Raw genomic sequence first — 71,929 nt, forward strand, 5'->3', positions numbered from 1 at the left:
ATGGTGGCCAGACACAGTAACACAGTCCCAGCCTCAGAGTGAGTTCAAGCCCATCCAAGCATGTGAGATGTGAAACCCTGTCAAAAAGGAAGGAAGGAAGGAATGAAGGAAGGAAGGAAGGAAGGAAGGAAGGAAGGAAGGAAGTCAGGACAATTGTACATGCCTTCCCTCTCTCAGGAGGCAAAGACAGAAGGATAATCATAAGTTCAAGTCTTCCTTGGGCTACAGAGAGAGGGTTAGCCCAACATGAGCTATAAAGTAAGACCTACAAAGTGTGTGTGTGTGGGGGGGACTTGCTTGGCAGCCAAAGATTACCTTGAACTCCTGCCTCCATCTCTTTGAGTGCTGCTATCATTGGCGCTCACTGCCATGCACACTGCTTATGGCTGTTCTCCAGCTGTATTGGGGTGGGGATGGTTGCGCGGTTCACAAAGCCTCGGGACGTGACTTCCTTCACAGAGGAAATCTCCCAAACCAGGTGGACTTCCATGGGCCAGAGCTAGAAAGAACGGTTTCATGGTCCTTTCACTGCACTGACTAGAACTCGGCCCTCTGTCTCTGCTCTCCCTGTGTCCCCGGAACACTCCCACCACTTTCCACTCCTCCTTGTACTCTCTGCTGCAAACCCCACCCGGGCTTCGGGGGTCTTTGGTTCAGTGTCTCTACAGCTATGTGTTCTCCAAACTTCACATCTGTATTTCTAGCAGTGGCTGGGAGCGCTCGCACTGCAGGCTCGGAGGTATGTATAACTTGACCTTCCTCCAAACATGATGATTGCCTGTCTCTGGCTAGTGATTTAGTGACCAGTTCATTCCATCAAGCACCCAATCCAGAAACCCCAGAAATGGCCACAGCCGTCACTGATTTCTCAACCCATGCTCCTTGAGTCACTTATATCTCTCAAACCATTCTCCCTCCACCCTGTACCCTGACTCAGTCCAGCTCAAATTCCTGAGTTAGCCTCCTCTCTTGTGGCAATGACCCCCATCTCTCCTGGAGCTCTCCCGCAGTTGCTTGGGTCTGCCTCCTCAAAACCCAGGCTAATGAAGTGTCTCTAGTGCATGAGCTCTGCTGTTCTGAAGGGACATAAACACATTACTTGAGGTCACCCATCTGTGCCATGGCAGGACTGAGGTGGGGGACTTTGGTTTATGAGTCTTTGGAGCCCCGTGATTCTACTCCCCATTCCTTTCAGGATAAAGCACAAAGAAAATTCTTCGCATAGCAGAAACCCTCAAACAGCGCGGAGCCGGCAAGCCCTTTGCACACACTCAGAGTCCTGCAGTGGGTTGAGCAGCTTTGCTCTGAGGGTATGAAATAGCCCCCTCCAAGGGGCCCAGCGTTGCCCTCCCCCCACACACATACACCTGTTCTGTTTCAATGACTTTCCTAATCCCTAGATCTTGGCAACCAGGCCATTTTCACAAGGACAGCCTTGCCTCAGGATTCCTTTTGCAAGACAAAACCTTTCTCAAAGATCCCCGGAGGTCACTAGGGTCCATTGTTTTTCTTCCCTTCCTGAGGATATGGTGGCCATTTAGTGAAAATAAATTGGGTTGAGAAGAGTCTGGGATTTGGTCTTTGAAGATGCCTGGGAGATCCTCCTGCCCAATCATGTTTCCTCTGGGCACTCATCCACCTTCCTATAAGATGTATTTCTTTCCCTAATAATTTTAAAACAAGGTATTGTTTCATTATCCAGTCCAGGTTGGTCTTGAACTCTTGGTTCTTCTGTCTCTACTTTCTATAGTAGGATGATTGGAGCATAGTACCATGCCTGGCCTTAAAGTGGTCTCTTTAACAAATATTAGCTTACTGATTGCCTGTTTTCTGACCAAAACATCAGGAAACAAATTAGAAAGTAGAAATACCAGGCTACTATGTTTCCAGAAAGTTAGGAGGCACTATCTCAAGAAAGTGAAGTAACTGTTTCCAGCAAGTGACAGTCTCCAGCAGGCAACACTGTCTCTTTGGGTTTCTCCTCTTTCCACAGAATCCAGGCAAGTGTCTGGCTTATTATCTCTGGTGCTCATTTAAGCTTTGCTGAGTGAAAGAGAACACAGGGATGGATGGATGGATGGATGGATGGATGGATGGATGGATGGATGGATGGATGGAAAGACAGATGGAGGGATAGATGGATGAGCAGAGATGGACGGATGGATGGATGGAAAGACAGATGGAGGGATAGATGGATGAGCACAGAGATGGATGGATGGATGCATGCATGCATGAACTTGTAAGGCAGATAGTGGCATTCTGGTTCATGTTGCTTCCTCAACACTGTGGAAGGCAGGGCTCCCCAAAGACCTGTGCTCACTCACAAGCCAGCCTCTGTGCCTAGAGTCTAGAAATCCTTTTCTCTCGGGAGAACTAGTGGACATGAAACAGTGCCTACAAGGTCTACAAGTAGCAATTCCATTTGGTACATGTTCAGGTTCAAAATGTCAGTGACATCCCATTCTTGTCTCCTGACATCCACTGCATGGAGAGACACCAGGGTCACAGACTCTGTTTCCAGAGTCTGACCACCTCCCATGGCCATCACTCCTACCAGCTTTACTTTGGTGGTAGCCTAACTGGGCCCTGCTTCCCTTCTTCCCTCCTCAATCCACCCTTCCTTTGCAGACAGGCACCGTTTGACAAACTCAGATTGCTTTTCTGTGCCATATTGGCTGACTTCTGATAGCTTTTCTTGCGTTTGGAACAGAGTTCAAAGTCCCCACCAGATATACTGCAGTACACACATGTGTGTGAGCACATACATGCGCACACACACACACACACACGCGCGCGCACGCACACACACACACACACACACGCGCACACACACACGCGCGCGCACGCGCACACCTGCTCATCTCGTCTCTCATTCACTCTGTTCTAGGCATCTGCTGCTCAAGCACATGTTGCTGATCCAGGATTTGGGCACTTTCCACTGCCCTGACCTGGAACTTTCTTTCCCACCTGTGTGTTTGGCTCACTCTGATGCTTCATTAGATTTCAGATCAAACATCCCAGCAAGTCCTTTCCTGTCTCCCTCATAGAAGAAGGAACATCACCTACATTGCTGGTGGCCCTTCCCAGTGTTGGTTTTCCTGTTTATCAGGTGCCATTATGTCTAAAACATGAATGCTTCAGGCATACCCCAGCAACTAGAACAGGGCCTGGCACATGGCAAGCATGCTACACATGCTATCTAGGCAAAAACGGAAGGGCATCCAACAGACACAGACGCTTGCTGGGCAGGTCTATTGGGGCAGGAGAGAGGGACTTGCAGCACAGACCCATAGGTCATCATGAGAGGCCACACATTCTTCCCGATCACAAGGCCACAGTCCTCCAATCCCCCGTCTGTCCTCCAATCCCTATCAGCTTTTGCAGTCTCCCTCATGGACTCTGGCCTTTGCCATGAGTTTGCTCCAGCCAGGGAGATGTTCACAGAGGTCAGGGAGATAAGTAGAGGTGTGTGCATCAACCCTGGCCTCATGCCTCACCATGAACATGCCTGGGCACACCTGTGGCTGTGCCAAAGAAGACTGGGCAAGGCTTACCAGCAGGCGGAGAAGCTGAGGTCCAGCATGGCTGTAGCTCAGGGGGCTGTAGCCCAGGAAGCCCTAGCCAAGTGGCATCTGTGGGGGCTCAGATCTAGAAGGCCCAGGAGCCAGGACTGAGGAAATGGGGAGGCTGGTGAGGGAGGTAGGCCAACTCATCACTGCCCCACACCACGGCTCTCCACTCTAACCCCTCTCTGGCACACTTTTCTCTCCTCACGGCCATCACACGTCCTGTCATATCTCACCTTTGCCCTTACCTGTCTATTTACTTATTTATTTTTAGGTATGAGTGTTCTGTCTACAGGTATGCCTGAGAAGAGGCCATCAGATCCCATTATAGATGGTTGTGAGCCACCAAGTAATTGCTGGGAACTGAACTCAGGACCTTTGAAAGAATAGCTAGTGATCTTAACCACTGAGCCATCTCTCCAGCCCCACCCTTTACCTATCTAATCCTTGTCATTCCGGTCAAACTTTAAAAGTAGTTTTCAGGGGCCAGGGAGATGGCTGGGTAGGGGAGGGCACTTTCTGAGCTAGCACAACAATGTGGCCTGCGTCTGGGTTCCCAGCACCTGTGCAAAAAGCTGGGCGTGGCTGTGGGGCTGTGACCCCAATGCTGATGAGTGGGAACAAATGGATCCCCAGAGATCCTGTTTCTAGGGAGTAAAGCAGAGAGCAACTGAGCAAGCTATCCAGTGTGTTCCTCTGGCCTCTACATGTGTGAGAGCATTGGCACTTGTACATACATACATAAATAAATAAATGTAATTCAAAAAACACAGATGCAAGACACAATGCAATCATCCACATAACGATTCAATCCATGCCTAGAACAGAGTTCAAAATCAGGGGGCTGGAGAGCCAGATCAGCAGTTAAGAGCACTGACTGCTCTTCCAGAGGATCTTGGTTAGATTCCCAGCAATCACATGGTGGCTCACAACCACTTGTAATGGGATCTGATACCCTCTTCTGGCATGCAGGGAATACATACAGACACAGCACTCATAAATAATAATAATAATAATAATAATAATAATAATAATAATAATAATAATGATCAGAATTCAATGACCCTAGCCATGGGGAGAAAACCAGCATAAGAATTCTCTAGAAGCACTCAACTTGTCTGGAAAGTTTCTCTGAGCATGATAGGGCCTCTGACCCACATCTTCAAGCAGGTGCTCTGGGTAGCCAACTGCCTATAAGAGGCAAGTTGGAGATTGCCTCTTGGCAACTGTATATTCAGGGAAATTAGAAAGGTTGGTGTTTATTGATTTTGGTTGCTTAGCAGCTAAACACCATGGTGGAGGTGGGGCTAAGGCAAAATGGGAGCCCCTGTAGGAGCCTGACAGGCCAAAGATCCTGTGCAACATCCTCACAAAGTACATGGGCACTGAACTCAGGCCCACCAAGCAGCCCCACCCATCGGAGATGCTGAGTTCATCATGTATCCCTAGCAGCTAGCATCCAGAGGTAATCTGACCCTAGGGGCAGCAGGACTGTCCTCTAGAGTCCTTCCCTGTGGTTCTACCTCAATCTTCTGGATTTCTGAACAATTTAGAAAACTGGTCCTCCAGGGATTCTGTGAACTGCTCAATCAGCCTTCCAGAAAATTCTCATTGGGCAGAATTAACCAGACTGGTTTTCTGTTGTGTGCAACCAGTAACTTAGTTGTCTACCCCCCCCCCCCCCCCACTCCTCAGAAGGCTGAACACCAACCCTTGGAAACCTCAGCCATCACCCTTGGCTCCACCCTACAAGTTGTCAGGAACACAAACAACCCCAGGGTGTTGGAGCGTATGAGTCAGCCTGCACCCAGGGTACCTAGAAAACAGGGCAAAAGGTGTGACAGCTGAAGGAATTGTTAGCTGGGCTTTCTTCTTAGTGTGTCATACCACCCTGTGACGGCAGCAAGGGTGTGGGGGTCTTGACTGCCCAGCTTTGGAGTTGAGATCATTACCTCAGCAAAACCCTAACCATAGAAGGCACCCTCCTGCCCCACCCCAGCCTCAGCATCTGGGTGCCACAGAGCTCAGGGAACAGAGAGACCAACATTCCAGAATACCCTACAAGTATCTCCACATAAACTGGACATGGTGGCTCATATGGTTTGTCTGGAAAGAGGGTCCTGCGATAGCCCAGGCACTCTTTCCTACCCAAGAGGCTGAGAGAAGGTTCTGTGGTCAAAAGAAGCCAAGGGTGAAGATGAGACCCAGATGTGCCTTGGGCTCCTTGGGTGGGCTGGGCAATGGGTGGACATTGCCAACAATGTATCTCAAGTGGAAAGATGTCAGCAAGTGATTCTGGGAGGGGCCAGAGGCCATCTTTGTAGATGTCCATCAAGAAAAATGAGTATCAGAAATCAAGAACCATCTCCTCATTGTCTAGGATGCCAAGGAGGAGGAGGGCAAAGGCTTTTAGGTTACACCAAGGTGACCCTGATTTTTTTCAGAAATGCTTTCCTACCAGGCAACATAGGAAAAGGAGATGGAGTTTAAAATTTCCATGGACAGAAAGTAAAAATGTGGGCAGCGGTGATGCACACCTTTAATCCCAGCACTCAGGAGGCAGAGGCAAGCAGAGCTCTGTGAGTTTGAGGCCAGGCTGGTCTACGGAGTGAGTTCCAGGATAGGTTCCAATGATATAGAGAAACCCTGTCTCAAAAAAAAAAGGAATTAGAAAAGGAAGGAAGATGGGGAGGAAGGAAGGGAGAGAGGGAGAGAGAAAAGAGGAATGGAAGGATGGAAGGAAGGAAGGAAAAGAAAGGAAGCTCACATCTGACTTGATGGCTTGTGAAGTCTACATCCCTAAAGGAAAACTTGCTGCCCCTAGTGCCTGAGAAAATGAAGGTCAAAGAGTAGGAGGAGCTATAGGGAGAGTTACGGAAAGAAGACTTTTAAGTCTGACTTGTTTCCATTTGGCACCTGCTGAATGCTGAGAGCCTGGGAATGCCAAGCACCGGGGATATCCGGGATACCATATTCAAAGTGAGATCCTGCTCAGAGCAATGGGAATTATCATTATTCTTATTATTTTGTTGATCAGGAAAGTGCAGTACAGGGGTATTGAATGAGGGAGTCAGAAAGCATGCTTCTCGCAGGTTGGTTCAAATCACTCAAGGTGCTACAAAGATGGGTTTCTGGGATAGCCGGGAATACCGCTCTGGAGCTTTAAACCCGAAGGTGGTGTTGGGAGAGATGGGAGGTTCCGGAGGGAAGGGATTAACTGAGGTGCAAATTCTTGGAGAGAACTCAGGAAGGTATGGTGCGACACCTAGTGGATGTGAGGAGGATGGCAGTATGGGAACTACCCTGCCCATGACACACGTGTGAACAGAAGGGAGAACAGAGGGGAGTGTGTGGAGTTGAAACCCAACTCAGGCCTGTGTCAGCATTGACTATTCTAGGGATCGAGGTCTGGGGAAGGGCATTCTGGGAAGACAGAGAGAAAGAAAATAGACTTCCACTGAAAGACCTAAAAAGTAATGTTAATGATGGACTAACCTAGAAACCAGTATCTGTTCCTTGGAATTTGCTAGCTTCCTCTCACAAGGCCCTAAGATAAGAATTCACACTGCCCCTCCTTTCCTGTGAGTCAACAGGTGGTAAATAGGGTCAAGAGATAGCTGTAACTCTGGTTTGGCCAGACAAGATTAATTAGCACACCTGAAGCCCTAAGGTCTGCTGACCCTAATAGCGAGACCATCCGGCCACCAAGGGTCACGTACTCAATGGACAGAGGGTCCCACCCCCTCCCTAAGCTTGTGGGTTTGCCTTTAAAAACACCTGGGCCCAGGGGAGGGGGCTTCTCTCTAGCCTTCGTGCTGGAGGAGCCCATTTGCGCAAACGTTTCCTGTTCATTAAAGCCTCTTGCATTTTGCAGCAACTGGACTGGGCATTGAGTTCTTGGGGTATCGACCGAACCTGGAAGACTCCTCATTCTGAGGGTCTTACACCACTAAGCGTTGACTATGGAAAAAAAAGATGCAAAAGGCAAAAAGAGGAAGAGCTCATCAGTTAAATGGCCACACAAGCCTGTTGTCCTGAATTTGACCTCTACTACCCGAGTCAGGGTGGAAGGCGAGAAAGGACTCCAGAAAGTTGTCCTCTAACCTTTACACTCAAAACAAAAATGAGATACCCCTTCACATTCACTTGGAGGCTAGAATAAAAAGGCAGTCAATGTACAGCCACTCAAGTTGGAGGCAGTGGAGGTCTCTCTGGAGACTGCAGCATTTCAAACTATTGCATGCAGAATGTCTACAAGGATACTCATGGTGTCAGTGCTCTGGCTGGAAGAAGCCCTCTAGGCTTCCCTCTGAGGACAGAAACACACTTTTCCCCCTCCTTCCTTATTTATGTGCAGTCTGCTTGCCTGTACCCACCACGTGAGGCATGCAGGAGCCCTTGCAAGCTGAAACAGGGTGTCAGATCCCTTGGAAAGGTAGTTACAGGTGTTTGTGAGAAACATGTAGGTACTGGGAATGGAACCCAGGTCCTCTGGAAGAGCAGAAGTGTCCTTTAGCCGCTGAGCCCATCTCTTCAGCCCCTCTCTTTTTAAGACTCTCGTGTAGCCCAAACTCCCCATGTAACCAAGGGTGACCTTAAACTTCTAATCCTCCTGCCTCTACATGTTGTACCAGGCTTTTAATCTTGGTTCAGCAACCAGCTCCCAAATCATGACACGCAGACAAATCATGACATGCTTGGCCTTACTTTATGCTTGTCCCATTAGCTTTATAACTTTACCTGTTTTCTTTTCATCTACAGTTTACCTTGGGGCTTTCTTCCTTCCTTCCTCCCTTCCTTCCTCCCTTCCTTTCTTCTTTCCTCTGTTCCCTCCCTCCCTCCCACCCTCCCTCCTTTCTTTCTCATCTGTCTTACCTTCACTGCTTCTCATATTTGGCTGGCTGGCAGCTGCCTGGCTTCTGGCTCAGGTGTGTCCCTCTCCATCTCCCTTACTCTCTCCTCCTTCTCCTCTCTCTAGAGTCCTCCTATTTATTCTCTCTGACAGCCAGCCCTGCCTATCCCTCTCCTGCTTAGCTATTTATTGTCCATCCATCTCTTTATTAGACCAATCAGGTGCCTCAGGCAGGCAAGGTGAAACAAATGTAGCACATGATTAAACAAAGGCAGCAGACACAAATGTAACACACCTTCACATAGTTAAAATATTTCGAAGCATAAACAAATGTAACATATCTTTGACTAGTTAAAATAATATTCCACAACATGTATCTTTTTTGTCTTTTCTTTCTTTTTTTTTTAATTTTTGAGAGTTTCTCTGTAGCTTTAGAGCCTATCCTGGAACTCTGTAGGTCAGGTTGGCCTCAAACTCACAGAGATCAATCAACCTGTTTCTGCCTTCAGAGTGCTAGGATTAAAGGTGTGTGCCACCACCACCAGGCTCAACATGTATCTTTTATTTACTAGATAATTAGATTTTAGGAAATAAATATTTTTGTTTATTTAAAAACTGAGTACTTATAATTTCTTGTTCCCAGGATTTTTATCATAGAATAAAATGTGTGGGGTTTTTTGGTTGTGTGTATGTGTTTTGTTTTTCAAGACAGGGTTTCTTTGTGTAGCCTTGGCTGTTTTAGAACTAGCTGTGTAGACCAGGATGGCCTCAAACTCCTCTGCCTCTCAAGTGCTGGGATTAAAGGCTTTTGTAACCACTTCCCAGTGCCTTTCTTTTTTTTCTTTTAAGACTAAATGGTATTTTAAAAATTAAGCCTGGTTGGGCGGTGGTGGCACATGCCTTTAATCCCAGCACTCAGGAGGCAAAGACAGACAGATCTCTGTAAGTTCGAGGCCAGTATGGTCTACAAGAGCTAGTTCCAGGATAGGCCCCAAAGCCACAGAGAAACCCTGTCTTGAAAAAACAAAACAAACAAAATGCAATAAAACATCACAGCCTAAAAGCTTTTATGGCACAAATACCTCACTTGGATGATGAGCCTCAGATCTAATTTGGAACATTTTCAGAATCCTTTGATGGTGATAAGCTTTGAAGTTCTTGGAAACAAGATTTATGACTAAATAAAATAATAGGAATGAAATCTAGGTGAGGGTGTGGAGAGCTTGGACCCTCTCACAATGTCAGTGACAGACACTGCAGAGTGCTGGTTACTCTGAAAAGTTTGATAGCTCCTGAAAACGGAGGTCCTAAACCAGAATGTAATTCTCATATATATATTGGGCAGATCTGTACATTGAAGGCCTGCCTGGTCTACAGAGTGACTTCCAGGACAGCCAGAACTACAGTGAGACCTTGTCCTGAAAAACAAATGAACAAACAAAATGTAATAGAAATCTAAAAGAATCACTGTATCTAGGGTAGACATTAGAATGAAACAGTTATTTTCAGGGAGTATTTAGACCTTGAAGAAATCATTGTGGGAAGACAGTGATTGTTTCCTGTCATCTACAGAGCTGTTTTTCTGAAGGAGCTTTTACAGCCTTGCATCACGTTCATCACTGGATGGCCCTCCGACACCTGGGGCATCTTACATTATCGGGTACTGCCTTCAGAGCACAAAAAGGACTAAAGTTGCAGGGGTGATGTTTTCCTTCCAAAAGCATACAGATCAGAGCAGGGGCTTTGGTGTGAGGAACTTGTTTCACCCAAAAAACAGCTTTTGTGTAACACTCAATAAATACTCCTTTACATAGCTGTCTGGGGTTCTGTTTATGTGAGCTATAGCTCCCTGCTGTGACAGAGCATGGTTTGCATCTTTGAGTGCCCTCCTTCTTCGATCAGCCCATGAAACATTGAACATCTAACGCCAAAGTCTTGTGCAAGACTGTGTGTGGCAGCACTGACCCTCATAACTCAAAATGGGACCAAAACAAATGTCCATCAATTTATGTGGGGGGAAAAAAAACTGTAGCATGGATGAGCCTTGAAAACACTATGCTAAGCAAAAGAAGTCAGGCACACAAAAAAATTACATATCACCGAAATGACATGAAATGTCCAGAACAGACAAATCCATAGATACAGAAAATAGACATGTTATTAGGATGAGTAAGGGAAATGACATTTGAAGGTAATAGAGAATAAAAACAGGATGTTATTTCGGAATGATAAAACAAGGAACATTACAGTGACTGTTACACAACCCTGTGAATACACAAAGGGGGGGGGAAAGGCCTGAATATTTTAAAACGGGGGTCAGTAAGGACTGGAGGGCTAGTTCAGCGGTAGAGTGCTAGCCCAGTATGCATGTGGCTCTAAGTTTGATTCCCTGACACTGCAAGATAATGTGAGCAAAGTTCATGGTGTATAAGTCCCCTCATAAAGATTGTTTTTGAGACAGCTCTGGCTGTCCGGGAACTATGTAGACCAGGCTGGCCTCAAACTCACAGGGATCTGCCTGCCTCTACCTCTGTTGGACTTAAAGGGGTGTGCTACCATACCCTGAGAAGAATTTTGCTCTTGCAGAGGACCCAAGACCTAAGTTTGATCCCCAGAACCCACACAGAATGGCTCACAACCACCTGTAACTCTGGCTCCAAGGCAGCTGATGCCTCTGTGGACACCTACAATCATATGCATGTGCTCACACAGACATACACAGTTAAATTAAAACTTAAAAATTAAAAGCTTAAAAAATGTGTGTGCGTGTGCTTCCATGTGCATGCACGAAGACAGAAGAGGTTACTGAAGTGTCCTCTTGTCCTTTAGTCTCTGCTTACTTACTCCTTTGAGGCAGGATCTCTCCATGAACCTGGGTCTCACCTGTAGGCGGACTTTTCTTTCCCACCAAGGACTCTCCAAAATAGCACAGAGAGACTTAATATTAATTATAAATGCTAGGCCAATAGCTTAGACTCGTTTTTAGTTAGCTCTTATAACTTAAATTAACTCATTTCTTTTAATCTACCCCAAGGCTTGTTTACCTCATCTATGAACTTCCCATGTTGCCTCTTCCAAGTCTGGCTTAAGACTTCTCAGCCTCCATCCCCTTCTTTCCAGGATTCTCCCTGCCGCCAAATCCTGCCTATCTGCCAATCAGTGTTTTATTAACAGTGAGAGCAATACATTTTCACAGTCTACAGAGGGTTATTTCATAGCACTCACTTCCCTGCCAGCTAAATGGGGTGTCAGCAAGTCCAGCCACTCCACCGGTCCCTGCCCTCCTCATAGCTGGGGTCCCAAGCATGCAGAATGCCTGTCTTGTCACATGGATGCTGGGGTTTAAACTCTGGTCCCCATGATTTCAAAGCCAGTATTCTTAATCAATAATCCATCATTTCAGTCCCGGGGTGGGGGTACCTTTTTAAATGCATGGAAAGAAAAACAAAACACTCTTAAGAAGAGAAAGAAAACAAGATTCAGAAACAGCCTCCATAATGCTACATCAACATGGACACCAGGGTGTGTCAAAGAACTTTCCCAGAGTCTTACAGGGGTGTTAAGGTAGACAAGGGTCTGGAAATGTGGGCTTCAATGAGAAGTCAGCCAGAAAACACCAGAGCCACAACCTGAAATACTGATGCAGCACACGTAAGAACCTGTAATTCTCTATTAGGGCTGACTGTGGCCCTCCTCGGAGGGAATTTGACAAGCCTGTATAGGTCTTTCTTTACTGAGTCTATTGTTCTTGTGTGTGAAGGCCAGCAGGGACTCAAGCTCTGTTCAGAGGGTTCAGTCTTTCCTTCGAGCAATATGTCAGGGTTTTGTTTTTGTCTTTTTGCTGTTGTCACTGTAACAAAATGCCCAATAAACAACTGAGGAAAGATTTCTTTTGGCTTCCAGCTTCAAAGGCCACAGCCGTTGTTCATGTGGCACCCACCACTGTGGGAATGTGTGGAGGCAAAACATCAGATGGAGGGGTGTTGGCAAAGCAAGGCTGTTCACCTCATGGCAGCCAGGGAGCCTAGAGGAAAGGAGGCACCCAGGAGAGACCCACCCCTCACCTCAGTGATCCACTTCCTCCAGGTAGGCCTAACCACCTATTCATGTACTTAAGACCTGGTAACTTCTCGACAGCACCAGCTGGAGCAGTAGGCAGGGAGACTTCATATCCAAACCCACCAAGCTTGTATTTTCTGGAACAAGTAGCTGAGTTTCCCTGCCTCGACCCCTACTGTTGATCAGCTAAGAAACTGCGTTAATTTCAGGCTCACTGAAGAAGCTTTTGGAGCTCAGTAGTTCCAGGCCTTTTCCACAGCACATAAGGATGCAGGTGTTAAGGCTGCTCACCAAACCACTTGCCTCTATACCACCTTCCTCAATCATTAAGCATCTTTTCCCCAAAAAATACTATGTACGGATAGCTGGAACAGCAACAGGGCTGGAGGTCTAGCTCAGTCGGTAAAGTGCTGGACCACATGTACAAAGCCCTGGGTTCTCTCCCCAACACCACTTAACTCAGTTGTGCTGGTGCAATCCTGTGATCCCAGCACTTGGGATAGTGAGGCAAGGGGGATCATAAGTTCAATGTCATCCTCAACTACATAAGGAGTTGGAGGTAAATAATGAAGATAGAAATAATAACAGCTTCCAGGGGCAAAACCTAGGGTGTGGGAAAACAATCTTGAAAAGTTTTTATTATTGTTCATTTGATGTGTGGGGGACATGTGTATACCACAGTGTGTGTGTGTGTGTGTGTGTGTGTGTGTGTGTGTGTGTGTGTGTGTGTGCGCGCACACAGCTTGAGCTCAGACAACTTCCAGCAGTCAGTTCTTTCCTTGCTTCCAGGGATGGTGCTTGGGTTGCAGGTTTTCACAGCAAACACCTCTACTGCTAAAGTCACCTTGCTGCCCCATGTTAGTTGTGTGTGAGTGGCTGAGGGTGCACAAGGCACATGCAGCCTGACCCTTACTTCCCCAAAAGACATTGCCTGTATTATATACACGATGATCCTAGCAGCACCCATCTCCTTCCTGTTACATCTCCACCTGCCCTGATGACTTGAGATCCGCCTTCACTGTCTCAGTCTCATCTGCCCATTGGGTCTTGTTTAAACTCATTCTAAAACATCACTGGCTTAATTATAAAAATTATACTGTATTTCCCACAGCCAGGAGAGCTAGATCCCCTTCAGAGCTTTTATTTTCTGACATTGCTTCCCTAACCATTGTTTTGTTTGCTTCCTCATAAAAATTTTTCACTTAAAACGTGTACTGAGGGCAGGATCAGTGGTAAAAGTGCAACCAAGCCTGACAACCTGAGCTCAATTTTCTGAACCCAGCCTAGGATGAAAGGAGAGAACCAACTCCACAATGCGGCCCTCTGATCTCCGTATGCTACACTCCCAGCCCAGGAGACAGTTCTGTATGGGTCCTCACTCCCATTTTAGCGGAGCACAGATAGTGGCCTTTTCCCATGATTCATTCATTCATTCATTCATCCATTCATTCATATTCTGTGTCTCTCTCTCCCTCCCTCCCTCATCCTGGAACTTGCCCGGTACACCTAGCTGGCCTTGAACTTAGAGATCCACCCACCTCTGCTTCCTGAGCCCTGGAATGAAAGTGTTTGCCACAAAAGTTTTTCGGGATGTTCGTACCAATCCGCCTTGGAAGGCAGACAGTGCTCTCCCGAGTGGGTGCACCAATGGGCTCTGAGTGGATGAGCCGACAGGACAGTATGTGATGGGAAGAGTGGAGGCTTTCTTTCAGTGTGCTTGCTAGCTGCAGCTCCTGTCTCCCTGAGCCTGTTTTAACAGGTGGGGTGATTCAGGATGCCTGTTTATAGCTTACTACACCCCAGCTGGCCAAAGTACATTTCCAGGCCAGGCCAGGCCAGGCAGACCTACTTCCTCCTATCTGTCACTCCTATCTTTCTCCATTCCTGGCAGGAAGACATCAGCATGGTGCTGGGGAGACAGTCATGCCATCCCAGTCTAACGTCAGCCTGTCTGTGCCTATTGGACCTCAGTTTCCTCGTTTGCTCCTTAAGCAATTTGTCTACATCAGTGATTCTCAACCACAACTGTACATTACAATCAGGGGACTTTAACCATCCCGGTGTCTCCAAGGCACACCAGGAGACCACTTAACTGGACTCCTTGTAGGGTGGCTGGCCAGGCAGCCAGTTTCCTGCAGGTGTGCATATCATCTATGACCTCTAGGATCCTCCAGTGTTTACGGCTGACGACCACTCAGCTCACTGGATGGACTGTCCATTTGTTGACTACTGCCACTGGAATGTTAAACACCTGTCACCCATACATATGGTCTCAGTGCATGCCCCTCCTGCTTCAAAGCTTGCATTTGAGAGCTTGGGACAACAGCTTCACTTCGGACTTTGCCCAGCTCCACCCACCCTTCATCAAGCTTCCTGTCCCAGCCCACCTCCTGCACTTTGATGCTTGCAATCAAGGGATGACATTCACAAGACAGCCTGCCCAGGTATGGCCAGGGGCTTCCAGCTTCTTTCCACTCATGCATAGCAACTGAGGGGGTGGTGGGAGAGAGGGAATGTTTGATCCCAGGAATTAAGGGTTTGACATTCCTTATCTCTGATAAGGATCCACAAATCCTTTCCAAGGAAAGACAAGATTCTGGTGGAGGGTCCTGGGGCGCCTGGCTGGTCCCTGGTACTCACGCCAGAGCAAAGGACCCCTTTCCCATCCAAGTGTTAGTGGGCATTGATTGTATCCAGGTCACAGCCTAGGAGGGAGAAGCTGAACTTGCATTTCTGCCTTCACTTGCAGCATGCTATTCAAGCTATGGGGCACACCTATGCATGTGTACTGAGCAATAAACATGACCTTGCCCATTTTACAGGACTGGTGACAGAACACACTATCTCACTACACATACTTACGTTGAGACACTAGGAAACACTTTTTACTTGGTTGGGAGCTTTCATATAACTTGAGAGGGGCCACTCATCTGTCATGGAGGAGCCTAAACAGGACGTCAGAGAGAAAGTGGAAGGTGAGTGGGTTCTGTTTCCAACAGTCCTTAAAGGGAATGCTGCAAAGGAGGGTGTGCAGAAGGTGGTGGCTAGTGCTGCAGGCAGTGGGCCAGTCATGAGCAGGGAAACTGGGCCAAAGGTTCTCTCCCTGCACCAGCTACACACATGTAAGCAGCAGCCAGCAGTCTCTAGTGCTACTAGTTGCAAGGAGAGCCTCCCGGGCCTTTTTTTTTTTTTTTTTCTCGAAACCCCATGAGGTAGGGCTTCTTAGTCCCATTTTTCTGGTTAGAAAATAGGCTCAGGGAGGTTTCACACCTTACCCAAGGTGTCAACTTGGTGCCAAAGAAAGAAATCGAGCCTGAATTTGCCTATAATCCACTTACAAACGTGTCTGTGAGATGCTGCTTTGGACAGAAGTCTCAGCCTCCTCCCTGGGCAGGACTGTCTACTTGCTGGGAGTATTTGACTCTACTGTACAAGTAGGGCTTGCATTTGGAGAGACCTAGGGCTTCAGATTTAGTATTCTATGGCTGTTGGCTTGAAGCGGCTCACCTTCTATAAAGTAGTGTGTTCTGCTATCTGACCTGGGCACCACTGCCATCCCCCGCATTACCATCTGCTTCCTCTATCGTCCTTCCTGTAAAGACTCACTCATGTCTTTCAAGTTTCATTGTTGCCCTATGGTGTTGGGGACTGAACTGAGGGCCTTAGATGCGATGGGCACGTACTGAGCAATTTCCTGAGCACTTCAAGGACTTTTAAGGCAGTGTTTCCTTGTGTAGCCCTTGGTTGTCCTGAGATCCACCTGCCTCTGCCTTCCCACTGCTAGGATTAAAGGTGTATAAATCTACCACCCAGTTCCTTCAAGTGGTGCTGTCCTGGAACTCACTCTGTAGACCAGGCTGGCCTCAAACTCAGATCCACCTGCCTCTAAGGAAGATTTTTAATACTTCTTTCCTTTCTGCCATATAGCTTTGCTAGAGACCTGGAAACACAAAAACACTGCATACTAAACATAACAGGAGAAACTTAGGGGCATAGATTATAAATATTTCTTTCCCAGATTAGGCACCATTTTAAAATATAGAATTGGCTTCCTTTCATGATTTGGCTGGTAATTAAAAAAAAAAAAAAAACACTCAAGATCAAAACTAGGGCCTATGAAATGGCTACTTGCTACACAAGCAAGTAGCCCAACCCCCAGAGCCCCATCTGGAAATAAAGTTCTTATTGTGATTGTAAGATTAACATTAATTACTGTCCTTTGCCTGTGAACAGGGAGAATAGACTTGGGTGGAGGGAAGCTGGAGAGAGAGGCAAACGCTGGGGACACTGCTTTCTCAGACCATCTCTTTCCTCTTTCCCAGGTGAATGTCAAAAAGGCATGAATCCACACTTGCCAGCCGACCCATGTGACAGCAAACCTGACAACATGGCTCCAGGTAAGAACCACGAGGCAGAGCTGGGCTCACCACGTGGTTTATCCAGTGTAGTGCTAGTCCATACTGCCCTGGAGATAGCAAGTTGACAAGATTCACACTCAGTGTCACATCCTAAGACCTAGCTGTCGGGGGAGGCCAGAAGAATCACACCCAGTGATTGGTACCTTGCCCAATCACACGTATTTCCTAGTAAATTCTCAAGCAGCCAACTAAGCATCGTGACTGCTATACACTGCCAATGCATTAAAAGACCCTTTGTGTATTTTACATGTATGGGTGCTTTTTCTGCATGTGTATCTATCTGTGCACCGTGTGTGACTGGTGCCCTCAGGCCAAAAGAGGGTACCAGACCTCCTGGGATACAGATGGTTGTCAGTTTTCATGTGGCTGCTGGGAATGGAACCCATGTCCTGTGCAGAGCAGCCAGTGCTCTTAACCACTGAGGCACCTCTCCAGCCCTTCACTGCATATTTTAAATATCTTACTACAGGTTGAAAAGCACAGTCAGGGTAGAGTGCTTACCCTACATGTATTTAACACTCTGGATTTTACCCCCAACCCCGAGAAAGGAAGATGGTGAGTGTGGTTCTATCACTTGGATGGCTGAGGTAGAAGAACCTTGAGTTTAAGGTTTGTCTGGGCTACATAGTAAGACATGCCTCTAAAGATAAATGGGCTGGAGCGATGGCTCAGGAAGCTGAGTGCTTGTGGCTCTTCCAGGAGGTTCTCATCTGGCAGCTCACTATTGCCTGTAACTCCAGGTCCAGAGGATCTGGCCCTCCTTTTAGCCCCAGGCATTTACACACACAACATTCAAACAGACATGTAAGTTCTTCAAAAAACAAACAAAAAACAAACAAACAAAAAACACGCTTGAGTGACCAGCTGGTGTCAAACTGCAAGCTTTAGGTTTGTAGTAGACCTGAGGGGAACACAACTTCGTTAACACTCTAAAATCTCAGCTCATATAGCATCTAAAAAGCTCCAAGTCTACTTATTTTTCAGTTTTCAGGGTCATTTTTGCTGTGATAACCAATAATGCCAACATCTTTTAATATGATCAGAGCTGGTGCTTAAAGTAAGAATTCATGGCTCCAAAGAGAACGACTTCATTGAGATTGAATTGCACAGACAGGAGCTGAGTTATCAGGGCCTACTGCAAGTGTGCTGCTGTGAGCTGGGGGTCCGCCCGGAGCAAGTGGACAAGATGAGGAAGCTGCCAAACACATTGCTCAGAAAGGTAGGCTGCACACCACCAAGTACTAATGCTATGGGTAAACCACGTTCTGAAAAGCCAATGGTTTAGTTTTCACGTACCAAGACACACAGAGCTCCAGATGATAAAACTGCCTGGAGTCACATAGCCACTCTCGGTTACTTCTGCTGATTCCACAAACCTAATTCAGACATTTCTCAAACACCTGAGTGACAAGAGACACACAGATTTAAGAATTCTATATTCAGCTCTGACAATCTCTGCAACACCGGCTGGCTAATAAAAGACAGCATTGTCCTCAGACAATGGCTCGCTCTTACCGCTTAGGGAAGCCCACCTTTGCAATCCCCACAAAAGTTATTTCTTTGAATTTTGCCAAGGTAAAAATGTAGATCTAAAGTTTTAATGCCAGATTTCATTCCTTAAGTATCTTTCCTTCCACCTGGCAGTGGTGGTGCAACCCTTTAATCCCAGCACTTGGGAGGAGGAAGCAGGAAGATCTCTGGGTTTGAGGCCAGCCTGATCTACAAGTTCCAGGACAAAAAAAAAAATTTTTTTTCACCTCCAAAATGCCTCTGGCAATTTTTACTGTTGTCTCAGTTGTTGATATATTCTTTGTAAACTACCATTAAGTCACAAGATAATCAAACTTTCCAGATGGCTTTAAAAAAAAAAAAAATTGAGCTGGGTTTGAGGGCATTTACACCTTGATAATTCCAATATCTGGGAAGCAAAGGCAGATGGATCTGAGTTCTAGGCCAGTCAGGATTACATAGAAACCCTGTCTCAACAAATAAAATTTTAAGAACTAAACCAAACTGGGCAGTGGTGGCAGATCTCTGTAAGTTCTTGGCCAGCTTGGTCTACAGAGCAAATTCCAGGACAGGCTCCAAAGCTAAAGAGAAATCCTGTCTTGAAAGAAACAAAACAAAGAATAAACCACTGCTAATGATTTACCATGGAGACAAAAGCAAACCTGAAATGGCCTGCCAGCAGTAAGCTGGATTCCAGTGACTTCACACAGTATTCTGGAATCACTAAGTCTTTCCCCAACTTTTAGGACAAAGACATCCAAAGACTCCGGGACTTTCAGGAGATAGAAGTCTTGGTGAAGAGCAGAAACTCTGAATGGACTTAGCATGCAGCATCACCTCTGACAGAGAGACCCTGCTACAATAGCCAAGCTGCAAAAATGACTTACTAGCTCCAGAAGAGTCTGGAATCACTGTCAATAATAAGGCCTAGACCATGTGACAATTTGGGTAACCACATTTGAACTTTGGAAATTTTCCTCATTTCTAACCTCTCTGAGCAGGAATTGACAAACACAGCTACAGTATCCATGAAGAGGCCCAGTTTATTTTGAAGTGCTGCACCCCAATACTGACACTCTACTACTGAGCTGCATATAAGCCCCACTTAGCAATCAAACAGAATGGCTTAATCACCTGAGTAAACAACTAACTTCTCAAGGCTAAGACAACTTGTGAAAACAGCTCTCATAACACTGTAGCTGGTGGCGGCTTCACTAGCTTAACTAAAGACTGGGGGGCTATCATACCCAAGCTGGTCTTCTGAAGTTTACTTTTGGAGTGTGTGTCACTTTATTAGCACTTTGCTATAACTTGCCCACATTCACTTAGCCATTCCTCTCTTGATAGTCATCACTCTTCAAACATCAAGCCACCTCTGATCCTTATGAATTTAAAACACCAGAACTCCTCAGGGCCCAACACATTCTATTTGTATTCCCAACTCAAGAGTCCACTGTTTCCTTATTACCAACTTCCCAGCGGCTGAGATTTGAGGGAAAATACACAGAGCAAGCACTACACAACTGCCAGAGGGAAACTTTATATGGTAACATGATCCATTTTACACTGTGCTTGGTATCCAGAACTCTAAGGGAAGGAGCTCTGTGTAAGGATGTGCATTTTAATTTCATAACTCTACAATGGGCTTGGTATCCAGAACTCTAAGGGAAGGAGCACTGTGTAAGGATGTGCATTTTTGAAGTATTCCAAGCCCAGTATTCCACAATTGCAAATTGTGACTAGACAGGATGGATCCTCAAGTGACAACTTCCCTAATTGTGTTTTGCTTTCAATAGTAAGGAAAATGTAGGCAGGAGCCTGAGGTTGGTTAGGTTAATATCTAGAAATCACCATTTGCAGAACACTGAGAACGGTTTTTAAATTAATAAATTTAACATAAACTTTAATTGGAATACAATAAATTAGGAGGGTGATGCTATCCAGTGGCTATAGTTTGAACAGTAATCCAACCACAAGGGCAAACAAATTCTTACCTGCTCTAAGTTAATCAACACACTCCACTACAAAACAAAGTGGGGGGAGGGGGCACACATGGGGCTCTAGGAGCTCAGAGGGCTTTAGATTTTCTGTATAGCCGAGGGATGGATGATCCTAAACCTCCCTCATGCTGGGGTTAGATTCAAAGACCCTTTTCTCTAAGTCCTAAAACAAAACGAGAGCTTCAAGAAAAAGTACAATTAAGTTTTACTTCCTACCTTGACTGTAAAAACAACCAACAACTTCATTAATTAACTCTCAAACCCCTGATTCCAAGATGCACACACACAACCTGCTTTTTTACAGTGATGGAGACTGGTAAGTAATGAACCTCCTTTTGTGCTGTGCTCATGGGAAACAGTCCAGGCACAGCTCACCGATGCAATGAGGAGACAGCAACAGGTAAAGGGAGGTATGTGTGCTGCACTGTTCTCTTCACGGACCCACCCATTATTAAGAGATCCTTAGAAGGCCAGGTGGTGGTAGCACATACTTTTCTTTAATCCCAGCACTCAGGAGGCAGAGGCAGAGGCAGGCAGATCTCAGAGTCTGAGTCCAGCCTGGTCTACAGAACAAGTCCAGGACAGCCAGGGCTAAACAGAGAAACCCTGCTCAAAAAATAAAGGAAACCATCACCACCACCACCAACCCCCAAACTATCCTCAGCTCATCTGGAAAGGACTGGGTCTCAGCTGACTGGGGTGTGGTAGAACGACTGCTAGGAACAAATGCTTGGCTTTGTGAACCCTAAGCATCTGCTGGGACTTTTCAAATACTAATCACTTTTTCTTAAAAAGTAAACATTTTTGTTAATACTTCGGGGCACTTAACCCTTCCTTGAAAGGCTGCTTAGAATAGAAGCACTGATTCCCTGGCTGCCATTTAAATGAAGGAAAAGATATCACACAGTATGTGTGTGCCTTGTATGTAGTTAAAAGTGTCATAGTGTACTTATAACCTTGGGAGGATTATAAGCAATTGGAAGATTTCCAAGTTCCAATCTAGCCTGGGCTACACTGTGAGACCATTTAAAGAATAAAAGGAGAAAGTGTGCCTTTTTAATATGCCATGCATTGAGGTTAATTTAGTATGTTTATTAGTCACTACCTACACCAAAACCTTTCCCACTTAAAAATTTTTTTTATTAAGAAATAGCATATACACAAAAGCACACAAACATACAATTCAAAAAGAAAAGAGCCCACCCGGCTTGAGAAAGAGCAGTGGCCATTCCTCTGAAAACCCCTTTGCCCTCCAAGGTCATTCTCAAAGTAGCAGCTAATTGTGATTTGTATGTCAACTGTTTCATGTTTCTCATGTATTTTTTAACAGCCTCTTTTGACCTTTACCAAAATGAACCGTAATACATAGATCCTCTGTGGCTTGCTTTCTGGGGACATTATTACATCTTGAGTCATCCATGATCACATTCGGAGCCAGAAGATCATGTTCATGCCAGTGAATTCCGTGGCGGGGATGTGTCACACTAATTATCCAACACAAATGGCTGATGGGATCTTCCCAGGGTTTTGTTGGTTTGGGTTTTCTTTTCTTCATTACACAAGATGACATTAAGACATTTGTTCATCCATCTCCTGGCAACATTTAAGAGTTTCTCAAGAGTATGTACCTAGGGCTGAGTACAGCACACTTAGCTCTGCCAAACTGTTTCCAAAGTTGCTCCTAAACCACCTGTTGATAGACAACTGATCTACTTAAGATGGCTGAGGGGAAGAAATAGATTAACTATGAAACTCTGGAAATGCATTTTAATAGAAAACCCATAATTCTGACACAATGAAAATGCCATTTACCCTGTTTTAGCTAACTTGAAACAGACTTTTTAAAAGCAACATGCTCAACTTCAAGTGTTGTATCCTACATCTCAAAATAAATGTTTCCAAATGTAGTAACTAAAAGTGGCAAATTAAGAACACATATGATGGACACCATCATATATAGAAAGACATCTATATATATATATATATATCGTATATTCCCCACCTCCTACTTCCTTCCCCAACCAAGTACTTGGAATAGGTAACATCAGGAACTGTTAGAGAGGAGCAGACAGGCAGGAGTAAAGGAAGACACAGATCACTGAACACATCGGCTATTGCTTTTAAACCAAGAACAAACATTACAATTGCAGTTATCAAACAAGTTAAAATGCATAGACGTCCTGGGTCCTTTCACAAGCAAATAAAAACCAGTCAAAAACACAAGCTTGAAAATCAACCCTGAATGGTGTCAACCCACAGACTGTTTCGTGCACATAGAGGCGGTTAATCATACTCATGTCATTCATCTACTATGCATCTTTAAAAACAGAAAGATGTGAACTCAAAAAACCTCCACTACTAAATCTTCAGTTTATACATCCCTAAAATCTCTGATTAGATGGCTCAGCTTAAAAGTTATGTGAGCCACTTTCTTATACTCTGGAATGACCTGTGGTCCTCCTGTGACACTAAATATATTCAAGGTGAGAAATGTTCTAGAACAAAATATCTCAGCAGAACACCATGAACAACTTAACTCTAGATTACAAAAGTTACCAAAGTGGTAGCTGGAATCTGTGGCAGAACCCTGAAGATCCGCCTTCTGCCCTCTTGGGAGTTACAAGGTAAAGAGTTATCAGTCTGAGAACTGTGAAGTAAAAGCTCATCACATTTTTTACAATGAGCTATTTAAAGAATCTCCTCTTTCAGAGACACAGGTTAACAGCATGAGACTTGCTTAAGACTACAGAAGAGTATGTACACACACACATGCATGTGCAGCCCACCTGCATCCAATACACACACACAGACAGACAGACACACACACACACGACCAGCTATAGCTATGAGTCTTATAGGAAATTAAGTTAACAGAGATGAATTATATTGTTATACTTTCATGAGGTTAAAAAAAATTAAAAAATTCCAAAATAAAAAGCATTCCAAAACAAGCATTCCAAAACAAAAAGATTAACTGCGTGCTCTAATTTCAAAATTACACAGTAATTTGATTAAAACTGGCTCTCCCAAAGACACAACACATTCACAATACTCTCACACACACCAAATGACAGAGACAGCTATTTGGTCTACAAAACAGAAATGTTTCTTATATTAAGTTAGTACTTAGCCTCCACACCAGACACCTTAAGGAGGGAGTGTTCTCAAATAGTGTATCTGCATCAATAGATCTATGTGTCCACAGAGGATGTCTTTTCACAGAAGACCACTTGCTATACTTCATTTAAATTCACTACTGAGTCTAGACAAGGCAGAAGAAAGCAATCTGGCATTTTAATACTTGAGCAGATTTCTTACATTATATTCTTAATACATCAATATCATCAAACTACATGCTACAAAGAGCAGAGCTTCGAGCCAGGTGATTTTCCATCTGCCAGACAACTACCTTCATTTCCACCTGCTTTATCTCTCAAAACTTCAGAGACAGCCTCCCCACCTAGTGCTGCATCAGCTGGGTAGGCCACCAGGAGGGCTCTGTCCCCATTTCTCATATAGTGTCTCTTCATGATTCATCAAAGTTTTGGTAGAGGGTATTTTGCTTAATAATGTACACTAGAAGGAACATAGTGACACCAAAGCGAGAAAAGGCAAACACCCAGTCTCTGTGCCCCAACAACATAAAGCCACTCCCTAGATAAGCGTTTGCTCAGTTTTCTTTACCTATAAAGTGATGTTAGTATTGAAAAACTCTAAGTCACAAGGAACTGCTATGATAGATATATATAAACAAGTACTCTTGAGGTAACACTTTATACAGTTGATGGAGCTACATATAAACATGCTGCTACTTCCATGTGAAATCATCACCTGCTTTGTTTTTCAGATATCCTTGTTACATATACTATGTACTTCATACACAGAAGTATATACATTTATAAATGGATACGGCTGGGTTAAAAGAAATTTTGGTATAGGATTTAAGGGGGGGGGGGAAGATATAGCTGAAAAGTTTCTGAATGTTTGCCTAAATCATTTCATAGGTTGACAGAGGAAGACAGAGTTTGTAAGGTTATTCAGAACCTTTTACTACTAAAGAAACCTCTCACAGGTGTAAAAATATATTCTAGTTCACTGTACACCTTTGCTATTAAAAGCAAATCCAAATTTATTCATAACCACCCAAAATTGAAGCACCATTAAAACATCAAATGGGAAATTCTATAAAAATTACCCTTCAACAGGACAAGTTAGAAAAACTGTTCACTAACACTTGTATTAATAGTGTGCCTCATATTTAAAAACAAGGGACTAGATTGGAGTCAATAGCTTTATTAGAAAAAAAGCAATACTAAAACCTTTCAATGACACAGACAAATCAACTCTGTAACAGAAAGTCAGAGATACTTTATTTTCACTTCTAAATCCAAAGGCTAAGTATAGCAGAAGTGTAAAAATGGAATCCCACTCAGTCTGCTTCACATGAACACTAACGTTTAATCCTGTTTTCAAAGTCCGAGACTGAAAACTTGCAATTAAACACTGAGCAAGCCCATGTTTAGGTAATATTTCTTAAAAAGTCTTAAAGAAAAAAAAATATGATACAGGACCTAAGTTTTCAAAGTGGCATATGTGCTAATAACACATGTTCTGAAATCTGGTAGGTCACAACAGTCCTGAATTAATTTTTAATAATAATAATAAAAAAAACAAATAACTAACTGAGCTTTATACTTTCTCTATGCCACTATAGCTTTCTTTCACCTCATTTTAATGTTGATCTTCACTTTATGGCGTTTTCAGTATTCTTCAAAAATTCTTCAACAGTAGTCCTACAATGCAAAATTTGGGGAAAATTGATAATTAGACAGCATATAAAAGGTAAAATTTTACGACTAAGTGTTGGCCCAGGTGCTAACTGCTAATCATGACACGTGTATATGAAATGTCTGTATTGTTTTTACATCAAGGCATCAATGTGGTTCTTAGAGCCATGTGCCTGTGTATGCTGCCTATGTGTGAATGGTTCATACAGACATAACTACACTGCTTTTCTAAAACAGGAATGCCACCAATCAACTAATTGGTACTTCCTTTCATTAGGATTATTTCATCCCACACCACTAGCCCGAAGACTGAAGTTAGAGGTTTTAAGAACACATAAAACCTAGCTTTAAAGTTCTTTAAGAACCCAACCTCATCTGATAATCAGTTCTTCATGTCACTGATCCAAGTGTCTGACCTTGCTACATGCTGTGACTTTCAATGTCTCAGCCAGTGACTATTCCTCTATACTATGGCTGACTGCAAATTCTCCTACACAGTAGGAAACGTTAAACACATACCTCTTAAAGACTTGAGAATTGCACTGAATGTAACAAGGCGGATAATATGAGGTGTTTATTGTATTTAAAATTCTTTAAAGATATCTAATTCTGGGCACCACTGCATCCCTACACACAGTTGAAAAAAAATTCCATTCTGTTAACATGATTTGTAAGATTTCACGCAATACACAAAAAACCCCTCTGTGCTTCTTGTAAAGAACAAAAAGGATACACAACAGTTAAGCGTAAAGGTCACAGGCAATAGCATTCAAACACGGATGTGGGTAGAGAAAGGAGTACCTGGCATGAGTACCTGCTTAGTTTGACTGAATCCTTGATTTCTAATTTGGCTTTTCATGGGCCGCTCACAACACCAACGCTGTGTGAGGTATGGTAGTCAGCTGCAATAATTCATAAACCCTACACTTCCATCAATCCAATGCTACTGGCTCTCGAGTTACAGAACAAACTGCATTAGAATGCAAGGCAATAAAGCAAAAAACTAGAAACATCCTTGACAAAGAAATACTAGCAGTTTAATTAAAACAAAGTAGTCCAACATGTGCCTCAGAAATAGTTAAATTTTTACAGCATATGTCTCTGCCAATGTACCAACACAAGATGGACTTAATACCAAAAAGAAAAAAAACAAAAACAAAAACAGTTCAACCTTGTTATTAAAAAAAAAAAGAAATGACAGCAAAATCCCTAAAAAAAGGATAATTAACTTTCAATGGCGACTATATTACATACGTGGACAATAATTTCCAAAGAGGCACACTAATGGGGGCACGAGTCTGCTACAAAATAGCTGAGACAAAACAATGTACCTCAAAATGTTTTGCAGGACTACACTGTCTTTTCCTTCAGAAGAGGCTTTTGTATGTCTTCTTACTCGGCTTAGATCCATCTTCATCTGTGCATACTTACGCTGCACTGTCAAACAGTAACAAAAAGCCCTAATCAAAGTGAGAAACAATACACTTACCTCTGTCTGATCTGAGGTCTTATCAGATCAGTTTTAATTGGACTGAGTGTCACCTTCAGATTTAATGTCTTCACTGGTCCCATTGACCTCATTCTTAGTATCACTTTCCTTCGATTCAGTGTTTGTGTCTTCACTTTGTTTTTCTCGACTACTGGACTTCACACTACTTTTTTTATCATCAGATCCCCTCTTTTCTGCCATAAAAGAAGACATTGACCATGGAATTTAGAGTAAAATACAACACATACATTACTCTTTTAAAAGGGAAACAATAGAGATGAAAGATCCATTTCCCACATCCTGCAAGAAACAGTTTGCAGAATTCAGCAGTGATGTCGTCTGTAGTTTAGAGGAAAGACCAAGAAGGGGACTGAAAGAAAACAGAAAGTAAAACAGCAAATTTTCTCAGACTTGTGAAAAGTTGGTAAATTCACCTCCTAACTTAAAACTTCAATAAACTTCATTCTGGATTATACAAAGGCAACAGGAAAGGTATAAAAGACAGTACACAAAGCTGTTAACATAAGGTTAATTAAGCTGCAAGGGCAAAATGGTAAGCAGGAAAAATATTTAAAATGGCATGTTCATTCAATGATACATTTCATTTAAAAAATATTTGATTATTTAAATATTCAAGAGGGGCAGACCTAATAAGAAAATGGGATCTTAAAAAACCAAGACACCAGACATCTGTTTTCACTAGATATAAAAAAGTAGTTCCCAACTTCCCCTACCGTCCTGTTGGAAAAGTAAACCTCAGACTAAGGCAAAGGGTACTCTGCATTCCTGTTCTAAGTATCCCTCTAAAAAATGATTCTGCAGAAAATGTTAGAGACTTTCCATAAAAGCTGTTTTCTTCCTTAAAACTAAGATTAACAAAGTAGATCATGATGGGAAGATATCTAAAGAGAGGAACTCTACATGGACCACTGTTACACACAACAAAGAGGACGGAAATGCAAATACAGGGTTATGAACGCCCTCTGTTATGTAAAGGAGTATGTGTCAGGTCTGACATTTGTGAAACAAGCAGAGTGATGTCTGAGTGGTTAACCGTAAGGCTTGCTTCATGTCTGTCTGTCCACTTGTGGGAACTGTGCTCTAACTGACCTTGTGGGAAGTCCTCCCTTTGTGCCTTATGGGCTTCTCCGGTGCACAGGCAGCTTCAAGGAGGAAGAGTCGTCTTGTTGCCCCGTAGAGGACTAGTAGTCCAAAAATCTTATCTTCTGGCCTATATAAATATGGTAGATCTTAATAGTCCTAAGGATATCCATAATGTGTGGTGGATTTTAGAGTTATGGACTAAATGGAAACTCTTTGAACAGAGAGTACCTAGATAGCTATGTGTGGAAAAGGACTTCTTATCTGTAGAGTTAAACTGCTTCTGTTACGATTATAGCACCTGAGGTGGTGAATAGCCTTACTCACCTACCATTATCAAATGATTGCTAATGCAGACACCTGACCCAAAGGCCAGAACACTATCATTTGTCAGAGTGTCTAGAACTTTCAAAAGTCAATGAACTCACCACTTTCTCCTGATAGCATGCCCAATCAAGAAAAGCCTGATTGATTATCCAGTCTCCCTTCTTTTCCCAAATCTCAATAGGAAACTTAAGGGTTTTACTAAATTCAACGTTGTATTTTTTGCTTTACTTAGAAATTATAATTATACAAATGTGTCTATTTAAGTGTCATGACTGAAAAAGAGTAACCAATATGACAATGGAATTATGGGACCAAAAGCCTCACAAAATGCAGATGATTAATTTGACCTGATTCAAGACTCACTAGATGATTCGACACCAAATGACTCTTGAAAACTGACACCTCACTCCAAAAGATAGGCCAAATCCTTCATAAGTTGGGCAAGAGAACACCCTCTCAAATAAAGCATTAACCCTTTACCCCAATTGCATTTTGAATCAGAGAAGCAATTTCTGAATTTAAAATGACTAAAGCTCCTGAGAGGTTCACCATGGATGGACCCCTTACTGCAAATAATCAGAAGCCAAAAAAAGAAAAAGAAAACATTTAACTCAATTTGGAAAACTCCTAAGTTCAGCAAAATATCTATAAAGAAAGAAAACACGAGTGTCACATACATGATTAGTGTAACTTACAGCAGCAGAGAACACACATGCAGAACAGGACAGGATAGAAGCAGGACTGAGGAGATCAGAAACTTGCCCTTTCTTTTTCATCCATAAAACCACACAGAACAAAATAGCCCAACTAATACAAAACCAAAGATGCTAAAATAACCCAAAAATAAAAATAAGTTTTAAAAGGTGATCTTGATGATTAAAACCATTATCTTGAAATAAAGGCTAAAAGAAAATAGTTTTGTGAAAACAGGCCCAAAACAAAACTTGTAGTTAGTCCTTCAATATCACTAATGTAAGCCAGCTACTAGAAGCTACAGAACACCAAAAGCCAAGGGAGAGGAATAACAAGATGGACACAACATAAAACATCACACAGTAAGGTATTCAACTTCTGGGAAAAAGAAGTTAATTGCTAAGCTAAGTAAATGCTGCACAATAGAACCAATGAACAATGTACATATATTTTGTGAAACATTATGAATATTGCCGTTTAAAAAAAATGTAGCATTCTTGAAGGTGATTGAAAACTCAGAAGAATCTATACTAAAAATCTCCAGGTTATGGAAAAGCTGTTGCTGCTATTGATGCATAACATATTATTATTGGTCTTTTATATAAATATAAAATATATATACACATATATATAATTTGAATTTTTGGAAACTTTAACTGTGCTTTCAACTTTGGAAAAAGTATCCCAGTTTACCATGTTGAGATGGCATTGTACAGAAAGTAACAGCCATATTGGTCTAGAAATGTTGAACTTAATTTTCTTCCATTTGTACACGGGTAACGCGCTGTATTAAATATGTAAGGTATAACTACATGGGTTTGATTAAAAACACTAATAAAAGTATTCTCTAAATAATGAAAAAACAATCTTCAGGTTACCAACTCCATAATGAGGCATTAATAAACGGTCTTAAAACTTCAGGTGGACTTCCACTCTTGCAAATCAGAGCAGGAAAGGAAAGAAATACAGCTTGAAACTGCGTTGACTGTTCTGGTGCACAGAAAATGGAGATCTGGGGTATAGACAGCACCTCTCATAATAAACCAACCTTTCTCCTTGGACTTTCTATCTTGTTCTCTGTCCCGACTTTTGCTCCTGTGTTTATATGACTTTCGATCTCGGCTTTTCGACCTTCTTCGATCCCGACTTCGAGATCTATGTTTTCTTTCTGATCTGTCATGGCTTCTACTTCTTCGTCGATCTCTACTTCTTAATAATTTAAAGAAAAAGGAAATAACTTCAGATACCATTACTATAAGGGCTCAGAGAAGCATATACTACTACTCAATAGTCAAAAAGATTTAAGTAAAGTTTTCCCTTAAGAAACAAATAAATCCCCAGCCAGGCAGTGTTGGCACAGGCCTGATCTACAAGAGCTAGTTCCAGGATAGCCTCCAAAGCTACAGAGAAACCCTGTCTCAAAACAAACAACAACAAAAAAGAAAAGGAAAAAAAGAAAAGAGAGAGAGAGAAAAAAAGAGAGATAGAAAGAGAGAGGGAGAGAGGAAGGAAGGAAGGAAGGAAGGAAGGAAGGAAGGAAATAAATGGCTAGCCTGATCTACAAAATGAGTTCCAGGACAGCTAGGACCACACAGAGAAACCCTGTCTCGAGAAACCACACAAAACAGAACATTTTACATTAGAATTTACATTAGAAATCTCAAGAATAATTACTGAAAGTCTTGCCATTAAATACCAGCATTCTAGAGGCAGGTGGATTCAAGTGAGTTTGAGGCTAGCCTGGTCTACACAGTGAGCTCCATGACAGTCATGGCTACAAAGAGACCCTATTCTGAAACAAAACACAGAAATATATCATCTGGTATACTGAGTCTCTTGAAAGATTATCTCAAACCATAACAGAAGGGAACTAACCAAGAATAAACTCAGCTTTCAACTCTCCTAAGGCTACCTAGCACATACGCATATAGTCTTGTTTTTTTTTTTTTTTTCAAGACAAAGTTTCTCTATGTAACAGCTCTAGTTGTCCTGGAACTCACTCTGTAGACCAGGCTGACCTCAAACTCAAAGATCCATCTGCCTCTGTCTCCCAAGTTCTGGGATTAATTTAAAGGCATGCACCAACCCCAGCCAATGATGCAGCCTTCTTTTCAAGTCCAACATAAAATAATCTCACTTTATGACAGCCTAAAAGTAATATGCATCCACCAGTCATTCTATTTCAAATTTAGGATTTTAATCACCACCCAGGTTAGTATAGCAACACATGCTAGACACATATCCTAATCCTTGATGTCAGCAATCACAGTTCTCCAACAGCCTCGTAACCAAAAGGACAAGCAACCTACTCTGTAGGGTACTGTGTCACTATAAGATCCAGTAATGACTTAACGCATTTTAAACTTACAACAGTTTCAATTCACTACGTTATCTGGGAGCCCCACCATGAGCCAGACACTGCCAGAAGGTTCACATACCTGCTTCGCCTCCTGTCTCTACTCCGTGATCTTTTATGGTCCCGGGACCTGCTGCATCTCCGATCAGAAGTTCGGCTTGAGTGTCTACTTCGTGAACGACTTCTCTTTCTCCTTTCTCTATCACGAGCTCTTTCTTTCTCTCTTTCTTCCTCTTCTCTTCGTCTTTTCCTTTCCCGTTCTTCCCTTTCTCTCTCCCGTTCTTTTTCTCTTTCCTCTCTTTCTTGCTTCTCTTTTTTGAGACGTTCATCCCGATCAGGTTCTTCTGTTCTTTTTCTTAACTTTTCCTAAAGAAACCAAGTTGGATTTTTGTTTGTTGTAGTGCTGTGACCAGCCAGAAGGCTAAGCAGCTGAGGCAAGTGATCTATCACTGAGCCACCTGCCCCCCCCAGCTCAAGAAAAAAATTTTTATACAACTTTAGCCTTTAAGACATTCTCAAGCAATTTACAGACTAAGTTGTTTATGGAATCCCATGTCAAGGGAAATATAGCAATTTTGGCACCATATGTATACATAAAATACCATAATTTGACTAATTCTTTAAACTCCCAATTTCTGACTTAAAAATGAAGGAAATAAAAAATGCTTTTATGAGCCAGACAGTGGTAGTGCACGCCTTTAATCCCAGCGCTTGGGAGGCAGAGGCAGGTGGATCTCTGTGAATTCAAGGACAGCCTTGTCTACAGAGCTAATTCTAGGACAGGTTCCAAAACAATACAGAGAAACCCTGTCTCAAAAAACAAAAATGCTTTTATAACAACAGAGTCTCACAGGAACCACACTGCCTGATTTCTTTTTACTTTTGGTACTGGAATCAGCCCAAGAACCGTGGGCACACTAAACAAGCATGCTATGCTAATCCATCAACAGCTCCAGTGCACCACAGCTTTGAAAAAATAAATGCCACTCAAGGTTTCTATCATCGCTTGACCAATTTTTAGCTATACTAATGTACAGAATTTTCAGTGATAGTTATTGCTAGAAATTACAGATTACATATATGCTTATGAAAAACTTACTTTTAATTCTTCCACGGTGGCTTTAATTTTGGCATAGCCCATGTGCTGTTTTCCCATCAAATGGTCATCTACCCGGGACTGGGCATCTCCTACTATCAAAAAGGCTCCACACACTTCACAAACTTCCATCTGTTTTTCTTGGGCAGCAAAACTTTCAATAGTCTGAAATGAGAAGTAGTTGCTATGAAAGTATCTGAAGGAGAATAAATTCCAAAAAGAACTTAACATCCGTTTTCCATCTCTCTAGCCATAAACTGCTCAAGTTTTAGAGAGGAAAGGCTGGAAAAGAGCAACCTACTTGCTTCTTACAGAAACAAGAAAAGACATTGTTCACCTTACTTAACCGCTGAACTCCCACGTCACCTTGAAAAACTTTCAGAAAGCGCTATTAATCTAATTTAATCTAATTTTAATCACAGATTCCATAACTCAGAAACTATTAAGAAATTAAACTCAAGGTGAACACTCTCAGCTCACACTACTGAGTGAACAGAACCAACGACAAATTCCACATCATCAATAGCATCTAAAGAACACACTGCCCTACACACAGTAAGGTGGGAGACACTTTAAGACTTAGCAATTTTAAACTAAGGTAAATAGAAGTCCTGAGTGATTTAACAAAAATGAAAATATAATTCAGGCTCAAATGAGTAGTTACGATTTAAGGCGGGGCTTAGAAAGAGAGTGACTGAAGAATTGTTTTCATAGCTGGCAAAATGGCTCAGCAGGTATGAGCTCTTGACACCTAACTGGGTAACACAAAGCCCACATGATGGAAAGAGAGAAGCAATGCCTACAAAGTGTGCTCTGATCTTAACACACATCCTGTGACAAGACCACAAAACACATGAAATAAATAAATGTAAAAATATACAATATAGCCTGTTTGTAGTGACATAACATACAGTGGCTATGTCTATCTATGTTCCTTAGCTCATAACTCCCTCCCATAAGGCAAGCCTTCCCTCACCTTTAAGACTTGGAGAAGAGCATCAAGGCCTACTTGTCTGATCACAGGCAGGAGGGGGCCACAAAAAGATCTGCATAGGCAGGCTGCTGGGTCCCCCACTTGATCTTTTGCATTATATCATATTCTTTTTGTCTAACCAAGTTTCTAACCAGTTGTCCATGTTTCCATAATGCTTATAGAATTAAGTCTCCAATATGACCCAGAAAGGGTCTGGGAGCTTCCAGATACCTGAATACATGGAGGTTCCTAGAAGGTGGTGAACCTGAAGAGGAGATGGAAGTTTCGCAACCCTTCTCCCATACCTATGCATCTCTTCTTCATCTGCATCCTTTGTAAAATCCTTTATAATAAGCTGGTAAACGTGTTTCAGAGATCTGTGAGGTATGGGAGCAAATTAATTGAACCCGGGGTGAGGGTTTGTGAAAGCTCTGAATTTTAATGTTAGTCAGAAGCACAGGCAAAACCTAGGGCACCTAAGTGACATCTGACACAAATGAGCCTGAAACAGCATGTGTGTGAATGTGTGTGCACACTAGTGCGTTTGGGGTGGGTTGGGGAAGGAGGGAGGGAAGGAAGGAAGGAAGGAAGGAAGGAAGGAAGGAAGGAAGGAAGGAAGGAAAGAAGGAAGGAAGGAAGGAACGAACTAGCAAAACACAAGCTTCGGGATTGAGCTCCCAACTTATGGAATCTAAATGCTATCACCACATTGACCGACTGTACTAAACAGAGTAGGAAGATATGGACAATGCTGCTGAAGAATGTTTCTTGCTTGCTACTGGAATGAAATCACTAGCCAGGGAAATGGTTCAGAGGTAGATCATTTGCCTGAGAAGCACAATACCCTAGGTTTGATCCCATTGTATGTGCTGGTATGTGTGTTTGGGAAGGGCATGAAAGGACAGTAGGAGCGAGCATACCAGAGCAAACTAATTTTGATGTTTTTGTTCCCTATCTTCATGGATTAATGATGTAAGGCAAAGCCTAACCTTGTGACCAACCAACCCAACACACATGGCCTTTTAAGAAAATGCTTGATCAAAACTGAATTTAGGACAATAAAAAAAGTATTCATAGGTTCTCCAACAAGAATGGATTCCAAGTGATTCATAATTAACAGGCTTCTTGAGAACATAAAAGATAAAACTCACCGAGGTTGTAGATCTTAGCAATTCTCTCTCTTCTTTTAACTGCTCAACCAATTTCATCATTCCCTGGGCTTCTTCTACCTTTCCTTCAGATCCCAACTCTTCAATCTGAGACAGGGAAAAACAAAAAATAGTAAAAACTCCTTGCATGTTGTAGATTTATGTCTTCTTGCTTTCTAAAACTTGAGTTTTATTTGACCCTTGTGATTTTTGAAACAACTTAGATGATTTTAAGTTCATAAAGGTTTTAAAGTGTGGACACATGTACGTATCCACGAAAAACCATCATTACCAGCTAGACAAGTTCCTTCCCCAACCCAAAAGGTTTCTTCCTGTTCTTTTCAGTACTTCCTCCAACTTCAATCCTACACATATAACCAAGTAGGCAATCAACCAATATAGATTAGAATTTTCCACATTTCATATAAATGATATAATATGGTTTTTATTCCTTCCTCAGTCTAGCTTCTTTCACTTTCACGATTAGTGTTCGTTCATATTATTGCAAATAATAAGTTCTTTAGACTTCAGAATATTGTTTCACTATATGGCTATAATCACAACTTAATTTTGGTTTTCTTAAGATAGTATTCTACCTCTGTAGCCTTGGTTGGACTGCTACTCATCATAACTCTAGGCATTCCTCCTGCCTCAGTCCTGAGATTACAACCAGAATTGGCTTTCTCACACTTAGTAACATTTGGACTAGTACAAGTATTTGGGGGGGGGGGGGGCTCAGAGCGATTTTTAAGTAAAACTGTGAGCAGCAGTGTACAAGTTGTATAGGCATGTTGTAATGTCTGATTTCAGTAAAGGAATGACTCACAGTACACGTTTAACCTTTTAAGAACCAAACTAAACACATACACAGAGCAGATTACATTCTTCTGGGAATAGCTGTATCTGAATAATTGTATACACCCACCATCAATGTCTGGTAATTCTAATGAGCCCAAATCCTGCACAATACTCAAGTACTTTACTACAGTTACTCTTTTTTTTTTTTCCCCTTTCCTTTTTCTGAGAAGGGTTTCTCTATGGTCTTGAAGGCTGTCCTGGAACTAGCTCTTGTAGACCAGGCTGGTCTGGAACTCACAGAGATCTGCTTGCCTCTGCCTCCTGAGTGCTGGGATCAAAGGTGTGCACTGCCACCACCCAGCCAGTTATTTTTCACTGGGGCAATTCAAATACTGTTAAATATCATCCTATGTGATCTCAGCTTGTATTTCCTGTATAATCAATCAAAGAATCTCTTCATGTTTATTTTTTGCCTTATCAGTCATGTGTCAGTCCTTTTTGTTTTGTTTTCCAAGACAGGGTTTCCCAGTGTTAACAGTCCTGGCTGTTCTAGAACACACTGAAATCTGCCTGCCTCTGCCTCCCAAGTGCTGGGACTAAAAGTGTGCACAGCTACCACTGCCCAGCCTTTTTTCTTTAAGACAGGGTCCTGATATTACTATCTCCATCAATTCCTACATGCTGGGGTTAACATTTGCCACAACTCCTAGCTCCAATCATTTCCTCACATTTATGTAATGATTCTCACCTGCTGTAGAAGGACATCAATTTTGTCTGTCAGAACCTGAATTTTTTCTTCATTTTTGCCTGTTGGACCAGCAGCCTATTAAAAACAGTAATGTGTGTTAATACTGTCACTGATAAGTAAAATACCAAAGAAAGTATTTTTAACTCTTGGGTCCAAGGATGGAACTGGTGGTATGCACTAGACCATGGAGATTGATCCCAGGACCGCCCCATAAAGTAATAAAACATTTTCAAGTCCTCATGGATTCAGACATGTTTCTTCCCCTCCTCTTTAAAAAAAAAAAAAAAAAAAAAGAAGAAAGAAAGAAAGACAGAAAGGCTTTTATGTAGCCCAATGGCCTTGAACTCAAGATCTTCTAACCTAACCTCCCGAGTGCTAATATAGGATGATGCCACCCATGCCCATTAGTACTTTTATTTAGTAATTAAAGGGAGTGAAAAGGCTGGGCATCATGGCACATACCTATAATCTCTTGCAAAGTAGAGGCAAGGAGGATCAAGACTTTTAAGTCAAAGCCAGCAATGGTGGCAAACACCTTTTAATCCTAGCACTCAGAAGGCAGTTATATGAGTTTAAGGCCAGCCTGGTCTACAGAGTGAGTTCCAGAGTACACAGAGAAACCCTATCTCAAAAATCAAAACAAACAAAAAAACTTCTAGTCATCTTCAGCTACATAAAGTTTAAGGCTGTCTTGATCATAAGAGACCCTGTCTCCGTAATACAAAAAGTGTTTAACTACTAAATATTAACCCAACTATGACTGATCACTGTTAGTCAATTACATACATAGTTACTGACACCAGAAGAAAAGAAACCCTTCACTGAGCATAGCAGTGCATGCCTATCATCCTAGTACTTAGGAAGTTGAAACAAGAATATTTCTGAGTTAGAGGCCAGCTAGGGCTCAAAAAAAAAAAAAAAAAACCAAAATCAATGTTACACTTACTAATGAAAACTGTCTAAGAACTACAAGAAAGCCCAATAATTAGTTTTTACAGCAGAAAGAGGGAAAGAAGGGTCTGAGGCTAACCTTTGTCAGCCACATACCATCTATTCAAGAAGATCCAAGGCCTGTATGTTCTGAGCACCTTCATGAACTCCCAACTCAAATAGCTAGTATCTGCTGGGTACTTAACCATGGGTGTTACCATTGATCACAAAATACAACCTGTACCACCACCACCACCAAAACAAAAACGAAAGAGGGGAAGACGCTTCCCTAAACTCAACAGGAAAAAAAAAGGTGCTCTTCAAATTTCATGTAATCGATGGAAGACATATTTGAAAAAGAGAGAGAGAGAGATGCCTGGATCTCCAGAAAACAAGGACTCTTTACAAACTTCATTTCATACTTACCCCAGAGGACTGCTGATTTTGAGATAATGCCAAACGAGCATGACCTCGTCTAATTCTACGCTCTACCTCAGCAAGTAAACTCTGTAAGTACCGCAAAAAATCTCTCTCATAGCCAACTTTCATAAAACGAGAACTCTTCTCATACCTAATAAAACAAAAATAAACTTTTAACCATTACAAGCCATATATTCTCTATCACCCCATCTCTAGGACTAATGAATTTAGACTGAAGAATAAACAAGATATTACATGCAGTAAATTTCTGGCTGTATCTTTTCCTATCAAAGGGAAAGATATTATATTCTGCAATACTGTTGGTTAACACTCAGTTTATGGGGCTGAGGAGATAGCTCAGAGGCAAAGAGACCTGACTGCTCTCCCAGAGGACCCAGATGCAAGTCTTAGCTCCCACATAACAGATCACAGCTATCTATAGCTCCAGCTCTAGGGGACCCAACACCCCTGGCAAGGCACCAATGCACATAAAATAAAAAGAATTGACATTTATTTGATTTGGTGGTACTATGCATTGAACACAGGGCCTTAGATATATTATTACCAAAGTGCTCTATCCCTGAGCTATAATCTCTTCTTTGTTTTTTGAGAAAGGGCCCCATTAAGTTGTCCAGACTGGCCTTGAACTTGAATCTTCTTCCTGTTTGTTTCCCAAATAACCCATTTTATAGGCCTGCACTCCCAGGCCCAGGTAAAATCACAAGCTTTAATCACAGCTTTACTACTACACTAAATCTATCTACTATCCCAATCCCATAAATCTTATCTATAAACCAGAAAAATGGTTCAGGAAGTAACCTACTGCTAAGCCTGATAACGCGAGTTTAATCCAAGGGCCCCACATGGTAGGAAAGAACTAATGCCTAGAAGTCATCCTTTTAGCTCCACAAGTATACTGGTTAAGATATACAAATCAAATAAATAAAATGTGATTTAAAATTAATTAAAAAGGAGCTTGACATCCTGGCATATGCTCAAATTACAGCACTAGAGGGAGATAGATGGCTATCTGTGTGATCCAGGCCAGCTAGGCTACATAGTAACACAGTATCTCAAATAATAGTAAATTTTAAAAGCTGGGTAGAGGTAGCACATGCCTTTAATCCCAGAATTTGGGAGGCAGAGGCAGGCATATCTCTTTGGGTTCAAGGACAGCCAGGGCTACAGAGAAACCCTGCCTTATAATAAATATAAAAGGCTATACAGGCACAATAGTCACTTATATTCCTAGTGCTTGAAAATTAGAAAAAGGATTCCTGGAGCAAGCTGGATCAATAGGCCAGAATTAGCCAACAGGAGACTTTGCCTCAATAAATAAAGTAGAAAGTAGATCAAGGAGGACATCCAATGTCCACTGTGGGCCTCTATACACATCCCTATCTCATGCTCAAATGACCCATATGCAGAAGCTGCAGAGATGGTTCAGTGGGTTAAATTGTTTGCTACATATGCATGAAGACCTGAATTTGGATCCATATAAAGCCAGGTACAGCAAGCAGTACAGGTTTGTAAGCCTAGCATTCTTAGGCTGAGATGAGAGGCAAAGTCAGGAAAACCCCCACAAGCTTTTAGGTCAGCTAGTTTGTAATATGCAGTATTGAACAAGAGACCCTATCTTAAACAGCTGAGGTTGTCTTCTGACACATTTATAAAATGAATTATAAAGAAGCAAACAAGGGGAGAAGCACACAATATACAGAAAATTAGGCATATAATATGCATTCATATGGCAGCTAACATCATTATTAAAGTTATTAAACCTTACCAGGCCCAGCCAGTGTCTAGACTTCCAGGCAATATTATTTTATATTAATTCCAATTACTTTTTTAATGCTTATCTCTTTAAACTAAATAACCAGGAGAAGAGAATGACTTAAAAAATACAACTCACTGTTTTCTTAGATTTTCATCATGAATTTTTTCACATGGACCTGAGAGAGAGAGAAGAGTATGTATAAATTATTTGTGACAATAATACACTTTCACTAAAAATAACATTTTAGTAAGTAGTCTAGGCTAGTCTAGAACTTAGGATCCTACTACCTCAGCTTCCTAAGTGATACGGGATAATAATAGTAGATCACTATACCAGGTTTTTTTTTTCTTTCCTTTTTAAAAAGGTTGGATGTCTTTGAGTATTTTCACTCAAGTGACATTCAGTTAACCCAGGCAGTGCATCCCTCTCTAATACGTTTAATTTCTAGCATCCCTGTGGAACAAAATACTGCTGCATACATTATCAATGTGGCTATTACAGTAAATATAGTCCTTAAAAATAATAAAAATTACTGTAGACAACAAAAATCAATGCTAGTGAGTCATGAAATATCATGAAAAGTGGCCTCTTTAGTCTCCTAAGTCAACAAAGTGAACAGGAAACAGAAGTGAAAAGGAAACTGTTCTTCACTGTTACCAAACAAAACCTGGATGCTAGAGACTACTGACTGAACCAGCATTGATCTTAACTTCAAATACTTGTACATATAGTTAAGTAACACAAACGTCTCATTCTTAACCATTTTTTACTTTTGGCTATTACTTCTGAAACTTAACTCCATTATTTTGGAATTTTGTGGATTTTTTGTTTGTTTGTTTGTTTGAAGATTTGTTCATTATGTATACATTTTGTTCTGCCTGCATGATGGAAGAAGGCACCAGATCTCATTATAGATGGTTGTGAGCCACCATGTGGTTGCTGGGAATTGAACTCAGGACCTCTGGAAGAGCAGCCTGCGCTCTTAACCTCTGAGCCATCCATCTCTCCAGCCCCTTGTGCTTTATTTTTAATCAACCTTTTGCATCAAAAATTTAGGTTAGGTTGAGTAAGGTGGAACACACCTTTAATCCCAGCATTAGGAATTCAGTAACTCGAGTTTGTGGCTAGCATGGCCTATACAGTCATAACAGCTAAAACTACAGAAATATCCTGCTTAAAAAAAAAAAAAAGGTTAAATAATCTTTTGATGTTTACATTTTGACTAGCCAAATACCATTCTCTGTAGACTAATCAAAAGGTATGGATGGTATTTTTGTTTTCTTTCCTTGAGATTTGTTTCTTATGTATATATTTTTATATCTTTCTTAAACACTTCCACTGAGTAAAAAATATCTCCATACTAATTTCCCTAAAGGCAGCAACTGAACAAGTTCTACTCTCTGCAGGGAGCCTCACCTTTCTTCCATCTGGAATGCTTATTTTCCAAGCTTACTAGAGTTGACATCTTAAAGAATTCCTTATCCATACTGTATTGGATATAATACCAGAGCTTATTTTTCTTCATTTTTTTCAGATCAATGAACATTATCCTGGAAAACTTGGCTGAGAAAGGATACATGGGAACATGCTTATTGAGACTTCTGACGTCCAAAAACAATTTTCTTCACCTCTGATGTCCAAAAACACTTTTCTTCACCCTCATACTTCGATGTTTCCTATACTAATTCTGGTATTAGCACAAACCCTGAAGGTATTTCTCTGTTTTCAAACTTCTTGTGTTGCTAATGGTAAGTTTTGGGCTATTCTGAATCATAATTTTGTGATTATGTTTGCTATTCTCAAATTCGCCAAGGTGTGCCGGGGAGGACATGGAGTCTTGTCATTTATTGTGCCTATCATGTGAGGGATTTAACTAATCTAAAGACGAATGACCAACACTGTATTTAAAATTTATTTTTTGGGGTTAGAGAGAAGACTTAGCAGTTAAAAGCAATTACTGCTCTACAGAAGGCTGGGGTTAAATTCCCAGCATCTATATGGGGCTCATGATAATCAACTACAATTCCAGAGGATCTGATACCCTTGGACCTCTGTGGGCACCAGACATGCATGTGGCAAATAAATATTCACATAGAAAACAAACAAACAAACAAACAAAAAAAAACTCACATGTATAAATGAAAGAAACCACTAAAATTTCTTAAAATACATTTGTTTTGTGATTTCTTCCTCATCTGTATTTTGTCTCAAACTATTAATCATAGTGCTGACTTAAACAAATGTTTGCATATTAATCTTTTTCTGTTCTACTGCATAATTCACAAAATTCCTTTTATTTTCAAATTATTCCAGTCCTTTCTATTAATGTATGTACATATCCCAGGACACTAATATGAGGGTCTCCTGCCTCAGCAGGTACTGAGATTACAACAGACATGTGACATCACCTTCAGTTCAGTCGTGATTTATTTTTTTCTATGTACATATGCATATTGTGTGAGATGAATACATAGGAGTGTATAGCACTCTTATGTGCGGACGTGCAAGCTTGCAGGAGTCAGAGCATGACTTTGGTGTTGTCCTCTTTGCTGACTACAGCAAACGCTGACCCAAGTGCTATCCACCCCTCAATGCTGCCATGACAGGCATGAGCAGCTTAAGCAAGTCCTCTTACCCACTAAGGCAAACCCCAGCCCAGTCCACTAGCTTTTATTTCACATTTCTCTAGTTTTAACTTGTAAAAGCTTTATTTTTAAGATGTTCAGCTTAACTGCATTCTATTCTTATGTGCGCACACCATTTCTCTGAAGATACTAAGCTTAGGTAAGATTTCTAAACAATTTCAAACCTTTTTCTACTGTATTTCGTTTATTACCATCATACTCCCTCCCTTGACCATTCTGTAAACTTAAGTTGAAAGTATTCTTCAAATGTCTGCCTGGTTAGTGTTCCCTTACATGCAACTTACTTTTTTAAAGACTGTTTTGCCAGCACACACACCATTTACATGCCTGTCATAAGAGGGCATTGGGTTGTGAACCAGGTCCTCTGCAGAGCAAGTGCTTTAAACTAGCTTAGCCCTGCCAACTAGTTTTTAAAGGACTTCCAAATTCTGACTGGAAATTAGAATGAATGGGCAATATTTGTTAGCAAGGACCTTTACCAAAGGAAAAGGAAGAACTGATTTGTTTAAAGAAGATTCTCAGAGGTCAGGATGCAAATAGATCACTACTGAGGTGTTTATCTGCTCCTGTACCAGGGGGAAATATCTAGCTATACCATTCTAAACACCCCAAAGAGAACACCACTATTAAGAACTTACTTAAAACATTTTTACAATCTCATTTTTGTTCAGAATTGGCCTGTACTGTGCTTAAAATGTTAGGATCCAGACTCTTCCAGTCATACCCCAAGGCAAACACTGATGTCAGTAATGTGAAGAACTAGCCAATAATATTTCTGGTTTATGCTTCTGAGGTCTCTGGTCAATTTCTCCAAAAAATAATCCCCTTCTTCCTGGGGCACTTGGGTAAAGCAAACATTGAGAAATATACAAGAACACCTAAACTAGTGGATCTTTACTGGGATTTACTTAGACCCCAGAGAACTTCTCTCAATGTCTGGTGACAACTTTGGTTGTCATGGTGGCATATGCCACTGGAAATACCAGGTATGGGCTAGGAATGCTGCCAACATTCTCAAATATCCTGCTTCAAAATATTAAGTATCAAGGCTGAAAAAAACTCTCAACTGAAAATCCTTCAGTACTTTTAATCTTATGATTCAGCCCTGACTTTTATAGTAAGTATCCTGATGCCCCAAATTAAGCACTTGCCAAGATTCTAGGATCCAATGCTTGTTTTCTCAGTCCCCTCTGCAGACTTTCAACATAGGTATCTCTGCTCTGTTGAGACTGCTCTCCTAAAATTGTGCTGATTCCTGATGTTAACTGCCTATTCCATACCTTTGGCATAGTTTCCATTTTGGCTAGGCATGGTCACTTATACCTGTGATCCTAGCATTCAGAAGACAGAGGGAGGGCTGTTCTATGCTTCAGGTCAGCCTGGGCCACATAAAGTGCGTTTCAGGCTAGCCGGTGCTAGAGTAGAGGATATTTATGAACAATTTTCACTTTCATGTTTTACAGGTGTAGGTGTGAACATTTAATTATGCCAATATGTTTAATCAAACTAACATTAACATATTCATAATTGAACCAAGTAAGAAATTTTACTTATCAAATTTTTAAGGGACGAAAACCTTCAGAATTACAAAGAAAATTTTGATTTTTGGTTGGATACAAAAGTTTACTACATAACCTGGGCTGGCCTTAAACTTAAGATTCCCTTTTCTCCTGAGATTATAGGTTTGTATCATCATGACAGGTAAAGAAAGTTTAATTATTAGTGTGATAAAAGGTAAACAGAAAAATCACTTACCAAGATCAGAACGAGTATTTGTAAACAATTCCGCAGGACAAAAGCCACAGAGATAATATTTACAAACCTATTAAGAGAGAAAAAAAAAGTACTTTCAAAAACTGCTTAGTTCTAAAACTTCCATTAGAAAGATTGGTATATTCATCTTTTGACTAAGTACAGCTTCATCTGCTAAACTCTGAACTTTATATTCTTAAATTTTAATAAAAATGAACATGATTTATAAAGTTATCAGTTATTTTCTTAAAAAGATACTAATTATGTCTTTTTAAATATGATGTTTCCCAGTAAACATCATCCTGTGTTGTAAGAACTGGCTATGAGATGAACATGGTACTCAGGAGGCAGAGGCAGGTAGATCTCATAAGAAAAGTGAATTGGGGAAAGGGGTGTCTAAGACAGGGTTTCTCCGTGTAGCCCTGGCTAGCCTTGAACTCAGAAATCTGCCTGACTCTGTCTGCCCAGTTCTGGGATTAAAATTGTGCACTACCACATCTGCCAGAAATTTTTTATTAACAAAAAACAAACATCCAGAAAGATGTCTCAGCACTTCAGAGGAGGTACTTGCTCTTGCAGAGAACCAGAGTCCAGTTTCTAGAAATCAAGTCAGGAGACTCCAGCTCTATCTGGCATACAGCATGCGCACGCATCCTCTGGTTATGCACACACAACTGGCCTCCCACTCACAGAATTAAAAATAGAATCTTAAAAAACTACACTATTTTTATAAATCCCCTTTTGTCATTGACATGAATGCATGGAGGTATTTCAGTGATATACCTGAATATAATGTGAAATGATCTCACTCCAACTTTTTCTTTCCCATCCTAACTTACTTTCCCTTCTCTCAGGTGTCTTGTACAGCAAGTGGGGACAATCAATAAGCTTTTTAACAGTTTTTAATTATTTATAGATTAGGCCCTCAGCCTCATGGTCTAAATCAAAGATTACACTCATTTAAAGTAAATTAGCGTTGTATTTTTGCTCAAGTTCCTCCAATGTCCATAAAATCTACTAGACACTTTACACAAGCCAATTTTTCACCAAGTGACTCTTCATAGATCCCTATAAGGAAATCATGAGCATAAAATGAACTTAATTCTCTCCTGTTGACATACTTTTCATTGAGACAGTGTCTCATTATGTAATCCAAATTGGCCTTGAACTCCAAACAATTCTGCTCTGGCCCCATCAAGTAATGGTATCACAAAGTTTGCTCCACCACACCAAGCCTACTTTTTAAGAACTCCTCCAGATTCCATACTTTAATTTGGTAAACCAAAGTACATTAATCAAATTCCAAACTATCACCTTTCATACAAAATTTCACAGTTACTGTAATTATCAGTGCATTAACTATAACCTATGGAAAAATACTAAATTTAAACTATAGTGAGAAGGTAAGCATGTAGCTCACTCTAAGGCAAGCAACGGGACTGAGTTCTATAGCTAGCACAAAATAAACTGAGTAAAAAATTTCGAGTAATGATTTTTTTTTCTAGACAATTAGAATTTGATGTTAAATGTGAAACATCAAAGCAGTATGGTTTCACAGCTCTACCCATTTAAAAACTGAAGTCAAAATCCATCTATCTGGTCAGGCCTGGCAGCACTAGCCTTTAATCCTAGATACTCACAAGACTGAGGCAGGAGGAGCTCACGTTCAAAGCCTAACTAGTTTAGAAACTGAGTTCAAGGCAAATAATGAGATTCTGTCACAAAAATAAAAAAAGAAGGGGTCCTGGGTTCAAGCTCCAATAATGGGGAGGGAATCACAATAGAACAAACCATCTGATGAATCAAACAAGGTCTAAGCCAGGTAAGGTTAAGCACTTACTTGTAATCCTAACTACCTGAAGACTAATAGAAGAAGAGTGACAAGCTTGAGGCCAGCACGGGCAACACAGCAAAACCAAGTCTCAAAAAAAAAAGTTTAAGAGGAAATTTGGCAAAGGCTTGGTGTCATTAGTCCCAGAACTTAGGAGAGGCAAAGGCAGGTGATTGCCTGAGTCTGGTCTACATAGAGTTCCAGGTCAACCAAGGCTACACAATAGCATGCTGTCTCAAGAAAAAAACAAAAGGACCATTGCTAACAACCATCACCACAACCAACCCCCCCCCCACACACATACACACATTGAGATGGCTCAGTCAGTTAAGATACCTGCCTGGCAAGTCTGGCAATATGCCAGAACCTATGTAAAGGAGAAATGAGAATGGACTCTACAAAGTTATCCTCTGGCCTCCACATGGCTCACCATACTTCCCTACATAGGGTGCTCACACACGATGAACTTACACATTTATAATAATACGGGAGGTTTCATCCTGTAAAAGCAAATAGTGCTGAGCATGACAACTCAAGTGCATCCCCAGGACCTACATGGTGGAAGAAGTGACTCTGACGTCCTCACATGTAACAGCACATGCCATCCTGACCGTAAATACACATAAGTTGAAATTTTGAGATTCATGTATCAAGTCTAGACAACAGATTGTGATTTATAACTATATTAACCTGATATAACTCAATGTCTTTGTGTACACTTGTGGTTCTGGGGCTGCTAACCTTAGCCTCCTGTTTTGCTCTGTAGCATTTTCCTTAGAAATGCCAATACTTGACTTTTAAGATCATTCTCTGAAACTTAAGCTCTGAGCCAACTTCTTTTTGAGACAAGGTCTTACTCTGTAACCTAGGACAGCCTGGAACGCCTTATATAGCATGTGTGGCTTTGAACTGATAGCAGTAAGTACTTACCAATTATAGGTATGATCCACAATGTCCAGCCTCCAAACATTATTCTTATAGATTGCCTATTTTTAACAAAGACTATGTGCTTTAGACTTTAGAAAATCATTTCTAAGATTTATTTTTTATGGGTATAAGTGTTCTATCTGCATATATATATATATATATATATATATATATATATATATATATATATATATATGCACACTACAAGCATGCCTGGTGCTCACAGATCAGAAGGAGGAACCACATCCCTTAGAACTGGAATTAGATCATTCTGAGCCACCCCTGGGTACTGGGAATGGAACCCAAAGCCTCTGCAAGAACAAAGGTTCTTAAGCACTAAGCCATCTCACCAGTTCCCATGCCTTAGATGTTTAATATTTCTTCAAAACCTCCCAGTTGGATACAATAGCACATTTCTGTAATCATAGTACTAGAAAACCAAGGCAGAAGCTCTGAGTTCAAGACCACAGGCCTATGGTGATCTCGCCTTGCAAAATGACAAAAACAGACAGTCATGGTAGCTTGTGTCTGTAATCCAGTGCCTGGAAGGCTAAGGCAGGGTCACGGAGTTTAATGCCAGGGCTACTACAAAAAGCTCAATCCAGAGCTGGCAGTGAAGTGAGTAAAGGCGCTTTGCACCAAGATTGAAGACAGCAGTTTGATTCCCACAACCCACATGGTAGAATGAGAGCCAACTTCCACTAGTTGTCCTCTGACCCCCCCAAAATACAATTTCTTTAATCATAATTTTTTTGTTTGTTTGTTTTTCAAGAGAGGGTTTCTCTGTATTGCTTTGGAGCTTGACCTGGACCTACCTCTGTAGACCAGGCTGGCCTCGAACTCACAGAGATCCACCTGCCTCTGCCTCCCTAGTGCTGGATTAAAGGCATGTCCACCAACAACCCGCTAATCATAATTTTTTTTTGAAAAATCAAATGATACCAAACCAAACCAAAAAGATAAGCACTTTTTATACGACTTAACAATACAGCAAAACTATGCTACTCTATCCTGAACAAACTATGCTACTCTATCCTGCATGTTCTCCATACAAGACTCCCTCCTGTTCTACCCTATGCTAGGAGAAACCCAGAGCCTGGCACGTAGCTGCTAGCAAGTTTCTAGCCACTGAGCTGTACTTCTAGACCCTAGACTACTTCTGATTCTCCCCAGGAACTAGAGATTTTAAAAACCAAACTTACAACACCGAATAACTGGTGTCCTTTTCAAACTTAGAACTTGCTGATTGGCTGGTTTGGCTGGTCAGTAGGATCCAGGGATCCACCTGTCTGGCTGCCCACCACTGTAGTAACAGAAGCACTGTGGTGCCCAACTGCTTACCTGATCTCTCTCTTTGGGAAAAAAACTGTGCCAATTGCTTTAAATTTAAGGTATTAGCCTTTGGAATTTAATATTGATTGGTGAAAAATATAACCACTTATCACTAATACCTATACAAGTGCTCTCAATGCCTAATTCCCTTGGCCTTTTCCTCAACTATTTTTTTTTCTAAAAAATTATTTATTAGGATTTATTTTATGTGCATTGGTGTGAAGGTGTCAGATCCCCTGGAATGAAAGTTACAGACAGTTGTGAGCTGCCATGTGGGTCCTGAGAATTGAACCCAAGTCCTCTGGAAAAGCAACCAGTGCTCTTAACTGCTGAGCCATCTCTCCAGCCCTTATTCTTTTCTTTATTCAATAATCCTTTACTCCATGTCCATGGACCCAGCAACCTAATAAAGTAGGGAGCAATAATTCCCACAAAGCAAATATAGCTTTTTGATAAGGTTAAGGCAGAAGAGTTAAACCTCAGGAAGACAGTTTCAACTGTTAAGGAAGCAAAGGCATACAACCAACAATCTTGGCAGTGTGGCCAGAAAACTTTTTGTTTTTTCGAGGCAGGATTTTCTTGTGTAGATCAGGCTGGTCCTGGTGGAACTTAGATTCAATTGCCTCTGCCATCCAAGGGACTACAGGCATGGGCCATCATGCTTGACTGTGATCAGAAAATTTTAAATGGTAAGTTTCCACCAACTTCGATTCAAATTATCAAATAAATAAATAAAATAGTATCTGGTGTCAGTGATGGAAAAAAACCACTACAAGACTATAAAGCTGAGAAACAATTTGCCAGCATTTGCCAAAAATCTAGAATGTTTCTTTTTTTATTTGTTTTTCAAAACAGTGTTTCTCTGTGTAGCATTGGCTGTCCAGGAACTCACTCTGCAGACCAGGTCAAGTGATCTATCTGCCTACCTCTGCCAGGGCTCGCTCTCTCTCTCTCTCTCTCTCTCTCTCTCTTTCTCTCTCTCTCTCTCTCTCTCTCCTTAGTCATACTTTCTAGGTACTTACCAGTGGTTTACATAATCATTCTCATTCATCCCCCTCCCTCCAGCCTGGTTAGAAATGTCAAAAGACATAATTTACATACCCAACAGGTACCAAATAGTGAACATAAATTAAGGCAGGTTCATATATACTGATAATGTCTAAATTATTAGACTCATCAATTTTCAAATTACAATGGGAAAAGAACAGACTCACTATTTACTTCTACTAAGAACATTTTCTTGCAAACATGTTTACTGGGCAGTAGTGGCCCATCCCTTTAATCCCATCACCCAGGATGCAGAGGCAGGCAGATCTCTGTGAGTTTGAAACCAGCCTGTTCTACAGAAGCTAGAGCCAGGACATCCAGGGCTATAGACCCTGTCTCCAAAAAAAAAAAAAAAAAAAAAAAAAAACCACACACAAAAACAAAACAAAAAACCTCTAAATTGAAGGAATAGTAAAATCATTCAGGGAATCAGTTATGAGAACACTATTTACTGCTTTAAAAACAAAAATTCAGGATCAGTAATTTGAATATCCTTGAGTCACAGGCTGGAGGTGGTGGGAACTCAGTGACAAGGTGCTTTCCCCAACACACTCAAGGCCCAGGAGAAAAAAAGCAACAGAAAACTTTCAATCTCAAACATATACCAAGAACAGTGGTTTTGTTTTCCTGTATCTATCAGAGTCCTAACAGTAAGCACTGTAATTATTCTTTGTACTAAGTGATGCTCAAAACATCTGTATTACTTCCAAACATCTTTTCCAAGACCATCAGTTGAAAAAAAAAATCAGTTTACTGTATTGAACTATTTCTCATCCTTGTGATAAGATCACGTACCAATCTTAACAGTTTCAAATCATTAGTATATAAATTCAAATAATACATAAGTGCCTTTACAGGTACCTACAGACTTGCAAAGTGTACAATGAACCACTATCATTGAGTTATGTTTTCAAGTCCCATTTTATAAGCAAATTACATAGGAAATAAATTCATTCAACATTTACTTTTTATAATGTAGATATTGTTGAGATAACTCCTGCTGGCAGTGGTCAATCTGATATTTGAGAATAGGGATGCTAATAAAGTCTGCATCACAGCCAGAAACTTGGTTTAGGAAGATTTGGAGTCAGGGATAAGCCTGAGCAACATAGTAGCAAGCACCTCATCTTAACTTCCTCCCACAACAAACAATCCAAAACACAAAACCACTTAACAGCAAACCCTGATTTCTTTATATATTAAAACTGTCATAAGGCAGAGCAGTGGTAGCACATGCCTTTAATACTAGCACAGGGAGGCAGAGGTAGGCGGATCTCTGTGAGTTCGAGAACAGCCTGGTCTAAAAGAGCTAGTTCCAGGGCAGCCTCCAAAAGCCAGAGAAACCCTGTCTCGAAAAACCACAAAAAGACTGTCACACATGTATTAATTTAAAATCCAGGCAATTTTACTGTAGTTTATTGTCTGTCATGATTACTTTAATTCTGGCTACATACAGCCTAGAACCAAATGGGTTTATTTTAAGAATAGTCTGTTGAACAGCCCCAGCTGGCCTAGAATTTGAGTTCCTCCTGCCTCAGCCTTCTGAATACTGGGATCTGCCTGTTGAGCTACCATGCCTAATTATTTTTTTTTTAGCTAAAGGAATTCAACATCTAGTTTATAAAAAAGAAAAAAAAAAACTTCTCGAAGACAATTTAAAAAAGATAGTGTATGAGTCAGAGAGCTATGGTTTTACTCCAGCTATACAGTGATCATACTTTCAAAAATTAGTCTTCATGTTTCTCACTAATACTCCTTTGCAGTCATGGCTCACACACTTCTTACTGTTTACATATTCTGAATGATAAATTTTCAACCAATCTCCACAGCACCAGGGCAGTGAACCTCTTCACTGCTTAAGAGGCTTCAACCATTTCCCAATATAACGAAGTCCAAATTTCATTCTCACTTATCTCCAAGGCACTCCCCACCCAAGATAACCAATCAAAGGCTTCAGTCCTAACATTACTTAAATTTTCCCAACTGCACTCACTTTCTTCAGCCTGACATTAATAGCACCTTGCCTTCTCTGGTCCTTCCCCAGGTGCTTACCAATCCTTTAGGTACCCAGTATTTAAAGGACACTTTGTATGAGAAACCCTTCCTAAACCTGGATTAGATACCTCAGGCTCTTTGCACCTTTATTTTCTCCATTTTAGTACTCATACTGTTTGTCAATTCCTGTTTGTCACCACACTGACCCTTCTCAGGGCTGAGTTGCTCCTACACAATTCTGCTATTATCTTAAGGGCAATGCATTTCTGTTGAAAGGAACCTAAGTAGCCATCTCCCTTGGTGAAAAGCAAATCTAAGGACAAGTGTGTGTCTTTAAGACTGGTATTATAGAACTGCATGAAGACAATTCTGTGCATGTGGGGTGGTGATGGCATTTCAAATATTCCACCCAGCAGAGGCCCTCTTTAAGCAGAGGTAAGCAAGTAAAAGTTACTTCAGGGAAGTCCCTGAAACAGACCAGATTCACTAAGCTGACTCCCTAACCCCCCCCCCAAAAAAAAACAGTGGCAGGGTGGAGAGCTCGCCAGTTAAGAGGTTAAGAGCACCGACTGTTCTCAGGGTTCAATTCCCAGCACCCACATGACAGCTGACAACTGTCTATAACTGAGATCTGATACCCTCACACAGACCTACATGCAGACAAAATACCAATGTACATAACATAAAATGAAATTTTAAAAAGCTCATAGTGCCTTTCAGACTAGCAGAGGTGAGTTGCAAAGACTCTCAGACAAGACAAGCATCAAAGACTGAGGCCAGACCAATAGCCAAACACAAGCAAAAACCAGCACAGTAGCCCAGAAGAGGTTTAGACCAACTAAGTCACTTGAAAGGGACACTCTCCAACCTGTTAAGCGGGGATTTAGTATTTAATAATAGTAGGTGTCATGGACTACAGCAATTTTAAACAGTTTGCTTGTTTATTTTTGTATATGTGTGGGCATGCATATGCTATAGCATATGCATCTGGAGCATGCATCACAAAGCAACTTGTGAGAGTTAGTTCTCTTCCAAATGCAGGTCCTAGTGACTGAACTTAGGATGTTAGGCTTGGCAGCTGGCCCCCAACTCCTGTAACTACTAATTTTATACCTTTAAGCTTCCTCCCAAATCTTGAACCTTTTCCCCACATCAGGCATTAGAGAATTTTTTTCAAAAGAATACAGACAGAAACTTTAGGTGGTTTGGGGCTGAATAAATGTTTCAGCAGTTAAGAGTGCTTCCTGATCTTCCAAAAGACCCAAGTTTGGTTCCCAGCACCCACGTCAGGAAGCTTACATGTGCAGATAATTCCAGCTCCCAAAAATTCAAAGCCCTCTTCTGGTCTCCAACAGCACATGCACAATGTAGCAAACACATACTCATCTTTTTAAAAAGTTTTTGACACTGTCAGTGACAGGTATCTAACATCTCAAAAGTTTTTTAAATGTACATTTGGTTTGACTCTTCAAAAATTATTAATCCTCTTCAAAAATTGTTAATCTTTAGCAAACAGGTCTTGCTTTAATTAAGGCATATGACAATAGCAACTTTAGCCACAGCAGGATGTGGGAGTAAACTCCTATAGGCAAGAGGATCAATCAAGGCCAGCCTGGAAAAATATGAAGACCCTGGTTCCAGCAAATAAAACTACACTCAACTCCTTGCAGACATTTTAAAAGTCCATTACATCAATCATCTACAGTTAATTTACTTTTGGAAGGAAGTTCTGAATGTAAAACTTCAATTTGAACTACAGAATTCCTATCACATAAAAGAATACTAAAAACTCCAAATTAAAGTGTAATTCCCTACAATCTTCTGTAGTACAGCTTCTAATGGCTTCTCTAGCAACTCTAAAATCTTCCATAGGGGTCCTACCTAACTGAAAGGACTCACCCCTGGCAGTTACAATCACATACTTTCCTCATTACTGTGGTTACTCACCAACCAAATCTGTGACAAACTGCTTAATGCAAAAACAACAGTGACTGTAAATATGCAACGCACAAACACGAGGCAAAGGAGTACGATGTTACTGAATCCTCAAAAGAGTTATGTTGAGTGAAAACTAGTCTCAAAGAGCCTGAAAAGCAGTAACACCAGTATACTGTGCAAGACTCAACAAGGATAGGTTTGTGTTTTTGCCACCACACCTCACAAAAGCAAACACAGGCCATCAAGATGGTTCAGAGAGTAAAGGTGTTTGCAACTTAGTGTGAAGACCCAAGTTCAATCTCTGGAGACTACAGGGAAGGAGAGAACCAAGTCTCAAACAGGTTGTTTGTCTTTTGACCGTTACAAAGGTGTCCATTCTAGTGGTGCACACATACATACATACATACATACATACATACATACATACATACATACACACAAAACATACAAATGTTTAGCTAAGAATAAATATTCTTGACATGGCTGTAAACCCAGCACTAGGAAGATAGGGGCTGCAAGACCAAGAGTTCAAGGGCTCAAGGTTGCTCTGTTACAAAGGATCCAGATCCCCAGATCCCTCCTACTCCACTGAAGTAAGTTTTATAAAGCAACACTTTTTTTTTTTTTTTTTTTGAGACGGTTTCTGGGCATAGCCCCTGCTGTCCTGGAACTCACTCTGTAGACCAGGCTGGCCTCAAACTCAGAGATCCACCTGCCTCTGCCGGTATTAAAGGTGGGCAACCACCACCTCCTGGCTATAAAGCAATACTTTTAAAAGTACAGATGAAATTAACAATGTACTTTTCTAGCACTTGGAGGTAGAGGCAAGAGGATCTCACACAGTCAAGGTCATTGTCAGCTGTATAATAAATTCCAGCAAAGTTCCCTCAAAAAAAAAAAAGAGTAAGCTACATGGCTCATCTTGTAAAAGGTGCTTGCCACCAAACCTGATGAACAAATCCCTGGAGAGAACCAATGTTCCTAAGTTGTACACACACACACACACACACACACACACACACACCCACCCAATAAATGTAAAAAGGGATTTTTAAAAGTGTGCTGGGCTAGATGGATATAGAAATATGGATGTAAAATAAATTACCCAGGTCAAATAAAGCTATATTACAACTAGGCTCAAGTTATTATGAGCATCTGCTGCTTGGTTCCCAGCACCTACATGGTGGTTCACAACCAATCATGCATGCCCCAATTCCAGTGGGGGGTCTTATTCCTTCTTTTGGCATCCACACACAAATACATTTTAGAAAACCTATCTTAGAACTTATATTGACATGGATGGAAATAAGCACCCCACCCCCTTCAGTGGTTAAGAACACTATCTGTTCTTCCAGAGGGCCAGGATTCAAATCCCAGCACACATAAGACAAATCACAACTGTCTCTAATTCCACTTCCAGGGGTTCTAAGGCATACATATAAATAAACATTAAAAAAAAAAGAAGGGGCGGGGCTGGAGAGATGGCTCAGAGGTTAGGAGCACTGACTATTCTTCCAGAGGTCCTGAGTTCAATTCCCAGCAACCACATAGTGGCTCACAACCATCTGTAATGAGATCTGGTGCCCTCTTCTGGCCTGCAGTCACACGTGCAGGCAGAACACTGTATGCATAATAAATAAATCTTTAAAAAAAAAAAAAAAAGAAGGGGCTGGACTCGAGATGGCTCAGAGATTAAGAGCGCTGGCTGCTCTTCCAGAGGTCTGAGTTCAATTCCCAACAATCATATGGTGGCTCACAACCATCTATAATGAGATCTGGTGCCCTCCTGCAGGCATACAAGCAGGCAGAACACTATACATAATAAATGAAAAGGGGGGGGGTAGTCTCACTTCACTCAACTATGTAGTTCTGGCTAGCCTCGACCTGGCTATATAGACCAGATTGTTCTGGAATTCAAGGGTACTGAGATTAAAAACACAAAAGGAATACCACCGAGGCAAGTTCCCATTTTGACTGCTAAATGTCTACAGATGTTACAGTAAGTGGAATTTAATCTTTTTTCTTTGTTTTGTTTGAGGCAGGGTTAGCTTAGGCTAGCCTGGAAATTACAGACATTCACTATATCAGGCTGGGCTTCCAGTTGTCTTTTTTTCCCCCTCACTCTATTTCAAAGAATCCAAAACAAAATGGCCTGCCCACTTATGTGGCTTTTTATCATCTAATCAAAGTTCAGCAAGGAAAAAAATTTCAAATAAAGTCCAGAGAGATGGCTCTCTCTCAGGTAAAGGTGCCTGCTACATGCCTGAGGATCTATGACCAAACATCTATTCACACCCACCAAATAAATTTCTAAATGGGAAAAAAACAAAAACAAAAAAACTTCCAAATGAAGTAAAAATCCAAAACTAAATTGCAATGTTAGGCTGTGGTGATGTGATGGTGAACCTTTTACATTCAGATGCAGGGTTTGTTCATCCATTCAGAGTTTTTATTAGCAACCAAAAGCAAAGCATCAAACCGACATGGAAACAACACCAAGAACTTCCTTCCCTGTTATTTATTATACCCTACAATATCTGCATTATTTAGAAAGGTCGGGCGTTGTGGCACACATTTTTTGCATCCCAACTCTGGGAAGCAGAAGCAGTTGAGTTTCAGGCCAGCCTGGTCTACAGAATGAGTTCCAGGACAGCCAGGGAATCACAGAGAAACTCAGTCTCAAGAAACAATAACACCCCCCCCCAAAAAAAAGGAAGGAAGAAGGAAGGCTACATGCTTTGTTCCTGGTCATGATCATGACCAGGATCATTAATGATCATGATCATTAACCCTGCAAACATGAGTCTGAACTGTTAATAACTGTCTGGAAATCCTTGAAACTAGAATACTATACAACTTCTTAAAGGCATGAGATATTTTGATGACAATCACTAATGTTTTATCAATAAAAAAGCATTAAAACTGAAAGGAAAGCACATCTATGGCTGAGATGAAATGGCATTAAATCCTCAATTGTTACTCTCACCACTGCAAAGTCATAAACTTATCCACATACATTATTATGTGCCCTTCTTCTTCACAACATGTTCAAAACTAAGGAACTAAGAATACACCAAGATCCATTTGCCTTTGCTTCCCCAGTGCTGGGATAAAAGATGTGAGCCACCAAACCCAGCTAATTTTTTCTAACCTTTCAAAGACTTAGATTGAGCCGGCAGTGGTGTCGAAAGCCTCTGATTCCAGCCAGCACTTGGGAGGCAGAGGCAGGCGGATCTTTTTGAGGCAAGCGGATCTTTTTGAGGCAAGCCTGGCCTACTGAGCAAGTTCCCCAACAGCCAGGCCTTCACAGAAAGGAAGGAAAAAAAAAAAAATCAAAACAAAACAAACTTAGGAGTTAAGTGGGGTTGGGAGACACAGAGAAAGTAAATTCAGAGACAGAAGCCAAAAAAAAAAAAAGAGCACAGATGACCAAACTACAGGCCTAGACTCATACTATGACAAATGAAGGGGACAATAAACACTTAAAAATCCACAGAAAGTCACATGTTGAAATCAATCACAAATACACGAATCAGTATGACTAATAGACAACACCACAAAATTATACCCTAAAACCATTTTAATACTAATACTAACTGGAGTCAGGTATCACCACCATATAACTTTAGGCAAACACTTTCTTGAAAAGTGTATCGTGGAGCGCCTGTAATCCCAGCTGGGAGCTGAGCAAGGGTTTTAAGTTCGAGATCACCTGACCTACAAAGTAAAACACTGTCTCGACAAAGTTTTTGTTGAACCATTTCCTAAAATTTTTATTAGCAAGGGGTTTAACTGTTGTTTGTAACTGCATCTGTTCCCTGGTTAAGATCTCAAAAAGTGTGCTCCATGTATAAAACTAGATAAAAATAATTGAGCCAGCTGCCCAGAACCGTGCAACCTGAACAGGGTTACTACAAATTAAGACTCAGCTTTGTCTATTACCAAAAGGCCTTGAGTGAGGTCTCACCTGTGAACCTGGAGTTATAGATAGTCAACTCTTCTACGTGGTAAAAGGACTCAATGAGTTTATGTGGAAGCAAAAACCTTGACGAGAGCCTACCTGAGGTATTTAAACACAAGTGTCACCTAACAGTATTAGTAAACACAAAAATGTTTACGACAAGCTGGACCAAGTTAGTACCTGTATCAAATGCCTACTTTCCCAAGGAGGTGTCGAAATGGAATCACTCCCAAACAAAGCATTACCATAATCCCCCCCCCCCACTGCTACTGGTTAGAAACCAGGCTAAATACGATGTCTGCATCCAAGTAACGGAAGGATTTGCCCTTCTTTTTCATACGGTAAAAACCCGGAGCTCCGGTGTAATCAAAACGAGCCCTTCCTTCCTTTTTTCCCGCGTTTCCCGGCCTCGCCAAGGTGCTTCTTTTAAGCGCAACCCCGGACTTCCTCCACAGAACAACAAATCACCCTATCCCCGGGGTTGGCGCCGAACCCTCCCTCCTCGGCCACCCTCCTACCTCCGTCCGCGGTCAGGTGCTTCAGTCGGCGCGACCGGGACCCCAAATCGTGCGGAGGCCCACGGTGGCCCGGCCCGCGCCCTCCCCCTCTCCCTCCCTCCTTCCCCCCCTGCACTCCCCTCCCCTCCCCCAGGCGCTTGGGCACAGGCCCAAGGCCCACGGGACTTACGCTCTCGTGGTCCCACCGCACGTTGCTGCGCTTCTCGTCCGGGGCGAGGTTTCGGTCCCGGCCCATTAACTCATCCAACAATTGCGCGGCCGAAATCATGGTGCTTCCTCTGGGCGGCTGCTCCCACCAGCCCTAGCACCCAGCGACGAAAACCACCAGCCACTCGGACACCAAACCCCCCGGCCCACTCTCAAGCCGAAAAAGCCTCTTCCAAAGAGGAGCCGATAAGACAAAATGGCCGCCGCCCGGGAACCTTCCCAGCATGCCGTGCGCCCACGGAGACACGCCTAGGCCCGGGCAGCGATGGCGGCGCGGCTTCGCTGGCGAGGGGGCGGGACCTCCGGGCCGGGCCGAGGGCAAGCCGGGGCCAGCCGCTAACTCCGCCCCACCGCGTCTGTGACCGCGGAACTTTTGACTCCCTAACCGCCTCGGCCGTTGGCTTTTTTTTTTTTTTTTAAACTTCAAGAAACATCAATCTAGCCCTGGAGGTTTTGACACTGCCCCGAAATGGAGAAAATGTCCGTTTGTCCACGTGGTGCTCAGGGTGCCATCTTCCAGCGAGAGACACAAGATGAGCAAGCTGCGTTCGTGCTCAGACTCCATTTTCCTAGTCGCTATAGTTACTTCCTCCTTTACCTGGCTTTATTTCTCTGGCAGCGCCTCCACACCCATTCGAAGCTGGGGTCCTAACCCAGGACCTTACATTTAACGCTCTACCACTGAGCTAAATCCCCAACTCCTCTACCTTTTTTCTTTTGAGTTTTTTAGGGTGGGAAACCAGAGGATGGGCAATGTGTGCTGTGGAAATTGATACCTCCCGTGCAGAAGTTTATTTCCCTTCGTGTTGTGTGAGTGTTAATTGTGTGTTCAGATGCACGTAAAAGGGGGTCAGAGGTCAACCTCTAGAGTCCGTTCCTCAGGAATCATGCACTTTTTTTTTTTTTTTAAGAAAAAGAAAGTGTGCTTTGACCACGTGTCGCGGCGCATGCCTTTAATCCCATCATTTAGGAGGCAAAAAAGAAATGGATCTCTGAGAGTTGAGGTCACCTTAGTCTACAAAGAGTTCCAGGACATAGAGAAATCAAGGTCAAGTCGGGGGTGCTTAGCAATGCACGCCTTAAATCCCAGCAATCCACGCCTTAAATCCCAGCAATCCAGAGGCAGGTTGATCTCTTGTGTGTTCAAGTCCAGCCTGGGTCATGTATCAAGTTTGAGGCCAACCAGGGCTGCATAATGCAAAACTATTCAGCTGGGAGCAATGGAACAAGCCTGTAATCCCACACTTGAGAGGCTGAGTCAGGAGAATTGTTCCAAGTCAGCATGGGCTACCCTGTGAGTCCTTGTGTAAAACAATTTAAGAATAGAAAAAAAAAAAAAAAATGGGTGGGTGGCCCACCTGGGTGGTGGTGGTACTAGCCTTTAATCCCAGCGATCGGACGCTTGGGAGGCAGAGGCCAGCCTGGTGTACAAAGCTACACAGAGAAACTCTGTCTCCAAAACAAACAAAAACACAGTGAGGTAAAACAGAGACATTTTCACACAATGTGATCAAATATTCAGAGACAGAGACCCAACAGGTTTTTAGTTTATTAGTAAGATGCATTGAACCTTTTTATAGTTCAAGGGTATGAGAGGCCCCTCCCTGTGGAACTGAGGAATGTGACAAAGCTCCAACCAAGCAAAGTGGAAAAAAGAGACCCAGACTCAAGACTGATCCTCTTACCTCAGCCTCCCAGTGTTAGCATATCAGGTATACACCTTCCCCAACCAGAAATCTGAGGAGTTTACAGTTAAGGAAAACAAACAAAGAAAACAGTTTTTAAACCACAAAATTGGTAACATTGAAGAAAACTGTTGAAGGTGGTAAGAGAGGAACTTTTTAAGGCATTCTTTTCTTTGAGCCTTATAAAATGGAAGCTAGACTGGAATGGATTAAAAAATTAGAGGGAAGTAACCCAAAAAGGCTAAAACGTAACACTTGGAAAGTTGAGTCAGGAAGGCCAGAAATTCAAGGTCATCCTTGGCCAGATAGTTCAAGGCCAGCAGGGGTGGAATGAGAAAAACCTCCATCACTGTAACTTTCCAAGGTCCCAAACAATGTTAAGGTTAAACACACACCTTTTCAACCCTCCTTTGTTATCATCCTGCTACTCTTGATCCTGTGAGTCACTGTCACTCACCCTTCCCATTCATTTTGCTTTCCCTCCTACTGGATCTGTGGATCTGTTATTTATCGTTCAGCCCCTTCAAGACGTTCTCTCCTTTCCATCATTAGAATTTTGAGTGTTCTTTGGAGTTCTGTCTGGCTGTCTTCTCTCACTCACCAACTCTCTTGTAGTTATCTTTTCTGTTCCTGTAACATCAGCTAGCACCATTTGCTGATGAGTGCCAAATCCCAATCAACCTCCAGGGCAGTTCTCCTTTCTGAATTTAAAGTCCATGCCTGCCCCCTTATCTGGACCACTCTACTTAAATGAAATTCAGAAAAAACAAACAGACAAAACAAAACAGAAAAACAGCTTCCTGGACCAGCAGTACAGCTCCATGGCAGACAGCTGCCCTGGCACAGTAAAGCCCTGGGCTGGATCCTCAGCATCAAAACAGATAAAAAGAAAAATAAATGTAGGTCTTTGGAGAATTCAAGTCAATAGATTAAAAAGTGCATTCAGAGCTAAAGAGATGGCTGTCAGTAAAGTGCTTGCCAAGAATGCATGAGGACCTGAGTTGTATCCTGTTATAGTTTGCTCTTTTGCTGTGATAAACAACACGACCAAAAGCAACTTGGGTAAGAAAGGTTTATTTAATCGTCCAGCTTACAGGCAGTCAATAATAAAGGGCAGCCAGGGAAGAAAGAAGTCAAGCAGGGCCGATGAGAAGGTTGAGGAGGAATGCTGTCTACTGTCTTGCTCTCCTGGCTCACATTCAGTTGCCTCTTTCTTTCTTTTTAAAATTTGTTTTGTTTTACTTTATGTATATGTATGTTTTGCCAACATGTATGTGTGTGTACATGTGCATGCTTAGACCTGAAGAAGCCAGAAGAAGGCATCTGTTCTCCTGGGAACCAGAGTTCTATATGGTTGTGAGCCACCAAGTTGGTGTTGAGAATCGAATCCTGAGCCTCTCTCTTCAAGGGCAACATGCGCACTCAACAGCTGAGTTATCTCTCCAGCCCCTAATATAATCCTTTTTAAAATCCCCCTCCCAATATAATTCTTTTAAGGCAAGAAAATTTAACAAATTCTTACTTTTAAAAAACAAATTTTGGAGTGCAGTCACCGTCTAATATTTGTTATTGCTGCAGCTGTTGATTGGGTTTTTGTTGTTGTTGTTGTAGTCCTTGTTTTTGTTTTTCCAGTTCTGAGGATGGAACCCTGGGCTTTGCTTGGGTTAGTACTCTACCACTACACTATACCACCAGCCCACTACTATCTTTCTAAATGGTCTCTTTTAAAGACTACTATTTCTTTCCATGTTGCTCAGATTGTGTTAAAAGACTGAGTTCCAATACCGTTCACAACAGCATCAGATGGAATACCATGCTGCATCTAAGAATTAAATTTTAAGTTGGGGAAATGAAAAAATAAGCTCAAGCGGAGTTCCAATTTGCCACTGGGGTCAATTTAAGTGCTTAGTCAGTTGGTATCCATCACTCCTGGTATGCAGTGTGTACTCTGTGAATTACTGTATCACAGTAAACAAATATTGCTTTTTTTAAACAGTAACAAGACAAATGCATGCTGTGAGCCCTTGGCAGCCCCGAGAAATGGAAATAAAGACTCTGTACCTAAATTTATCCCTTCCTATTTCATCTCCTCTTTGTTCCGGGCCTCCTTTCAGCCTCCCCAGGGCACTTTCCTAATTTTCTCACTCCATCTGCAAAGTTCTAGCCAGTGCCATGTCAGGGATCTCTCCAAGACACCTGGGCTCAGCAAAACAATATTTTCTGCGTCTCCCACAGGGTAGAAGAACAGTGCCAACCGAGGCCCCCATTAGCTTCTTTAGGCAAGGAATACCGCACACTGCTGTTTATGAACACACATAACTCTACCCTCAGCACCTAGGATCAGGGCCTGGATGACTAAGCGCTCCCCTCCCCTTTCCTTACCGTGACTTACAGAGTAATTATAAGATAGACTGAATTGCATTTTATAAACCGTAAATGATGTTATTTTTCCTGAAAGCCAAGTTAGAAGAATTTCTGTCTAAAAACGATAAGGGGTAAAACAGTAACAACTGAAATAAATATTCTAGCTGAATGGTCCCAAGCACCGACAAAAATAAGAAAGAATATGTCGTCTATCTTTGCAAATAATGGGCATATTATAGTAGGATCGTTTTCAGCCCATTTCCCGTCCTGCTGGGCAAAAATTGGCTCAGATAAAGAAAACGAACTAATCAAACTTGGGGGCGGGAGTGGAAACCCACCAATTATTTTTAATGCCTACTAAACAGCCTGCTCCAGAGGATAAGGCTTTTCTGGCTCTAAACATGCCGGGGCCCTCCGCCCCCCAACTATTCCTGTGTCGGTCCTCCTCGCTGGAAGCTGGGAGGTCTAAAAATAGCCAATGAATCACAGCAGATAATCCAGTGCAGTGGCAGTGGTTACATAAACAGCCGGCTGGGGCTGAGGGGCCGCCGGGTCGGAACGAAAAGTATCTGGGTTAGTGTTGTCACACTAAATAGGGTCCCCCGGAGCCGGCCTTAGGAGGCGCGGCGTGGGAGGAGGCCTGGGCCTGCGGGCCGCGAACAGCCAGAGGGCAGGCGGGAGCACAGGCCCGGGCCGGGCGCGGGAGGAGGCGCGAGTGGGGCGGCCGAACCCGACGCTCCCTCCCCATGGCCGGGAGCGGGCCGCGGAGGCGGCGGCGGCGCTGACGGGCTCGGGGCGGGGCGGCCGGGGGCCCGGGACCCTGGGGAAGATGAACGCCCTCCTAGAGCAGAAGGAGCAGCAGGAGAGGCTGCGGGAGGCAGCGGCCTTGGGGGACATTCGGGAGGTGCAGAAACTGGTGGAGAGCGGGGTGGATGTGAACTCCCAAAATGAGGTCAACGGCTGGTAAGTGGCGAGCGGGGGAGGCCTAGGGTTCAGGGTCCTTAGCTCCGAGCGTGGAGCAGTCAGCCTTGACCTAGGACGCAGGCTAAGGTGAGGGCTGGTACCTCATGCCTCGCAGGTTGTGCCTCATTGTCCCCAGCAGTCAGGAGCGCATCCTCCCCAAACCAAACCCTGTGTGGTCCACCGCGGCCAGCGCCCTCCAGCACGCTAGAGCCCACGCCATCCCCGGGGTGGCTATCTTGGCCTGAAAGGTGATACCAGAGGCTTTGGTTTTCAGCGACTCTGCTCTGGATTTCATCAGGCTTGAATTATTTTGCCATGGGCGCTTCTGAAGAACACTTCGTGCAGAGATGAAAGCATAAGCAAACGTGCAAATGCCAGTCTTAGCCAAGACCAGGAGAAAAGAAACAACTACAAAAACCCCACCACTTGCCTCTGTTGTTTCGATGCAACCGTGATTTGCTGTTGCCTATAGCTTCCTGTTGAGAGGAGACTCATTTGTTTGCCCTGTAGAGTGTTTTGTTTTCTTAGTATAATTTCCAACAGGATTTCACCCAAAGCTTTAGATGTTTGCTTGCAGGTTGCCCCGTCCCAATTAAACAACGAATCTCATGCTAAGATGTGATTAAGTCTTTGGTTTCAAGTTACGGAATGGAGTATTAATCTGCCCTTTTTTGCATCTCCATTTCAATTTTTTTGTTTAATCCAGGTAATGTTTAACTAGCCAATTTTGCTAGTTCAAAGTTAAAATAAGTTTAAACACCCCCACCCCCTCCCACAAATCGAATCGTACATTTTGGAACTGAAAGAGCACTGGAGATCATTTGAATTCCAGAGAATGTTTTGTCCTGGTTGCACAATTGTTAATATGACAACAAAATCAAAATTGAGTTTTCCTTACTTCTAAGACATCCACCTGCCTCCTCTCCCTAGAGAAACTATCCTGATAGCTGTCCACAGCTAGGAGACAGTGGGCACTACTTTATCTTGTTTGAAGTCTTTGCCATGAAAAAAATGTGTAGTTGTTTGCCTTGCCATGGCATCTAAAAGCTGTGAGTTACTGTTTTGGCACTAGGAAGCAGTGTTTTATAGAGTAATGAGCCTGGTCTTGCTGCAGGTTTCTGCCTGTTTAGCTGTATGATCTTGTCCAAGCCCCTTCATTTTCCAATTATTTCAGAAGGGTTGTTAGCATTTATTGAGAGAAAGGATAATAAATACCTACTGTCTTTTGAACATGCTTGGTGACACAAATGTGGTTCTGAACACTTGACATATCTCATTTATGGCTAGTTGAGAACATCAGTTATTATTTTCTCCATCTTAAAGATGAAGAAACTAAGACCCTAAGAAAATTAAGTAAACCACCCAATTTTCAAAATGCCCCTAAATTACTAAATTTGGGATTTAGTTAGTTCATGTTACCATTAGCCGTCAAGTAACTGGTAGAGCTGAAAATTAATCCAGCACCTGACCCCATCAGAACACTGCCTGCCCTTGCTAGACATACAGTGAATGTCAGGTGAGTCTGAAGTAATGTGCTGTCTGTAGATTTAGTTCCACCTCCACATCAATCAATTCAATCCAAGAATGGATTCCCAGATTCCCCCTGTCCTGCCTTATGCTCTTGGCCTACTGCTTTGAGTTCTCATCTCAGTTGAGTCCTTCTCATCTCAGCCTCTTACATGGCCAGGCCAGAATACTGGCACTGTCCCCAGCCCTGTTTTTCCTTCACACAGACCACATGTGATCAGCCAGTTCTGCTGCCTCCATGTTCAGATGAGATCTGACTACCTCTCACAAACTCTGCTGTCATACTGCCAGATAAAGCCACCACCATTTATCTTGCTAGATAGTACATAGTCTCCTTGCTTATATTATGACTTTAATTCATGGTCTGAGGGACCCTGACTTAGGACAGTTGGATTACTTTACTCAAAGTCCTCTAGTGGCTCATGTTAAGCTAAGAAGCCAATTTTCACTCCCTTACCTGACCTTTGGGCCCCATATCTTCAGACTTGCTTCCTTGTTCATTTTCCATTCCCCTGGCCTCCTTGCTTTTCCTGGAACAACACTCCCCGATTTTAGACTTTTGCGGTTTGCCTTCTTTCTTGTCTAGAAAGCTTTTCTTCAAATACCCATGGTTTGCTCTCTATTCTCAATCAGAGCTTAGCTTCATGATAAAGTCTTTCCTTGGCTGTCTGTTTAATTATGCAACTCCAGCTTGGCAGTGGTGGTGCACACCTCTAACCCCAGCACTCAGGAAGCCTAGGCAGGCAGATTTCTGAGTTTGAGGCTGTCCTGGTTTACAGAGTTTCAGGATAGCCAGGGCTACATGGAGAAACCCTGTCTTGAACACCAATAAATACATAAGTAGGTAAATTAATAAATAATTTGTGTAACTCTGTTCCCAAACCCTGCCATTTCCTAATCTCTTACTCTGTCCCTTAAAACTTAATATACCTAGCACTCTACATACTTTGCTTATTTATTTGCTAATTGTCCTAGCTTTGTTGACTATAAAATGAGTAAAGAATGTTCACAATGTTATGACATTAGGTTTTTCTTTCATTTTTTTTTTTGTTTTTTGTTTTTGTTTTTATTTTTTTAAGACAGGGTTTCTCTATGGCTTTGGAGGCTGGCCTAGAACTAGCTCTTGTAGACCAGGCTGGTCTCGAACTCACAGAGATCCACCTGCCTCTGCCTCCCGAGTGCTGGGATTAAAGACCTGCACCATCACTGCCCAGCTCTTTAAAACTTTTTAAGGATTTATTTATTTATGTATTTTATGTATATGGGTGCTCTACTCAGAGGTATGCCTGCATGACAAAAGAGGGCATCAGATGCCATTATAGATCGCTGTGAGCCACCTTATTGTTGCTAGGAACCGAACTCAGGACCTCTGGAAGAGCACCAGAAGTCCACTGAGCCATCTCTCCAGCCTCCCCCTCTTCCTCTTTCTTTCTTGACTTGGTCTTGCTGTGTTGCCTGGGCTGGCCTTAACTCTTGTCCTAAAAGTTACCTTCTACCCCCACTGTACCCAGCTCCTCATGTAATATTTTGGAGATTAAGTGAGTACAGCCTTTAGAATAATGTCCAATATGTAAAGTAGTATGTCTGTGTTAGCTATTGTTATTTTCTTATTATTAGGCAACATGTTGGGAGACATTAAAAAAATCCCCCTGGCGGGGGGAAAAACCCGACTCTTTTCAATATTGAAAGTAGACTGGTGACTGCTTTCATTCTTGGTTGCTCAGTAACCACAGCTTCAGCAGTGATGAATGATGGCCAGTTGATGAATGATGCTCAAAGCCTCTGGTCTAAAATACTTTCCAGCCCTAATGGGATATTCTGACTGCAAATATAAAGTTTAAATAGTTGAAGTTCAAAAATAGAGTTTCCACATCAATTGTAATTCAAGTGTCATGTGTCCTTTTTGGCTTTAGAAATGAGTATTATGGTTTATGAAGAAGTTGAAAATACTGCCTGGCTGCAATGGTTGTAAGTTATAGCTGCCCATAGCCACTCAGCTCTAGACTGCAAATGATGGTCACTGAGGGTACAGGGTGGCTTCCACATGCTGGGTCCACTTAACCACATTTTACATGGTAGTATTCTGACTGGTGGTTTGCTCAGTCTCTCTGCTCCACTCACAGTTTTACCTTTCATTCTTTTCATGGCTGAGTAATGTACTACTAGCAAATAGGTTCTTTCCAAAAGGGGGCCTATTTTCTCAGCCTGATCCATTCGTTTTTGAGTGCTCACTTACTGTAATTATTCATTTTTCAAGCCTATACCACAGACATCTCCACACAAACACACTCTGAGCTGCAGTTTGCTTAGAATCAAGGAAATTTTGGATCCCCCTATGCTAAGCAATGTCCATTTTATCCTAGATCCACTAATTAAGTGATAAAGAATAAGTACTTGGGCTGGAGATATTATAGCTCAATGGTGGAGTATTGGCCTAACATATATGAGGACATTGGTTCAGTCTGATATCACACCCACATGCATACACACACAACACACACACACACCCCACACGTCTGTATATGTCAGATAAATGCTTCCTTCTGTTCACTTTATTGAGGCTGTAGCTCAGTAGTCAGTCACTTGCCTAGCATGTGTGAGGCCCTGGGTTACAGCACAACAACATAATGTTAAAAGCCTCTTCCCTCATTTTCCCCACTTGGGACAGTCATTTTTGTTAAAGAGTACATGAAAGGCACATAGATGGTAAATGGGTGGCTCCCACCCAGTCCTTCAAGCTATCGTTCTCTAAATCATGAATGCAAAGATGCACAAGGCAAATCAGCTTTTAATTGAAATCAAGTCAACTTTACAGATGGTTGTACTTCTTAGGTTAGTGGCCTCTCTGTTGAGCCTCTACTCTGTTCATTATCTTATCTGGGTTTGGCGGTAAGCTCTGAAGATGGTTATCTGGGTTAGATTAGAGAGTTGGTGAATGAGGTGTTTTAAAATGGGGGAAAGTGTTTTCCTTCTGTAATATGCATTCCGATCTGCACCTGAGGATGCAACTTCTGTTATGATGGCATTTTTGAGGGATGCTAACTAAATTTATATACAGTAGTTCTTTGGATCTCTATATATCCAATATTAAATATATAAATAATAAGTAGTTTTGCTTAAGTGAGACTGTTTGTTATATGGGTCTGTTCTTGAACCAATTTGTTGCTATCTTCGCTTCCAGTGCCTCCAGAGTAAAAAGTATGTGTACAGTGTTTCATTTGAGCAGATGAGGATATGTTTGTAGCCCTCTGGAGAAATTGAGAGAAGCCAGCATTTTGCAAAATGGAAATTTCAAAATCGTGTATGTGTGTAGGTGTGTGTAGGAAAGAAACCAAGGAAAAGGGAGTAAGCAGCTAAGATTGAAGCAGTAGTCCTTGCTGTCATAATGACTGACATGACAGAAGTTGCAGATAGGAGCTGATTATTAACTTGACAATGTTTACTTTTTTGTTTTGGTTTTTCTAGAAGGGTTCTCTGTGTAGCTTTGGAGCCTATCCTGAAACTAGCTCTGTAGACCAGGCTGGCCTCTGCCTCCCGAGTGCTGGGATTAAAGGCATTCACCACTAATGCCTGGCAACAATGTTTACTCTTTAGCTGGTACTTGGAGCAGATCAAATTTTTTCATAGTTTCTAAAATACAAGGGTAACACAGAAATCTGTTTTAAAGAGATCAAGATCTAATGGGTGTTACTGATAGAGTAGCATCCTGAAGTGTCACTGAAGTCAGCAGTCTCTGGAACCTTTGAAACTGAAGCTCCTGGGATAGATTGATGTTTCTTGTGGCTAGAAATTAAAACTATTTATTTTGCAGTGCTAGGATTGAACCCAGGTAGGCCTTGTGTATTCTATGCAAGCATTCAACCATTGAGTTACAGCTCCAGCCCCAGGAATGAAACTTTTAAAAACGTAAACATATTAAATAATAATAATATTAATTGTTGTTGTTGTTATTATTATTATTATTATAGATGGAGGGTCTCACTATGTAGCTTTGTCTGTCCTGGAACTGGCTCAGTAGACCAGGCTAGCCTTGGATTCACAGAGATCTAACTGTCTCTGCCTCCCAAGTGCTGGGATTAAAGGTGTATGCCACCATGCTTAGCTGTATTAATATTTTGATCATCTTTGTGAAATGAAAAGTTGAGATTGCTAGCTTGGCTTCTGAGTTCTAGCTGAAGTCTAACAAGCTTATGTATATTGATTTAGTAATGTTTATAACTTGAAACCTTGAATCACCTTTTCTCTTTTTCAGTCATTCTTTCTCCTTTCTTTGGGACAGGACCTGTTTACACTGGGCATGTAAACGCAACCATGGCCAGGTGGTCTCTTACCTGCTAAAATCGGGGGCTGACCGAGAGATCCTTACTACAAAAGGAGAAATGCCAGTGCAGTTAACATCAAGGAGAGAGATCAGAAAGATCATGGGAGGTGAGTCTGTTTGGGGGGAACATTTGATTTTTGTCAAGCAAATACTTTAAGATGTGGTATTACTGGCCCATTAATGCTGATCGGATAACTGGTCTTATGTTTCTACATTAATTGCTGTGCCAAGGTTGTGATTCCATTGTTTGAAGGATGCCAATATTGTTGAGTTGTGCTTTTTTAATTTGTAAAAATGAAGACAGTAAAAATGGTAATCATAAACCTAATGAAATGTTCTTCTCTCTTCTGATCTGAAGAGGCAGGCAGTCCTGATCAAAGTATTTGTCACATCCCAAATGACACTAGCTTCCACCATGCTGCTTTCTTGGTAAGTTTTATGTTCTGTATTTTTGTTTTTAAGTGGAAGAAGCTGATGACGATGACGAGCTCCCCCAGCTGAAGAAGGAGTCAGAACTGCCTTTTGTTCCCAACTATCTGGCCAACCCAGCCTTCCCTTTTATCTATACTCCTGCAGCAGAAGATTCCACCCAGTTGCAGAATGGGGGCTCCTCCACACCTCCAGCATCACCCCCTGCAGATGGCTCACCTCCATTGCTGCCCCCCACAGAATCCCCTCTGCTAGGGGCCTTTCCTAGGGACCACACCTCTTTGGCACTGGTTCAGAATGGTGATATTTCTGGCCCCTCTGCCATACTCAGAACACCAGAAAGCACAAAACCTGGTCCTGTGTGTCAGCCACCAGTGAGTCAGAACCGCTCCCTGTTCTCCTCTGTCCCACCCAAGCCACCAATGTCTTTGGAGCCTCAGAATGGGACATATACAGGACCAGCGCCAGCATTTCAGCCATTTTTCTTCACTGGAGCATTTCCATTTAATATGCAAGGTAATGCCTTAACAGTAAACAGCCTCTGCAACAGAAGAATGAAGTTCATTTGTTTATTTAATTGGGGTATACTTACAAAGTTAGGGAAGAGTTCCAGAACCTGTATAAGGAGCTCTCTTCACTCAAGGTTCATAAACTGTATACCTTTTACTCAAAAATGTGGAAGTACTGTCCCTTTTCTATCATTCCTAGGAACAAAAAGTTTCTCTTGCTGGGCATGGTGGTGCATACCTTTAATCCCAGCACTCAGGAGGCAGAGGTAGGTGGATCTCTGTGTGTTTAAGATCAGCCTGGTCTACAGAATGAGTTCCAGGACAGCCAGGGCTATATAGAGAAACCCTGTCTCAAAAAAAAAAAAAAAAAAAAAAAAAAACCACAAAAATGGGAGCTGGAGAGATGGCTGCTTTTCCAGAGGTTCTGAGTTCAATTCCCAGCAACCACATGGTGGCTCACCACCATCTATAATGAGATCTGGTGACTTCTTCTGGCCTGCAGACGGACATGCAGGCAGAACACTATATAAAATAAACAAGTCTTAAAAAAAAAAAGTTTAAAAAATTAACTTTTTAAAATGTATATGAGTATTTTGCCTCCATGTAAGTATGCCATGTACGTGCAGTGCCTATAGAGACCAAAGAAGGTGTCAGATTTCCTGGCACTGGAATTTCAGACCCTGTGAGCCATGTGACACGGGTACTGAGAACCAAACTCTGGTCCTGGTCCTCGGGAAGAATAGCAAGTGTTTCTAAAAGCTGCCCCATCTGTCTAGCCCCTTTTTCCCTATCATTCTTGACCTCTACAATTTTGAAGGGTTCAAAGCAGTTAATTGGTGAAATATGGCTTCATATCATTCCTTCTCTGTGTATCACTTAGTGTTCTACTATGAAGGACTTTGGAGCAGCTGGAGAAATGACTCAGTGGTTAAGAACACTGGCTGCTCTTCCAGAGGACCTGGGTTCAATTCCTAGCACCCACATGGCAGCTCACAACCTTATGTAATTCTAGTCTGGGGGATAAGATAAAATAAAAACAAATCTCAGTAAAGAAGGACTTTTCCTTCTCAGTGATAGCCATACTGACTTTTTTGAGGGGTGGGGGTATGGGTGTTTTGCCTGCATGGATGTCTGTATATCATGTATGTGTCTGGTGTCCTCAGAGGCTAGAAGAGAGCATTGGATCTCCTGGAATGAGTTACAGACAGTTGTGAACCACCCTGTGGATTCTGGGAATTGAACCTAGGTCCTCTGGCAGAGCAGCAGGTGCTCTTAACTGCTGAGCCATCTCTCCTGCATGGACTCATGATTCACATTATATTCAGTGTGTTGTAATTTGATATAAGCATTCTTTTGATATATAGGTTATTCCTTATTTAGCCAGTGTGAACCCCTTCAAGCTAGTTCTTATATCCTATGGACACAGCCCCATTATTCTTGGAACACATCCTTACTTCTAGTGCTTGAAGATGTGCCTGTTTTATAGTGTCATTTTCCCCACGCCAACACTTCAATTCACTGTCCTCTAGGAGTCCTGGTTCTTTTGGGTAGAGAGTAGGATTTAGAAGCCAGATGTGGGCACTAGGTGTCCTCTTTGTTATAGGTGTGACAGTTCTAGGTTTAATTGGAGACTAAGAGAAGGGATTGTGTGAGGAAGGGATGGGAAAAGAGAAGGAAGCATATAAACATTTGTACATATGTTTGTATGTATATACATATATTATTCACATGTATAAACTTATGTATATTTCTCTTTCTGCATATGTGTTTGTTTAGGTTCTTGGTTTGTTTGTTTTTGGCAAGAGTCTCACTATGTAGTCCTGCCTGGCCCAAAGCGCACTATGTACAACAAGCTAGTGTTGAATTCAGAGAGATTCACTTGCCTGTGCCTCCCAAATGCTATAGTTAAAGGAGTACCTGGCTGTTTACATCATTTTAAGAACATTAGAAACCAAAAATTCATTCAGACGGCTCTAATTCCAGTAAAATCCATAGAGTCTGGTGTACACTTACTTTTTCGTTTTCACCTAACTTCCTAGTTTTGAAGACTAACACTATAGCTGCTAATATCAGTGACCTATGATGCTGTGAGGGATCCATACTTTAGGAGCAAGATAGAATTGGCAAATGCATGTGAATACTTGGCTTGAGTCAGCTTGACACCCCAGTCTGGAATACAAAGACAGATTGCTTCTAACTCTTGACTCATGAATGTAGTGTTACTTACTCGCAAACAAGGATTCCTCCCTTATCAAGTTGCAATGTTTCAAGTCATGCTCAAATTTAACTTTTTTTTTTTTTTTTGTTGTTCCTTTGCTGTTTTTCTTTTGATTTGGCATTTTTTGTTTGTTTGTTTGCTTGTTTTTATTAATTAGTTTGGATATGTAGCCTAAGATACCTGTCTCTGTTTCCTGAGTTGCTAGGATCAATCATTTTGCTGTTTTGAGACACTGTCTCACTATGTAGTCCAGGCTGTCCAGAAACATATGGTCCTTTTCTCTCCACTTCCCTGTTGCTAAAATTGTAAGTGTATGATGAAATCCCTGCCTGCCTCCTTTCCTGTTTTTATTTCAAGGAGTGGTATATTTCCTAAGTAACTTTAGGTCCGTAATTGCTGAATGCTTTCAGAGTATCTCAGATATCACATCTTGCCCTTGCCATCTTTCTGACCCTCCATTCCCTACTCATGTGTAATTGGTACTCAAACCCTTCTGGAGTCTTTACCTCCTTATGTCCAGTGACAGAGATTAGTGACCCTTATATAGCTAGGATGACTGCTCCTGCCCCTTTTTTGCTTGGTGAACCATAGCAGAGAGGACAATGCAGGAAACTGCCCCAATAGAGCCATGGATGGTATAAACAAACCCTACTGACTGGCCTACGTTTTTTCAGTGGGTGGTGCAGACCTTAAATTACATATGCTGAGCTATA

At 42.0% G+C, this 71,929-nt stretch overlaps 3 protein-coding genes across 10 annotated transcripts in view; 2 read left to right on the plus strand and 1 right to left on the minus strand.

The window, feature by feature from the left end:
* Positions 1-15,412: 15,412 nt before the first annotated feature.
* Positions 15,413-19,228, plus strand: Ankrd40cl (ANKRD40 C-terminal like). Its single transcript, XM_051183296.1, has 4 exons — positions 15,413-15,452; positions 16,800-16,874; positions 17,939-18,114; positions 19,151-19,228. The coding sequence occupies exons 1-4, from the start codon at positions 15,413-15,415 to the stop codon at positions 19,226-19,228; spliced, it is 369 nt and encodes a 122-aa protein (XP_051039253.1).
* A 5,524-nt stretch (positions 19,229-24,752) lies between these two features.
* Positions 24,753-57,422, minus strand: Luc7l3 (LUC7 like 3 pre-mRNA splicing factor). 8 transcript variants are annotated; one of them, XM_051199533.1, is made up of 12 exons: positions 57,163-57,419; positions 43,448-43,514; positions 39,183-39,222; positions 37,277-37,421; positions 35,921-35,995; positions 34,378-34,482; positions 32,257-32,418; positions 31,240-31,523; positions 29,850-30,010; positions 26,734-26,874; positions 26,523-26,628; positions 24,753-25,197 (listed from the first exon to the last, which is right to left on the minus strand). In XM_051199533.1, exons 1-12 carry the CDS (start codon positions 57,259-57,261, stop codon positions 25,149-25,151), a joined length of 1,434 nt encoding a protein of 477 aa, XP_051055490.1. In that variant the 5' UTR covers positions 57,262-57,419; the 3' UTR covers positions 24,753-25,148. The 8 variants fall into 8 exon arrangements, with proteins under 8 accessions (XP_051055490.1, XP_051055519.1, XP_051055408.1 ...); XM_051199562.1 differs by having other exon boundaries at positions 24,753-26,071; XM_051199451.1 differs by having other exon boundaries at positions 24,753-26,628; positions 29,850-30,007; positions 57,163-57,422.
* Positions 57,423-61,846: 4,424 nt separating this feature from the next.
* The window catches only part of Ankrd40 (ankyrin repeat domain 40), a 12,126-nt gene continuing 2,043 nt past the window's right edge, over positions 61,847-71,929 (plus strand). Inside the window, exons 1-3 of the mRNA XM_051199998.1 lie at positions 61,847-62,212; positions 68,019-68,167; positions 68,523-69,005. Of these exons, the coding sequence (XP_051055955.1) occupies positions 62,079-62,212; positions 68,019-68,167; positions 68,523-69,005 (766 nt within the window). The 5' untranslated portion in view covers positions 61,847-62,078. The remainder of the gene's footprint in view (positions 62,213-68,018; positions 68,168-68,522; positions 69,006-71,929) is intronic.

Source organism: Phodopus roborovskii, unplaced genomic scaffold (genome assembly GCF_943737965.1).
Source record: "Phodopus roborovskii unplaced genomic scaffold, PHOROB, whole genome shotgun sequence".
Classification (NCBI taxonomy): Eukaryota; Metazoa; Chordata; class Mammalia; order Rodentia; family Cricetidae; genus Phodopus; species Phodopus roborovskii.

Coding starts and splice junctions, on each gene's coding strand:
- Ankrd40cl (XM_051183296.1), top strand. CDS start 15,413: ATGGAGGAGCCTAAACAGGACGTCAGAGAGAAAGTGGAAG. Junction 15,453..16,799: donor CGTCAGAGAGAAAGTGGAAG/GTGAGTGGGTTC, acceptor CCTCTTTCCCAG/GTGAATGTCAAAAAGGCATG. Junction 18,115..19,150: donor CAAACACATTGCTCAGAAAG/GTAGGCTGCACA, acceptor CCCAACTTTTAG/GACAAAGACATCCAAAGACT.
- Luc7l3 (XM_051199367.1), bottom strand. CDS start 57,261: ATGATTTCGGCCGCGCAATTGTTGGATGAGTTAATGGGCCGGGACCGA. Junction 32,419..34,377: donor TGCTAAGATCTACAACCTCG/GTGAGTTTTATC, acceptor TTCTCATTTCAG/ACTATTGAAAGTTTTGCTGC. Junction 31,524..32,256: donor CCACCGTGGAAGAATTAAAA/GTAAGTTTTTCA, acceptor TGGTTTCTTTAG/GAAAAGTTAAGAAAAAGAAC.